This window comes from Tursiops truncatus, chromosome 3 (genome assembly GCF_011762595.2).
Source record: "Tursiops truncatus isolate mTurTru1 chromosome 3, mTurTru1.mat.Y, whole genome shotgun sequence".
NCBI classification, from domain to species: domain Eukaryota; kingdom Metazoa; phylum Chordata; class Mammalia; order Artiodactyla; family Delphinidae; genus Tursiops; species Tursiops truncatus.
Genome location: NC_047036.1, coordinates 885,930 through 955,214, shown reverse-complemented (window position 1 = coordinate 955,214; position 69,285 = coordinate 885,930). Strand labels below are relative to the sequence as shown.

General features: G+C 57.2%; 1 protein-coding gene and 1 long non-coding RNA gene across 8 annotated transcripts in view; one reads left to right on the top strand and one right to left on the bottom strand.

Moving 5' to 3' along the window:
• The window catches only part of LOC109552719 (uncharacterized), a 10,691-nt gene extending 9,216 nt beyond the window's left edge, over window positions 1-1,475 (bottom strand). For all 6 annotated transcript variants that reach the window (XR_004525729.2, XR_002179638.3, XR_012330608.1 and 3 more), the window contains exons 1-2: window positions 859-1,475; window positions 1-82 (exon numbers count right to left, since the gene is read on the bottom strand). The exon at window positions 1-82 is cut by the window's left edge. This is a non-coding gene — a long non-coding RNA (uncharacterized lncRNA). The remainder of the gene's footprint in view (window positions 83-858) is intronic.
• A 15,626-nt stretch (window positions 1,476-17,101) lies between these two features.
• Window positions 17,102-58,125, top strand: LPCAT1 (lysophosphatidylcholine acyltransferase 1). 2 transcript variants are annotated; one of them, XM_033852744.2, is made up of 14 exons: window positions 17,102-17,368; window positions 34,133-34,275; window positions 39,884-40,098; window positions 42,585-42,697; window positions 44,015-44,075; window positions 44,369-44,427; window positions 45,986-46,020; window positions 46,870-46,924; window positions 48,644-48,726; window positions 51,035-51,160; window positions 51,702-51,855; window positions 52,167-52,262; window positions 54,672-54,813; window positions 55,979-58,125. In XM_033852744.2, exons 1-14 carry the CDS (start codon window positions 17,234-17,236, stop codon window positions 56,161-56,163), a joined length of 1,602 nt encoding a protein of 533 aa, XP_033708635.1. In that variant the 5' UTR covers window positions 17,102-17,233; the 3' UTR covers window positions 56,164-58,125. The 2 variants fall into 2 exon arrangements, with proteins under 2 accessions (XP_033708635.1, XP_033708634.1); XM_033852743.2 differs by having other exon boundaries at window positions 17,103-17,368; window positions 52,164-52,262.
• The last annotated feature ends 11,160 nt before the right edge of the window (window positions 58,126-69,285 follow it).

The following is a 69,285-nucleotide window of genomic DNA, read 5'->3' as shown; positions in this document are numbered from 1 at the left end:
CATGACGGCACTCAGGACTGGGGAGGAAGGCGGCTGTTCCGTGTCTCACGGGGTCTGGAGCTTACACAACTGCAGGTGCTTTCTTTAAGGAGAAAGGTGTACAATTACAGTAATAGATCAGGACGGCACTGAACACCTGTGTGCAGTGAGAACAGAAGTGGCCACACAGCATGAACATTCTAAAGCTGCATGACAAGGTCAGATGCGGGAGGAGTGCCCTCCCCGGGGCCGCGCCCTCTCCGCTCCCCGGCTGGTCCACACCTTGGACACAGGGAGTCCCGAGCCCAGCCCAGCCAGGCCACGTTTACTGACAGCTTAGGGAAGTTTCCTTCCACTTTGCCCTGCGGAAGGGCTGCCCTTCTGAGGCAGGAAGGGGGCAGGGCACAGCCTTTAAAAGCACGACATAGCCCGAGGACACGACAGAAGCTGGTTGGAACAACCAGACGGCTGACAAGCAGACCTCCGCTAGACCCCGAGCCCAGTATCCGCTCATTGTAACACATCAGCTGCGTGACTCACCCACGGGAGCCAGGAGAGTTCTGAGGGTGACCACGGAAGGCCCAAAGCGGGCGACGCCCAACTCCCAGAAACTTCCCAGCCCTCCAGCCCTCCTACTCACCAGCCTGTGGCATTACCCAGCCCCGTAAAGGCCGACAACCCCGCACCCCGGCCCTCTCGGCTTCTTGCTTCTCTCACTTCCGTCTATGGAGTGTGTTTCTCCCTGAATAAACCCTCTTTCTCTGCCACGGCTCGCTCTGGAACTCCTTCCTGTGCGAAGCCCAGATCCACACTCGGCAGCCGTGCCCGGGACTCGGATGGGACCCGGGAGGTGACCATCTTCCCACACCTCACTCTTACCTGCAACGCTTGGACCTCAGCTGTGCCAACTTCTCACCCCGCCTCAGCCTCCGGGCTCGGCCAGGTCCTGGGTGCCCCAGGGGTACCCTGCTTCACTCTTCCGCCTTGAGGGTCACAGAGGTCCACGTGGGCCATGGGTCCTGGGGGGGAGGAGGTCATGTGGAAGCCAGGACCTCGCCAGGGGAGGGGGCACCCCCTGGGCCTCGCCCCACATCCCAGAGAACGCTCTGGAAGGGTCAGGAAAGAGGGGCCCTGAGGGTGACTGGGCCGGGGGGTTGTGGGTGAGGACACGGGCATCACTCTCTGGCCAATGGGGAGAAGCACCTCCCGGGGATGCTGTGGCAGTGGGGTGGACACCTGGCAGGGGCCAGGCCCCGCGGCTTCCTGGCAGAAAGAGGAAGGAAGAGGGTTTGCTTCTCTGACTTGGGCACTTTCTCACTGCGTGCACGGTTAGAGCAGAGGCACCGGGCTCCGGCGCTGCAATTGTCATAGTTGTCACCTGGGCCCCCTTGCTGTCCCCTCACCGTGCTCTGTGGCTCACTCCCCTCTGCTCATGGGGGACCTCGGGGCCCCCACGAGTGCTGTCGCTTCCTTCCTCTCACCTCGATCCCCTCAAACCCAGCCCCCAAGGGAGTGCCCACCTGGTCCAGTGCTGGGGGTGACCCCACTGCCCCTCAGTCTCCCCCTCCTTCTTCCTCTCCGGGGCTGCGTCTCCTCTACGGACACCGCCGTCCACTCTGCCTCGCTCCATCTGTGTCCTGGAGCCGCGCCAGACATCTGGGCATCCCTTCCACGCCTGGAGGAGAGGAAAGAAATTGGCTTTGAGGATCTGAAAGAAACCACTGCCAAAGTAAACCTTAGTGTCCCCCACGGTGACAAATACCACGGTTGGTTACTCAGACAACCGAGATTCGAACGGAAACGTGTGGGTCCCAAAGACGCCGTGCGGGTCCACAGTCAACCAAGGAAGCGCTTTGCAACAGCAAATGGCAACATGTCCACAGATTTTATTTTCTACTGAATCTCCTATCACTAGAAACTTTCTTTACTACTGGGCTAAAGAAAAAATTTTCTTTAAGGATTAAGATAGAAAAATTTAAGTTGGAGCCTAAGAACCTTGTTACATACAGCTTGGGGGATTGACAAAAAAAGAAGAGGGAAATGGCAAGGATGTTACGAGGGTAAATCTGCAAGTCTGTCCTGCCTGCAGATGTTACTGAGAGCTTTATATCTCAAGGTAGAATACGCTTCCAAGGAAAGAAATCATTTCTGGAAAAAGGACCTTTTGAAAAATGTTTTTTTTATTTTTTTTTTTTGCGTTACGCAGGCCTCTCACTGTTGTGGCCTCTCCCGTTGTGGAGCACGGGCTCCGGACGCGCAGGCTCAGCGGCCATGGCTCACGGCCCAGCCGCTACGCGGCATGTGGGATCCTCCCAGACCGGGGCACGAACCCGCGTCCCCTGCATCGGCAGGCGGACTCTCAACCACTGCGCCACCAGGGAAGCCCCTGAAAAATGTTTGACTGGTTCACATTCTCACAGTGTGTCTTTACATTTGGACTTTGGATAAACTAGAGGAGTGGCTGTGTAACGTACCCGTGTCCCCAGGGATCCCAGCACAGGCGTCACCTGACAAGGGACTCCACCTCCGAAGCCCTCGGGGCGGGTCTGTCCTCTGCTCTCCAAGCCCTAACCCTGAAGACTTAATTGCTTAGACAGCAGGCCCAGACACCTGGGAATTCATTGGAATTCAGATTCACTGGGCATTCTTTTTGTTTGCTTGTTTTGGTTTGGTTTTTTAAGTTGATATGTTGTATTTTCACTTTTATTCAGTTCAAGGAATTTTTTTTGTTTTTTTTTTTTTTTTTTGGCCACACGGCATGCGGGATCTAGTTCCCCAACCAGGGATCAAACTCGCTCCCCCTGCAGTGGAAGTCTTGGAACTGACTTCCAAGTGGAAGCCTGGAGTCTTAACCACTGGATCGCCAGGGAAGTCCCTGGGCACCCTTTTTGGGTGTGGGGAGACCCATCCCATCGCCCAGTGTGGGACCTGCAAGGAGCTGCCTTTTCACACTTCACGCCTGTGAAGTACGACCGTGGCTGCAGAAACGCCTGGGGGAGCAGACGCAAGGGCTGCACGGGGTCCCTGTGTTTTTACCCGTGTTCGCTTCATAGGTGGGTCTTGTCACCATCACACCTGTCGGGATCCTACAGGAATTCTTCATGATCGCTTAGCCACGTGGGACGTACGTCCTTTACCCCAGGTTGTGCTGTGCAGCTGCGATGCCCTCCCCCACCTCTGAAGAGGCACTGGACGCCAGGAACGAGGAAGTGGCCCTAAACCGTTTGGTTGAAGTCACTTCATGAATCATAATGATGGGTTGGAACAATAAGCCGCATTGTGAGCGCTGCACGAGTTCACCTCAAACATACTGTGCTGCTGTACGCAGCCTTTGCCCGGATTCCTTTTTAAAAAGGGAAGACAGAAGACCTGACTGCCCGCCCACGTGTGATTCAATGTCCCTTTGTCTCGGGTGGTTTCATATGCGGGAGGTGGGTCCCTCCGGCCGTATTGGGGGCTCCAGACCCCACCTACCCTCGCCCCCCAGCCCCTCCCCCAGCTCACTCCCCCGGGGACAGGACAGGCACGAGGCTGGACCATTTACTTAGTGATTACCTCCGTAACCCTCCTGACAACCATCAAAGAGGCAACAAGATCTGGACGCAGCCAGTCCCATGGACTCCAGTGAGAAAGGGGGGGACTTAGAATCCAGGCTTAGAGGGGGCCGCCTTCAGCCCCTGTCGACTTCAACTTCTCACAGAAGCACAGCATGCCTGTGAGAGTCAAACGTATGAGCTAACGGTTTAAAATAAAAGCGCACATCACATTTAGAGACAGGAAACAGCCTGCAATTGAAAGTAATAATAATAATTTGAAAAACATAAAAAGACGACAGCGCATTGGCGCAATTTGTTCCTGAGAGGCTGCGGTGTGGACAGAGGCCCACGGTCACGAACACTGAGCAGCACCTGAGCCAACGCGGGCCACGACGTTCCACCTCGTGGAAGAGGAGGTCCCTGCGGTTGGCACGGTGAGCGAGGAGCAGCAGGACTTCAGGTTTAGGTGCGGAAGCGGCTCACGCGGTTCATGCCGGCGCTGACAGCGATCGTTCACTAAGAACGTCCTGCGAGCCCACCTTTTGCTAAGGTTGGACATGAAGACGCTGTTTGCAGGGACCCCTGAGACACGCCGTCCCACTGACCCCCTTAACTTGTCCAAGGTTCCCCTCACGGCAAAGGGCCACCCCAAACCCCAACTCTCGGGCAGCCCCTGGGGGGCAGCCTTTGTTCCGGTGCCCTTGGTCAGCGAGCACGTTCATGTGTCTAAGTCATGTCACCGTGCACACGTGCTGGGGATGTATGTCCAGAGAAATGCATGTGTGTTACACAGGAACAAACCCAAACTGTGAAAATGAAGAATACCGGGCACATGGTCAGAGTAGGACCCACGAAGCTGCATGTGAACGTGGAGGAAGTCCTTTGCTCAAAGAGAAGGTGGGGAGATGCCCACGTCGAAACACACCACCTCTCCTGTAAGAATTGGGGCTCTCTGCTAAACACACGAAGTTGGCACTGCTTTTCCCCAGTAATCTAGTCAGTAGCAAAAATCACATCCAACTGGGCTTCCCTGGTGGCGCAGTGGTTGAGAGTCCGCCTGCCGATGCAGGGGACGCGGGTTCGTGCCCCGGTCTGGGAAGATCCCACATGCCGCGGAGCAGCTGGGCCCGTGAGCCATGGCCGCTGAGCCTGCGCGTCCGGAGCCTGCACTCCGCAACGGGAGAGGCCACAACAGTGAGAGGCCCGCGTACCGCAAAAAAAACCAAAAACAAACAAACAAACAAATCACATCCAACTCTCCACAAAACCCCGTTTGCCGTCCAGGACCCAACTCTCAGAGAACTAGAACTGATTCCCTAACCTTCATGAAGCAGTTGACGCCTTGTGTTTTCCCAACCACATCAAAACAAACTCTACCGAGAACCCAGGGATGTGCTCCTGTCCACCCCAAATTCCCGCTTCTCTGTGAAAAGAGCACTGACTCTGGCGGACGAGCACTGATGAAGACCGTGGGGGCTTCAGAGCACAGGCCACGCCAGGCGCCCTTCCACGCCCTTCCAGGCACCTCATCTGCGCTCACTCGGGGCTTCACAAAAACCCTGCAGACAGGTTCAGCTCCATCCTTATTTTGCAGATGAGGGAGGAAAGTGAGGCAGACAGAGGCGGTCCCTCCCACGGTCACGGCAGAACCCGCGCTCCTGACCCCACTCTGCTGTCTTGCTGTGTCACAGAATGTAACTCCCATGACTAAAAAAGACTTGGGACTTGGGTCAACTTGTCCCAACGGTGAGATCACCATTGGTTACAAGAGGGTTTCCAGGATAACCCTTTAATTCTGAGCCCGGATGAAAGGAGAATTGCTGAGAAAACAACCCCGCTCATATCAGACAAGTTTGCCCTAGCACGGGGATTGGCACAGCTGGACGGCATGAAAGTATTTCCTTTACAGCTTGAAGAATACAACTGCAGAAGAATCGGATTCATTTTGGGTTTTCAATGCCTGTTCTAACTGGGGGGTCATTTGGGAATTCCCTGGTGGTCCCGTGGTTAGGGCTCTGTGCTTCCACTGCTGGGGGCGCAGGTTCCATCCCTGGTCAGGGAACTAAGATCCCACATGCCGCGTGGCGAGGCCAGAAAAATGGGCGTCATTCTAAAAACACACGACGACGTGAAATATATGCTGTTCAACTCGGACTAAACATGCTTTCCGGGAACCAAGGGCTGCACGCCCAGTTCTGAGCGCAGAGTCCTGACTCAGAAGCCCTTCCTCAAACCCAGGAGCTCCTTTCCACCCCTTGTCTTAAGAGATACACCCTCCTTATTGAGTCTCTAAATCAAGTGGCTTATGAAAGCCCTGTGCTCCAATACAAGTTCCCGGCCTTATCAATTTAAGTGCTGAAACTAGGCACAGGGCTCCTGGTATGACCGACACCCCGAGGTCAAGGAGCCGGATCAGGTGATTCCCTGCAGCCTCTGTTCTCGGAGACCACGTGCCCCTGCTCAGGACGACGCCCCTGTTTGCTGAAGCAAGAACCACTTGTACAAAGTGAGCCCCGGGGCTGCCGCAGCCGGGGCGCCAGTGCACTGGGAGGACGTGAAGAGGACAGGTGTGCAGGCAGGGATGTGTGCAGGTGTGTGAACAGGTGCAGGTGTGCCTGCAGGCACAGGCTGTGAGCAGCACAGCCCGGGGTGCCCATGGCTCCACGGCCCAACCCACCCACACCTGCCATACTTGCTCACTTCCAGGTGTGAGGGAGGGATGTCGCACTACCCGTCTATGTAAGAGGTCTCGCCAGAGATCTGGTGCCCAGCCCGCATGTCCCCAAGAGAGGACTACAGGGAGGGAGGGGCAGGCCACGCCCCCCCACTCCTGGCCCCACGTGCTGCAGACACCTGGGGCCTGGAGTGGATGAGGTTCTCAGCTCCTCACTCACTACTTTCCTCCTGGACCTCTTTCCAGACTTTCCCAAATGCCCTCTCCTCCTTGGAGACCTCCGTGACCTTCCAGTAGGAGTTACTGCTCCCTTCCTCAAGCTTCTGGGCCTTTCCAGCCCCTCTTTCCCCCAGGCACCTGCTGGGCCCACCTGGGCAGGTGTTATCCCCCAGCTCGGGGCAAACCCACATCCTTGCCCCAACCTCCCGGCCAGAGCTTGGGATGTACTAAGGGTTAGTCAATCATGAATATGAAGATTTAAGCCACTACACCCATCTAGAAGAAACTTTTTGCTTCTCTAAATGAGTCTATTTTCTCTCTCTCTCTCTCTCCCTCTCTTTTTCAAACAATAATGTGATACAACCAAAATGTCTCAGGAGCCTAGAGCGAAGGTGGCATCTTTGAGAAACATCTCCTGAATCCCTACGACGTTCTAGGGCTTTGAGGCGAATAAAAAGGTTCGGGAGATGTCAGACCACCCAGGGCAGGAGGCCCTCCTGACGGGAGAGCAGGGTGGGCTTTGGGGAGTGAAGTGGTGTGGGAAGGGGTGGAGAGGGGCCAGGCCAAAATGTCCTGTAGAAATTGGGATGAGAACCAACAAGGGGACTGAAGAGGAAGCGGGAGATGGGCATATTCAGAGGGGTTTCAAGGGGCCTCCTAAGTCTATTTCAGTGCACAAAGATCAATACCTAAGTCTATTTTGTCGATACGAAAAGATCAAAAACATACCCCCCTGGGCTTTGCTTAGGTTTTGTGGGGATTTTTGTTTGTTTTGTTTTGTTTGTTTTGGTTTTGCTTGGGCTTTTTCAGTCCAAGCATCCCTAGTGGCCTATAGATTCGTTAGGATTAAGTTTGCTTGCAAGCAACAGAAAAATCCGAAACAATAACCACTTAAAGATAGAAGCGTACTTCTCACAACCACGAAGGCCAGCGGTAGCCACCCAGGGCTGGGAGCATCCTCCACATGGTCCGGGACTTGGGTTCCTTCTCTCCGATTGGTCTGCTAGGATGCCTTCCACTCCCAAAGTTGTTTCATGGCTCAAGATGGATGCTGCAGCTCCAGCCATTACATTCCCCTTCCAGCCAGCAGAAAGGCACCCTTGCTTAAGGGCACTTCCCAGAGGTTCCACAAATCTTGTGCTTTTGCCCCATCTGCTGCTGGAACATAGTCATATGACCACAACTAACCGGCAGGTAGGTTAGGAAATGCAGTCTTTATCCTGGGTGGCCGTGCTTCCCTGTGAAACGTGCGTATTCCATCACGAAGGAGGTGCGGATGGGTGTGGCCTGGCCTCTACCCCCCTCCTCACCGTGAACGCCCTCCTTCAGGAATATGCCCTTCTTCCGAAAAGTGAGGTCTCCGTTTGCAACTTTGTAAAACTAATTCGACACAGTATTTCTCAATGCCAACTGGAAACAATTACTGTAAGCAATTTTTTTCATAAAAGATCACTCCTTTGAGAATATATTTTCATATTTGTGCTTTCTTTTGACATTTCGGGAAGCAAAATTACATGCAAACATTTGTTCTGCAAACCCAATGTGTGAAGAAGCTGTGCCTCTGAGTTCCAAAATCTGTTTAGTTTGCACAGAGGCCCACGGAAGAGCATCATCTCAGCTCATGTTCCACTCCAAGGATCGTCTTCTTAATGCCACAGAAAATGGAATGCTGCTAAGGGGACACCGCTAAGAGAGGGGCCGTGGGATGACGAGACTTTAAACCCCTGCGGCCCCTTACAGCTGCATCTCTGTGTAAGTGGCTTCCGATCACCAGCGTTACCCCACGTGAGTTGTAAGTGCTCACCTGAATATTAAATGACAGTCAAAAATTACACATAAGGGGGCTTCCCTGGTGGCGCGGTGGTTGGGGGTCCGCCTGCCAATGCAGGGGACGCGGATTTGTGCCCCGCTCCGGGAAGATCCCACATGCCGCGGAGCGGCTGGGCCCGTGAGCCATGGCCGCTGAGCCTGCGTGTCCGGAGCCTGTGCTCCGCAACGGGAGAGGCCACAGCGCTGAGAGGCCCGCGTACTGCAAAAAAAAAAAAAAAAAAAAAAAAAAAAAAATTACACATAAAATACAGAAAAATGTCAAGTATCTGGATCCTTACTTGATGTCCAATGTCTGTAACTTTGAGGAAAATGGTTTTGTCTGGAATCCAAGTGTTATAAAAATAGGACCTCTCTCTGGAAGGCCACCTGCAGAGGTGGATGGCCACAGGGCAAGTCCCTCCTGACACGTGAGCTGAAGGAACGACGCCTGGAAACACGGCCGCGGCCTTCACTGGTCCTGGCTTAGATCTTGACCTCAGTCTCTGCACCTCCATTTTCCTATCTATAAAATGGCCCTACTTGGCCCGAGTGTGAGGGGAAGGGGGAGGGGAGGGAGGGAAAAAGCGGTCGGGAGAGAAGGGGGAGACTGGGGAAGGTGCTGACGGGGGTGGACGAGGTCAGGGGAGCCGCCAGCCAGGGGAGAGTGGACAGAGACTCCAGGGGCGTCTGGGAGCCCCGGCAGTAAGGTGGACGAGGGGCGTGGCCAGCAGTGAGATGCCCAGGAGCGTCCAGATGCCGACGGACCAGGGCCCAGCAGTGTGGGCCCCAGGACCGGCCGTGGGAGGGTGGGGAGCCCGGGGTGGCAGCGGGTCCGGGCGGCCGGGGGTGCGGCTGCGCCAGCCCTCGGAGAGGACGGACACCTCGGGCCCCTCTGCTGTCCTGCCACCTCCAGAGGGTTCTGGGCCCTCCCCGGTGCCAGAGAGCAGCCCGTGCTGAGGGCACCAAACCAACACAGGCAAGACAGTGACGCTGCCCAGGCCACCAGCACCCGGGCAGCCCGGCTCCAGCCACGGCCACGGGTGGAGCTGGACGCCGGCAACGAGACTTGCGCGGGCACATCCTCGCCTCTGCCAGGTCTGAGGAGGGGGAAGGGCTCTGAAATCCTCCAACAAGAGGCCAGACCTCACCTGTGTGTGCTGGTGGCTCAGCCCGTGCTCGCGGAGACGCAGGCGTGAGCTCCATCCAGAGCCTAGGGGACACCGACACAGCCAGGCTTTCTTTAAGGGACCACGTAACGTAAACTCCTGAGCGTGCAAAAGCAATATTGTCTTTGTGCTTCCATGCTGGACTGTGCACCTTGAATCTAAATTGAGTACAGAGAAGATGGCGCTCTTCACTGTGCACTAGACAAACGCTGCGTAATAACGCTCAACTGGCTGACGTCCATCAACATTATATTTTGATAGGTTGAAGTCCCCAGATAGGTAATATTTTCTTTCTTTTTTTTCCCTCCAAATTGCATCAGTGTTCGGTTGAATAAGAAAGCACGACGGGGGATACTTCACGGCCTTAGAAACGCGCTCACACACACAGTCCCCTTCTGCGCACGTCGACACCCGTCTCCTGCCCTGTGGAGGGCCCCGGGGGAAGGATTCAGGCCCTGCAGCCCCGTCCCCATGGCTCACGGGCGGCACGGGGACCCCTCCCCACCTCGAGCCCTCCGAGGACTGGACGGGCAGCGGGTGCCCGGAGCAGAAGAATCCTCAGTGCACTGGGTGCTGGGGTATTTTATGGGTATTTTATGGCCAAATGCGTACGGAAAACTCTCCCAAGGGATCAGCAAGGTAACGTAACAAGGAGAGCGGCGGGCGTGCAGTGAGACGAGGCCCCGGTGCAAGTGGGGCCACGAGGCCCACAGAAGAACTTGCTCCAGGGCCGGTGCAGCTTGTGACGTCCTGAGCCATCCTTTGCAGACGCCACCAGGTTGCTTCTGGACGTGGCGTTCTGGCTGAGCTGCTTCCACCGAGGTGATAGCCCCCAGCCCACGGGAAGAGGCAGCCCTGAGCCCTGACCTCTGTGGGGTGGTGGAGGGGACAGAGGCTGTATTTTATCTTTAGCATCTATTCACAGATTTTGCCAAGATTGCCCAAGATTAGCTGGCCATAATGGGCTGGATCATGCTCCCCAAAAGAGATGTGTCTAAGTCCCGACCTCTGGTACCTGTGGAAAGAGCGTGACCTTATTTGGAAACAGTGTCTTTGCAGATGTGATTGAAGTAAGACCTCCAGGTGAGACCCTGCTGGATTTAGAGCAGGCCTTCCACCCAGTGACTGGTGTCCTCCTAATAGAAAGAAGAGGGCGGCTGGAGACCCACAGACAGACACTGCCCTATAGCTATTAAAGAGACTGAATTTCAGTTAAAAACACTCCCAGAAAGAAAACTGCACACCCAGATGGCTTCATGGGAAATTCTACCAAATATCTAAAGAAGAGATAGAGCCAGCTCCACACACACTCCTCCAGAAATTTCAAGAGAACTGAACAACTGCTTCTAAGGCTAACATCACTCTGGTTGCAAATCCAGACACGAATGTTATAGGAAAGGAAGCAGCATCCTGCGTGAATACAGATGCCAGTTTTCTTTTCAAATGTTTGCAAATAGAATCCACAATGTAAACAAATGACAGTACATCAAGCCTAGGTGGGAGAAGACAGGGATGTCCACGTCACCGCTTCTACTCAGAAGTATACTCAAGGGCTTCCCTGGGGGCGCAGCGGTTGAGAGTCCACCTGCCGATGCAGGGGACGCGGGTTCGTGCCCCGGTCCGGGAAGATCCCACATGCCGCGGAGCGGCTGGGCCCGTGAGCCATGGCCGCTGAGCCTGCGCGTCCGGAGCCTGTGCTCCGCAACGGGAGAGGCCACAGCGGTGAGAGGCCCGCGTACCACAAAAAAAATAAAAAAGTATACTCAAGACTCCAACCAGTAAGAAACAAAAGACATCCAAATTAGAAAGGGAAGGAGTAAAACTGTCTTTATTTGCAGAGAACGTGACTTTCTATCGAGAAAATACAGATACTAGAACTTGCAAGTGAATCTAGTTAGTTCACGACATGAAATCTGTATTAGAGATAAATTGTATTCTTATATACTAGCAGTGAACAATCAAAAATGGACATTTTTCAACAAGAATTTACTGTATAGCACAGGGAACTATATTCAATATCTTGTAATAATCTATTGATCTAATGGGAAAGAATCTGAAAATATATATTATATATACACACATAAGTGAATCACTTTGCTGTACACCTGAAACTAACACAATATTGTAAATCAACTATACTTCAATTAAAGAAAAAAATAAAAAGGGGCATTTTTAAAGTATTGTGTACAGTAGCACCAAAAATTTAAATACTTACTGATAAATCTGACAAAAGATATACAAGATCATACACTGAAAACTACAAAGCGTTGCTGAGAGAAATTAAAGCAAACCTAAATAAGTTGAGAGATAAACCATGTTCACGGATCAAAAGACTCAATATTGTTAAGATGCTATTTCTCCCAAAACTGATGTACAAAAGCAACACAATCGTAACGAAAATGGCAGAAGGAATTTCCTGTGTAAATTCACAAACTGGTTCTAAGATTCACATGGAAATGGAAAGGACCTAGAATAGCTGGAACAACTCGCAAAAAGAAAAACTATGTTCGAGGACCAATGCTGACTGATGTCAAGACACATTATAAGGCTCTAGTAATCAACACGGTGTAGAATTGGCATCAAAGTGGATAAATAGATCAACGCGCAGCATAGACAGTCCAGAAATAGAAGCACGTACATGTGGTCAGTTAACTCCTGACAAAGGTACAAAGGCAATTCCGTGGTAAAAGGATGGTCTTTACAATAAATGGTCTGGAACCATGTATGCCACGGGCAAAATATTAAAAAGCCATATATATATATATATATATCTCACATCAAATAAAAAATGTGTTCACAATGGACTATATACCTAAATGTAAAATATGAAATTATAAAACTTCTTGAAGAAAACAGGAGAAAGTATTCATGACCCTGGCTTCAGCAAGAATATTTTTAGATATAACACTAAAGCGCAGGATTCACTTAAGAAATGATAGATTCAAAATAACCATGAAAGACAGAACTCAAAATAAATATAAATATGAACACGTGGGGGTTTATCCAGAAATACAAGGTTGGTTTAAAATTGGAATATCAACCAATTTAATTCAACATATTAACAGGATTAAGGAGAAAAACTATATGATAGATCTTTGACAAAACGGCAAAAACTCTCAGCAAACTGGGAATAGAAAGGAACTTCCTCAGCTTTATTCAAGGTGGCTATGAAAACCCACAGCTGAGGTCGATGCAGAGTCCCTTCCCCTAAGATTGTTAACAAGGCACCACCTCTGCTCAGCATCGTGTACTGACGTCCTAACCAGTGAAATGAGAGAAAATCAGAACAATAGAAGACACACATGTTAAGGAGGAAAAGGCAAAACTACCTTTATTCACAGGTAGCATGAGCATGAATAGGGAAAAGCCTAAGAAATCTACAAGCATGCTATCAGAACGAAGAAATGAATTTAGCAAGGTTGAAGCACACACAGTAAACACACAAAATTCAGTTGTACTTCTCTATATTAGCAACAAACTTCTAGAGACTGAAATTAAAAATCAGTCCCGGGGCTTCCCTGGTGGCGCAGCGGTTAAGAATCCGCCTGCCAATGCAGGGGACACGGCTTCGAGCCCTGGTCCGGGAAGATCCCACACGCCGTGGAGCAACTAAGCCAGAGAACCACAACTACTGAGCCTGCACTCTAGAGCTCACGAGCCACAACTACTGAGCCCACGTGCCACAGTTACTGAAGCCCGCGCGCCTAGAGCCCGTGCTCTGCAACAAGAGGAGCCACCGCAATGAGAAGCCCAACGAAGCAGCAACGAAGACCCAACGCAGCCATAAATAAATAAATAAATAAAAACCGTCCCATCAGTCCCATTTGGGAATTCCCTGGCTGTCCAGTGGTTGGGACTCTGCGCTTTCACTGCTGGGGCACAGGTTCAATCCCTGGTCCGGGAACTAAGATCCCATAAGCTGAGCAGCACAGTCAAGAGGAAGAAAAAAAAAAAAAGGTCCCATTTACAGCAGCATCAAAACATAAAACAATTAGGGGCAGAATTAGAAAAACATAGGTAAGACCTATAAGTGATAAGCAAAATCATGAAACATTGCTGAGAAAAATTAAAGAAAACCTAAATCAATGAGATATATACCATGCTCAGGGATAGATAACAATATTACTAAGATGTTGAATTTTCCAAATTAATCAGTAGGTTTCACACAATCTCATTAAAAATCCCAGCAGATGTTTTTGAGATATTAACAAATTGATTCTAAAATTTCTATGGGAAGTGAAAGGATCTGGAAGAGGAACAAAGTTGGAGGACTTACATTATCTAATTTCAAGGTTTAACACAAAGCTTCAGTAATCAAGGCAGTGTGATGTTAGCACAGGGGTCGATGTACAGATAAATGAAACACTACACGGGGTCCAGAAATGGACCCCATACTCACGTCACAAAGTTGCCAAGGTAAGTCAACGGGGCAAGGATGTTCTCGTCAATGATGGTGCTGGATATCCAGAGAGAAAACAATATAAGCCTCTGTCTCCACCCTCACCACAGGGCTTCACAAACAGTAATTTCCAATGGAATCTAGACCTACAAGGCTAAAGCTAAAACTATAACACTTTTTAAATTAATTAATTAATTAATTAATTTGGCTGCATTGGGTCTTCGTTGCTGCGTGCGGGCTTTCTCTAGTTGCGGTGAGCGGGGGCTACTCTTCGTTGCGGTGCGCGGGCTTCTCATTGCGGTGGCTTCTCTTGTTGCGGAGCACGGGCTCTCGGCATGTGGCACCAGCCCAGGAACGCGCCAACCAATGGAATAAAACAGAGCCTCCAGAAGTAGCTGCACAGACACTCCTCTTCATGCCCAAAGCGAGACCACAAGTGGAGACACAGACTGATCAACGGTGTTGAAAATATTGGGTCACTGCGTAAGAAGAAAAATCTGTAGCTGGGTTAGAAACAACCGTGAAAGGCAGAACTAAAAATAAATATTAGAAGAAAATGAAAGAATGTCTCTTCCTCTCCTGTAAATAACTCTGGAATTCAAAAACTAAACAAACCAAAACTACCTCATCACCCAGGAACAGGCAGGTACCTCCCGCGCTCCGTGCATCTGGAGCGCAGGAAGTGGTTCTCTCTACATCCACCTTCACCAAACCGAGCACAGCAAGAGCGGGGAGCTGCAGGGACACAGCTGTGTCCCCAGAGCACAGCCAGCAGCTCCTGGGTCCCAGTGTCCAGGGTCCAAGAGTTCCTGGGGATTCCAGGCGACTGGCTTTAGTGGTTAAAGGACCCACCTGGTGGTTTTTTCCAAAACCAGGAAACTAAGGCCCAAAATGACTGAAAGCTTTCTTTCTCCTCTAGCAAAAGGAACTGCTTATAACTGCCTGCCCAAGACCAGCTTCTCCCAACCAAGCTTCCAGAGCCCTCTGGGACTTCCGGAACATTCCATCACACTATGAAAATTGAAGCCTAGGTGTGAATGACCAGTGCAAGCCAACAAGCTTCCCAGCCCCTCTTCCGAGCCCGCAGCACCCTCCCCCAGCTCCTACCCGGCCTTCTCAGTCCGCCAAACTGACTCCCCTCCCCCCCACCCCCCGCACGGAGGTCCCTCATCCCCAGCGGGTAACTGTCCTCCTTTCCAGCTGTAGCAGACAGGGCTCCCCATCCCATCCCAGCCCGTCCTGTCCCTTCCCCTGATCCGGGATCCTTCAGGACTGAGATGGGGCCACAGCGGTGGTTTCAACCTCCCCTGTAGGGCTGGCTTTTTGCCTCCTGCCCCCAGCCCTTCCCCAAAGAGACAGTCCTGGATCCGAACCCCTCCCCTCCCCAGGCCTCCACTTCCCTCCTACGCCTCTGTCACCCAACTTTCCCCACGGCCCAGTGCAGGCTGGTCTCCACCGCTGGCTGCTGCCACTGAGTGGCCATCCCAGTTCTATCCTGGTCGGTCCTCCTGGCGGGGGCGACTCCAGAGCATCACCCCTGGCTCCCCAGCCCCGCTCTCCTGGCTGTCTTCCGCCCTCCTCGGCCACTCGGGGCCCACCAGGCTTCTGCTCGTTGTCAATGAGTGGAGCATGCCTCCCTCACCCCTTTCCCCTCACACTGCCCAGCCCCCCGCACCATCCCACCAGCTCTCCCAGCCGTCAGAGCACCTGAGCACCGAACGTCCAGGAGGTCAGCAGAGGGCCAATGGCCTAGAGGCAGAGGAGACGGAGCCCACCTGTGTCCACCAGCAAACGAGGCCCATCATGACCCCCGGTGCTTTCGTGTGGTCACAGCATGGTGGCGACGGCAGGCAGTTGCCTTTTACAGATGTGACAGTTGCCTTTTACAGATGTGACAACCTTTTACAGATGTGACAACCGAGGTTCTTAGGAGTGTTCGCTCGCCCGGGTCGAGCATGAGGCTTTGAAGAAGTTTGGACCCAGCCCCGCACTTTCCCTTCTGTATTAACAATGCACGCAGGATGCCGGCGACTTCAGGGGGGACCACTGGCCTCCCTTGTGGCCCTCCTTGCCCCAACGTCTCTCTCTCTCCATCAAAACACAGAAGGGTCCTCAGCATGGCAAGGCTTCACCACGGCATCCATGAGGGTATTGGCTGTGTTATCAGAGGGCAGATCACTCCCTGACGTGCTGCCCAGGAGAACGCAGATGCCCCAGGAGCCCAGGGCTTTGGAGAAGGTCAGCCAGGCAGCCCCAGAACGATGTGGGAAGAACTGGGGCTCCTCCCCAAGGTTTCGGGAGTCCTTCCTCACCCGCCACCCACTGCCTTCTCCTGCTGTCCGTCACGTGCCTGTCGGGCCACAGGAGAGATCTGCGGAAACGTGGCTGTTCTTGATACTAAAGGTTTGCGGTGACTTTCTGAAATTTATAGACTTTGAACAGGGAGTTATTCTGCATTTGCCCTAGTTAGTACTGTGCCACAAGTTAGGGATCCCCTGTGTACCCCCTTCACCCAAAAGAGTAATCCCAAGAACCAGAGTCCTCAGGGAATGAGAAAGATTCATCACCCCCTTCTGAAACCACTGGGTCCCTGGACCCTGTGGTCTGAGTGGACCCCGTGCATCTGGGATGAGGCCTGCCCTCAGGGGCTCCTGGTGCAGCCCACAGCCAGGGTTGGCAGGACCACGGGGCAGCGCAGCGTAGCCCATCTGGGGAGGACAGGTGAGGAGGAAGAAAAGCCAAGGGAGCTGGGTCTGGGACGGGGACCCCGTGGAATCTCTCACACGTGCGCCTGGCCAGGCGCTGCTCAACAGCGCCCCTCGGGATTTGGGCAGCTGGGGCTGCCTCCCTTGGGGACTGCTCTGGGGCTCTGCACCCACAGCCCGGGGTAGCGCGTGCCCGCCCCATCTCCACGTCGCTGCACTCCTTCCGCTCCACAGGCCGCGCCCCGGCTCGGCGCCCTGAGCGGCGGAAGGGGGCAACGTGGCGGGCCGCGCCGCGCTGCGTACTCGATCTCCCCTTCTCCGGGACCAGGCCCGCCTCGTGAGTCCCTGTGGTCAGGCCACCGCGAGAGGCTCTCCGCCAGGGCCTCGGCGCCCCTCGGGACCCGCGCCCAGCGGCTCCCGCTGGCACACCCGGGAGCAGCGCGCGTAGCCCTGGCCCGTCCGCGCGCGCTGGGGCGGTCTCTCCGGGCCCGCGGGGGGCGGGGCGAACAAGCACGCCCCTCCCCGGTCCGCCCCGCCCACCCCGCCGGCGCCCCCCGCCCGCCCCGCCCCGCCCACGTCATGCAGCCTCCCCTCCCGCGCCTGCGCGGCCGCGCGCCTGGCCCGCTCCAGACGCCGCGCATCCTCTGCCCGCGCCCGGCGCCCCGCGCCCAGCTCAGCGCCCGGCTCCGCGACCCGCTCCTCGCCCGGCCCGGCGCCCCGCTCCCCTCGCCGCGGGCGGCGCGGCCATGAGGCTGCGGGGACGCGATCCCCGAGCCGCCCCCGCCTCCAGCGCGGGGGCCGGCGACGCGCGGCGGCTGGCGCCCCCGGGGCGGAACCCTTTCGTGCACGAGCTACGACTCAGCGCCCTGCAGAAGGCCCAGGTGGGTGTCCGTCGTGTGCCCAGCCCGCCCCGGGCCCGGGGCCGCGCCGAGGGTCGGGGATGCGCGGCCGGAGGGGGCTGGGAAGGGGACCTTGGGCGCGGCCCAGCCCCGCGGCGCCCCGGGGCCCGCGATCGCCACACTTCCCTGCGACCCGCAGCCTGCATCCCCCGCCGTCCTCACCCCATCCCCGGTTCCCGTCACCCTGGTTCCCACCGCCAGTGCCCTGAACCTGGCTCCGCATCCCCTTTCCCCAGGTCCCCGCTCCCGGCTGCATCCCCCTCTCCTTGATCCCTGGACCCCGCAGCCCTTTGCCCTGGCCTCTGCACCCCAATGTCGTACCCGCACCCCGGTCGGTCGGCGCCGCGCGCTCTCCTGGTCCCGGCGTCCACTGCCGCCGCGTGCAGGCCCCGCGCGGTACCGGAGCGGCTCCCCCTGGATGTGACTTCGTCACTTGATGCGCTTCGTGTGGGGGGACCTCTTTGGTCACTTGAGTCAGTGCCGGCGGCAGTGGGGTGCGGGCTGTGGGCTCCCTGGAGCTGCCGGCAGGACGGTTCTGCGTCTGCGGGTTTCCACGTTGTTTCTGGGGGACTCCCTTGGGGGTTAGTCTGCGGCCAGAGTCGGTCGCGGCCAGCCTGGTGCAGCCTGGGGTACAGCGCGCAGGCAGCCTGCTTCTGGCTCGTTTTATCTGCGGGGTGGTCTGGTCCTGGCTGAGGGACGGCGGCTGCAGGAGGCAGGGCGGCCCCTACACTTGTCCCCTGCCTTCACGTGGCTCCCGACCTGGAGGGGTACTTCTCTGACCTGCTGGGATCTCTGAGCTGACCGTGAGCTGTGTCCGCATTTCTGGAGGATTGCTCACAGGAGGGCCTTTCTTTGACTCCAAAACTATGCATAGAAGCAGGGAAGTTTCAGGTCTTCAGGGGTTGTCTAGCCGGTGGGGCGTACACCTCCAGCAACACTTTCTGTGGGAAGATCGGAGTTTTTTAAATGTGTAAAATAACTCATCTGAAATCATATTAAAGTGAAAAGTTCTTGAAGTCAGTCTAAAACTGTCATTTCCCCAGATGCCTGCCTCTTCTCTAACAGCCCCCTTGGTGGGCCCGATGGTTGTCAGTGGGGAGCAGAAACGGGCAGAAGACTGGTGGGGGGCGGAGAACGGAGAGTGGCAGCCCCCCTGGAGACACGAAAGGACAGGGCCGTCCCACCCCGCCCGCCATGTGGTCCCCGGTGCCTCCCCCCTCGTCCTCATTGGCTCACACGCCCCCTTGTCTCCCCCAGGTGGGGCTCACAGTGGCTTCCTCTGAGCTCCTGAGTGAGCCCCCGTCACTGTCACACCCCCGCCCCCTGCTTCCAGGGTCTTCCTCCCGCTGCTTAGAGCCCTCGGGAGGGGGCTCCCTGGGATGGAGCCCTGAAGCCTTCGGGCGGTTTCCGGCGCCCCCCAGGCCTGTCACCCTTGCTCCTGCTGCTGCAGAGCTGGCCCCTTTCCGCTCCTAACCCCTCTCTCCCGGCCCCTCTGCTCCTCCCTCAGGTCTGGGGTGAACTGTCTCCACCAGCAGGAAGCCCCCTGCGCCCTGGAGGGCCTCCTCCGTGTCCCTGTCACACTGGCAGCCCCCGTTGCTGCGGGCGCACGGGGCGGGGGGTCAGGTCTGTCCTGCCCGACACCGTGCTCACTGCCCCAGGGGATGGAGGAGCCGCACGCAGAGCCAGCTGGCTGTTGAGGGAATGAACGGGCGAAGGGACAGATGTCAGAGCAGAGTCTGAAACCCTGACCCCCTTCAGGTGGGGGCCACAGGGTTGGGAATTGGAGGATCCCAGCTGTGGGCTGTTGTCTCAGCATCTGGATGAGTTCAGAAGAAGAATAGGTGTGTGGGAAAAAAAGAACAGGTGGGTGGCATGTTTTCACCTGCCTCCAAGGGAGGGATACTTTGTTTGTACCTTGTTGCAGTGTTTCAGAGGCCGGGTCAGAATAATCTTGGTGTATTTGTAACAAAGCCCTGTTTCTGCCCAGGGGTCTGAGGCCCCAGGTGTAGTCTGTACTCTCCAGTTTCCAAGTCCAGCTCTGCAGAGGCATTTCGCTTTTTACCAGCAATGTTCTGCAAAACTCTCCCCCTTTACCATACTTTGTTACAGTAAAGTTTGAGCAGAGTGGACCTGGCCTATGCAAGCAAAGAAAGCCCACCTCCCGAAGTCAGTACATAAACGGATCCTGCAGTGTCCGAGAGAGCCGGGGCCGCTCAGAGCTCACCTGAATTCTGAGTTGAGATAGAACAGTAAGCGTGCCTATATTTACCTGCTGGCCTTTGCTGTAGGGGAGGGGCTGCTGCGTGCCTGGGGATTAATGCCCAGTTGGCCCATCTGTCATTTAACTGCAGCTTTAGTGAGGAGCTTAAGCATCTCTTTGGACAGAAAACAACATGTTAAGACCTGAAAAACCATGAAGAGTGGAATATCACATCATCACCCTGTGATTCGGAGTCAGGCGGTGGGTCAGTGTCACCGGGTGTTTGTGTACTTCCCGCTGGAAGCCGCGGGTGTGAGCACATCCCCTCCAGCTCTGGTGCTTCCCCATTTCTGAACCCCCTGAACCAGTGTCACCGAGAGTTTACTTCCTGGAGAGCAGCCTGGTTTCCCAAACACCTTGGAACTGAGCCCTCGGAGGGAGAGGCCCTGTGTGCACCCCTCCCCCGGTCTGGTCCTCAGAGAGGATCACAGGAGAGTGACTCCAGGGACAGACCTGTTGGGCAGCCTGCGTGGAGTCCAATCACCCAGAAGCGGGTGATCTTTTTCTCCAAGTTCTGATCCAAATGCCCGAGTCTGGGGCTCGGTCCGGATGCCGAGCTAGGGGCAGCCGCTCTGGGGCAGGGAGCCCGCGCCCCGCACACGCCCCAGCCACTCAGGGGAAGGCCCCACATGTACACACACCAGGCCCACCTGCACGCCCTCATGACCCGCAAGTCTGCGTGCTCCACGCAGGAGACTCCACAGTGAGCAGCTCTTCATCCAGCCCCTCCCACAGCCCCAGCGCTGTGCCTGGTGGCGGGGTGGGGGGGTCGGTGGTGGGGGGACGGATGAAGGGGGAGGTGGCCCGGCCTAAAGCCAGTGCTCTTGAGGGGCTGGCGATCATAGAAACTGGGAACGGGAGACGGAGGCCCTCCAGGAGAGCATGTGTCCTGTGGAAGGGGCAGGCTGTGTCCCTGGGGATCTGGGAGGCCAAGGCCCAGAGGCCCCTTCTGAGGACTACTGAGGACCCGGCAGCACGGCCCTGGAAGGCAGGCGGGTGGAGGGTCGGGGGCCGTGTCCTCATGTCCAGGTGAGGAAGCCGAGGCCCAGGTCCTGTGCTGTCCCCGGACTCCGGGCAGCGCGGGCTGGCTCAGGGCAGATGTCTGACCCGCCGCTTCTCTCACAGCTCACCGGGAGCCTCCTGTACTCGGCTCCTACTTTTCTGGAAGGATGCACGTGTGAAACTCCGCGGTGGTTAACGTGGAGGAGTGAGACGGGGGATTCAAGGGTGCGGGATCCGTCTTCTCATTCGTTGCGTTCTTCTGCCCTGAAGTGGGACACACACACGCACGTGCACACAGTTTCCTCTTACACTCGCTTTCATTTCTTAGTGCTGAGCAAAGCACAGTCTTATTTCTCATTTTCCCAAAGCAGGATTTTGTCCCTGAGAGTGGGCCCGGCCCGCGCCGGCCCCGCAGGCCCGGGGACCGTCCTTGGGCTCCTGTACCCAGCGAGTCTCAGCACGGCCTCCAGGAGCCTCTGTCACGAAGCCGGGCCCTGCCCACCTGCCCCCGGGCTGTCACCACACAGCCAGGACAAAGGCCACCATCCCCGGCGGGCGGGGCCCCAGCCCACTTCTCGCGGGATCGCTGCAGGTTAGCACTGGTGTTTCCGTGTCCCGTAAACCTTTAGTCTTGCTGTGAGTTATTCTGAAATGAGCGCAGAGGAAAGCATGTGTTTGGAAATACCCTGTGGAAATGCGGTAGCGGGTTTGTTCTCAAGCCCAAGTCACCGCTCGGCCGTCAGTGCGAGGTTTGCGGTAATTTGCTCATTCACACGTTCCTTGGTGTTTTGACCACGTTCCAGCCTTGTGGGCCGGGCTGGAACCGTGGCTGAACACCCTTCGTCACTGCGCACACGGCTGCCGGCCTCCGGGCCCCCCTTGGGCCCAGCATCCTCGGTGGCGCTCCGCAGGGGTCCTGGATGGGGGCCGAGCCGAGGCGCCTGGGACTGCAGCCTGTGTACCCCTGACTCGTGTTTCCATGTTAGACCCAGAGGAGTGAGTTATTTTCCCTAAAAAGTTAGTTGCCACCTAAGAGCTCTTTACACTACATCGTTCACGCTTTTAGCCTTTCAGTCCCTGGAGCTGGGCCTCACCTTGCAGGGTCGTGCTCGGGGTCCTGAGGTCCGGCTGGGGAGGACGGGCCAACCGGCGGGCCCTGCTACTCCTTGCCACCCGAGGAGCCCGGGAGCACAGAGCGACCTCAGTGCCCGAGACAGCGGGGATGCCGCTGGGCTGGACCAGGCACTGAACGCCCGCCCAAGGCGGGGGTCTGTTTGCTAGCCCTGGAGGGGTAACAGCTGTCCCACGTACAGAGCGAGCGACAGAACCTTCTTTCGGTAGCAGTAGATATTTCTGACCAAGAGGGCAGAGCCAGTGGCCGCTTTTGTTTCTGGGCCTCATAATCTGCACATCCTCACTGGGTCTCGGCAGCTGGAGCCCTGGTCCCCCACCCTGGCTCCCTTCCTGCGGCTGGTTGCTGGCCTGCGACCACCCGGCACGAAGGGGCTGATGTGGGATGTGGAGCCCCTCCTCCCTCCCCCCAGAGTAGCCGGGGCCACTCTGCTTCCAGCCTCCCCGCAGTGCAGTGGCCTCCGTGCAGTGCAGTGGTCTCCCGCAGTGCAGTGGTCTCCCTGCAGGGCAGTGGTCTCCCGCAGTGCAGTGGTCTCCCTGCAGGGCAGTGGTCTCCCCACAGTGCAGTGGTCTCTCCCGCAGTGCAGTGGTCTCCCGCAGTGCAGTGGCCTCCGCACAGTGCAGTGGTCTGCCGCAGTGCAGTGGTATCCCGGCTGCCTGCTCTGGCCCCGCCCTCTCCTTCCATCACTGCCTCACCTGTACCTGGTCCTCAGGAGCTGTCCGACCGGTCACCTCCCCGCTTCCCCAGGCTGCTCAGAGGAGTGACTGCCTGGCTGGGGGACGGGCTGCCCCAGGCTCCTCCCCCCTCCTGCTACCCTGAGCAGCCCCAGGGCCCAGTGCTGGGACCAGCCCAGCCCATGATGATGGAACTGGCGGGCCAGGGGCTACCTGCAACCAGGGCGGGGGGGGGTGGGCAGAGCTGGGGTGTTCTGGGGGGCTGCCTGCTGCTGGGGGAGGTACAGAACGTACCCATGGGTCGCCTTGCAGCTAGAGGGGCCATCCCAGAGCTGGGATTAGAGCCAGGATGTGGTTGGGGGGAACCCCTTGCAGTTGGGGGTAGGGCCAGGATGTTCCCTGGGGCTCCCCACAGCCGCAGGCCTGGAGGCAGAATTTTGGTGAGGGGCCTCCAGCCGTCGGGCTGGGGTTGAGCTGGGATGTCCTGGGGGTGCTCTCGGTACCTGAGGGTGGGGTGAGTAGGAGGTGCCCAGCTGGGGGGCTGCCTGCAGCTGGGAGCCCCAGAGGGCCCGAGGCTGCTGGAGAGGCTCCCACAGCAGGGGGACCAGGACACTCTGGCCAGGGCCCCGCCACTTCCTGCAGGTATTTGCTGAACAGGTGGAAGCAGCGGGAAATGCTGCAGGTCTGGAATTTCGAGATTCTCTTCTTCAAACCCTGCAGTAAGGGCCCTGGAGATAAGGGATTTCCTTGAGCCACAAGCCAGGGTGGGTCTGACGTCTGGGCGGCTCTGAGCTGAGTGAGCAGGGGCCAGCGAGGAGCCTCTCAGGCCCGTTCTGTGCGGTGGGCGAGGGGTGGGGGTGGGGGGGCGGGTCCTTTGTCCTCGGGGTTCTCACAGCTTCCTCCATCCCTGCCTTGGGGACCACCCCAGGCCCCCCTTCCCGTGTGTCCTGCCCCTGTTGGCCACCCACCAGGCGTGGTAGGATGCTCCTGGCTTCAGACAGTGCAAACATGAGAAGGGGTGCAGGTAGGAGCCGGCCGCGAGAGCCCCGAGGGCAGGGACCGCCGTGTCCTGCGACACAGCCAGGGGTTCATAGCCACCTGCGGTGAGCCAGCCAGTCGGCAGACGTTACCTCTGGGCCCTGGCACTCACTCGGGTGGCACCCTTCGGCCCAGTGTGTTGTTTGTGGACACAGAGGTGCCCCGCCTCAGCTGCCCCCCCTCCCCCCTCCCGTGTTTCTCAGCCCCTCGGGGAGACATTCTCGAGGACCAGGCTGCTGGTAGTGCTGGTGGGGTGGGCCCTGCACCCCGGGGCCTGAGCCTCGGCACCTTTGTGTGGGACTTGCAGCCCCCTGGGTCCGCTTCTGCCAGTGGGGAGCTCGGAGCCTTGGAAGCTCCCTTTCTGCAGACACAGAATTACCGGGTGTCCTAACCCCACAGGAGAGATGCCTGGGGAAGGAGGTCAGGTGTCGCCGAGTTCCTGAACCAGCACTTGCTTTGGGATCTGAGCCTCGTGCTGGTGGAGCGTCCGGCCCAGAAGGCTTACACCTTCCAGGCTTTCTGCTGCTGCCCATCCGTCCTTCCCACAGAAGGGCTCCAGCCTGGGGTTTGCTTTACTGTGAATTTCACAGCTGGAGACCGCAGATCGCAATCACGGGGACCCCGGGACAGAGCTCTGGTCTCCAGCAGAGCGGTCCTGAAAACCCGGAGAAGATGAGATTTGGTACAAAACTTGGGTGCGTCGGAGGAGGAATGAGGAGGGCCAGGGAGGGTGCGGGCAAGACCCAGAGGCCAGCCCGGCGGGCGCCGGCGGCCAGAAGCAGGGGCGGGGCACCGGTTGTGGGCGCCCCCCACGTGTCCGCCCTGCCCCTCCAGGCCCAGCCTCCCCTCCCACACGTGGGAGGCTCTCCCCCTGCACTTCCTTCCGGCCTTGCTGAAATCCCACCAGTTATTATCCTAGGGGCCTTTCTCAACTGCCCTGGAGACCCGGAGTCCACGTGGCAGGCGGCTCCCGGTGTCCCAAGCGTCCACTGCCCTGGCCTCCCGGGTGGGCTCCTCTGCCATCTGCTGGAATGTACTGAGGCCTCCAGCCTGGCCTGAGTGCCCTGCCCGGCCTCCTTCAGGCCCCCGGGGCTGCGATCTCTACTGCACTGCCCCCGAGGCCCCCGAACTGCCCCTCCGTGCTGACCGCTGACCCTGGGGCTGCCTTCCCACCTCCTTTGCCTGTGGACCATGGGCCCCACCACCCCCGGCATGCCCCGGCCCCGTAAAAGGCCAGTGTGAGTGCCGCGGCCAGACGCAGGCCGAGCCCGGCAGGATCAGCTGATGCGAAGACTTCGACCCGCCCCCTGGAGCCCTCGGACCCCGGCTGGGAGGAGGAAGGGCCAGTGTGTGGTTCTCCTTGCCGCCCGGGCTGCAGGGCGTCACGCTTAGGGTTCCCTCCGACCAAGTGGGTCTGGTCGCTCAAAGAGCTGCACAGGTGTTCACTGCGGCCTCACAAGATCACCCTGTCAGCTGTGGTTGAAAACGGTGAACATGGTCACCTAGGAAAATCGCTCTGCGTTGGACCGCGGGACGGATTTGTAAACCCGGTGAACTACCGAAAGACACTCATTTTGCAGGAGGTTCCGGTTGAGGCAACACGCGCTAACACTTGAGTTGAAAGCTCTTGAATAGAGACCACTGGGATGGTGCGGAAGTTGGGCCTGCTTGAGAGTTTGCAAGAAAAAAATAGCTCTTTAGAAAAGCTATATTTAATTTTAGATTTGAGTGGGAGAGCTAGGAAGAAGTAGCTTCTATACACAGTAAGCATGGGCTCTGGAAGGAGAGTTTTCCCGAGTGGAGGCACAGGTTATCCTGATAGACACACAGGTAGATGGAGGACCTCAGAGGTCAGTCAGTGGAGGCCTGAGGTCAAGAAGACAGTCACACCTTAGCAAGAAGAAGACAGATGAGTCCAGTGTGAATTTGGGCACAGGATTTATGCAAGTGGGCAAACCCCCAAAAGAAGCCCAGGTACCCAGTAAACATAAAGTGCTGCATAAGCACAGGACAGGACCTGGGCCCCTGGGCCCCCCTCGCTGGTGACCCCTCGGAGCTCTGGCCACACCTAGTGTTTCACCTGATGGTAAAGAGAAGCCTCTTCTGGAGAGCAGCTGTGTGTGTGACAAGGTCCAGGGAACAGCCACGTTTCAGAACGCCAGCCTTTTCTGTTTCGCTTTTGCTTTCAAGTATTTTAACTATTCGAATTAGTTGGGAAAAGGACTGCTGATCTCCTATTTGAAGGCGGTGTATGATTCGGACCGGAAGGCATTTTATATTAAGGAAGGTGTTTTGCTGATGGGGGTGAGCGGAGGGGATGCGCTTCCAGGTTGATTTGCTCGCTTTGCATCTCAGGCATCGGGTCCGGAGCTGGTACTTCTCCTTCCCAGCTGTGACCTCCAAGGGCCTGTGGCTTCACTGTGCCGGCTTGTAAGACTCCGTGGCAATAACTGTGCATTTCCTAAGAAACATAAGTAAAGTTAGATGTGGCTTTTTCTCCCTCGCCGCTGCATCCAGCAGGTGGAGGGTTCCCTCAAGGTTCTGCCGGCTTCCTCCCGAGCGAGGCTGCGGTGCGGCCACCGGCTGCCCAGGGCGTCAGGTGTCACCTTGGCAGTTTAGCATCTTCTGTCTACTCTAAAGTGGGATTCTCAAAAACAGCTGGCTTTATAGTTTGTTTGTTTGTTTGTTTTAATGCATGTAAGTAACAGCAAAGCAAAGATTGATTCCCTAGGTGAGGCCTTCCTGTGTTTCTCCCACGTGCCTTGGAGATCTTTCTGCAGAATCTGCGAGGCTCATTTCTTACTTGCTCCACGTGGAAGAGCTTGGAGGTGACCAGGGCCAGGCTCCCAGGAGAGCACAAGACCAGCCCCGGACGCACTGCTCCCTCCCCTTCCACCCCAGCTGTGCTTGTCTGCAGGGGTGAGCTCTGTGCCCCACCGGGACTGCAGCTGACCTGTCTCGGGAGGCTCCTCCGGGTCAGGTCCAGGGCGCCTGTCTGACTCCCTCACTCCTCACCCTCTGGCCCTCGTCTGTGGCCGAGGGGTGAGAGGGTGCTGGACCTGGCCCTGCAGCTTGGGGAAGGACCCCCTGGGCAGGGAGGTGCAGGGAGATGGAGGAAGGAGGCCAGTGTGTCCGGCAGCGCCCGTGAGAGAGCCTGGGGTCAAAGGGTTACTCTGCAGCCATGCAGAACTCTGAGCCCCGATCTGTTTTGGAGGCGGAGCCAGGAGGAGTTGGTAAGAAAGAGAGGTGGCGAGTGTGACTCCCAAGTGTGTGTCCAGGAACAGGCGGGTGGGCGGGGCCAGCTTGGGTGTCCCTTTGGGGGTTGTTGCCAGCTCTCCCGGGACGTCAGTGTAGGGGCCTCGTCCGCATCAGGCCAGGGTCCGAGAATGTGAGGGTGCTCACGGGAGGGAGGGGGTCCCAGGCCTGGGCTCCCCCCGCCCCCTCCGCCGCCAGGGCAGCCCCTTCTGGTCCAGGCTGCTCCTCGAAACTTGGCTTTGCTCCCACCGGCGGCTGACCTTGGGAAGCCGCCCCGCCTCCTGGCCCGGCCTCAGTTTCCCCGCCCGTCTGAGCCCATGCACCGTGGGTGCGTTCTTTCTCTGGGGGGTGGCCTGCACCCTGCCTTCCCTGGAAGGATGATCGCTGACGCCCCCTCTGGCGGCCTGCCTGCGTCCCGCACGGGGTGCCCACACTGTTTGGGAGGGTGAACTGAGTTGCGGGGAGTTGACGGTCGTGTTCCTGGCGCTGCTTCCTTGCACGCTGTGAGCTGGTGAGCCGTCCCCGTGGCTCGCTGCGCCCGTGCCGGGTTCTCTGGCTGGGAGCCGTGTGGGCTCTCCTGGCCTCTGGCGCTTCCTGTGGCCACCAGTCAGCCCAGCGCCTGCGTCCTGGGCTCCCATCCTCGTCGGTTTGGGGAGACCCACAGGGCAGGGCACCTTTTGTCCTTCACACCTGGGATCTGGGCACCCTGGATGCTGGCTGCGTGCGCCCCAGGCCCCTGTGCTGGCAGTGCCTGTAGCGCCCCCGTTAAGCCAGGCTTCACCTACCCCTCAGCGCCACCACCGTGAGTGACTGGCCTATTTTCTGTGTGCTCACCGAGGTCCGCCATCCTTGAAAACACTTCATTCCAGGTTGTGAAGTCATCTAATTGGCTTGCACAGGTCTGTCCCGTCTTGTTTCGTGCCTTTTTTACCGACTGTCGCCCTGGGATGTGTCCGCTGTGTCCCGTGTAATTCATCGCTCCTCCCCTGGCTGGCCCCTGGTGTCTGTCACAGGGGTGACCTTCAGCACACCTGTCCCCCGGTGGCGCCCTGGGTGGCATCCAGCTCCACGGCTACCAGCAGCACGCCCATGGGAGCAGCCCCTGGGGAGCGGGGCCCGCCAGCTGGCCCAGTGTCCACACACAGCTCCCCACCCCTGACCCCGAGTTCTCAACTGCAGCAGAGGCTCCAGCACCGTCCTCACGGCCTGGGGACCAACTCTGAGCTGTGGTTATTACCAGAAACTCAGGAGCACGTGGACTCCAGCAGAACCAGTGGGCCCTGGGCTCTGCACTCAGTGGCCTTGTGGGCAGTGGTGCAGAGCTCTTGGCCACATGACGTCAGGAGCCAACACGTCTGATGGTCCACATCTGTTCTCTCAGTTCATGGATCTTACCCACTGCCCGAGGATGGTTTGTGGTGACTGTGGTAAATCGAGCACCCAGCGCACGAGGGCAAAGTCTATTCCTTTTTCTCTTTTCTTAAGTCCTGCTAGGATTTTTTTTTAATTTATTTTATTTATAGATTTTTGGCTGTGTTGGGTCTTCGTTGCTGCGTGCAGGCTTTCTCTAGCTGCGGCGAGCCGGGGCTACTCTTCGTTGTGGTGCGCGGGCTTCTCATTGCGGTGGCTTCTCTTGTTGCGGAGCATGGTCTTTAGGTGCTCAGGCTTCAGTAGTTGTGGCACATGGGCTCAGTAGTTGTGGCACATGGGCTCAGTAGTTGTGGCGCACGGGCTTAGTCGCTCCGTGGCATGTGGGATCTTCCCGGACCAGGGCTCAAACCCGTGTCCCCTGCATTGGCAGGCGGATTCTTAACCACTGCGCCCCCAGGGAAATCCCCTTTCTATTTCTATCAGCATGATTTTCAGGAACTTTCTGAGAAGAGAGATAATGGCTGAGGATGTGGGCTCAGCGCCGGGTTTGTGTGGCCAGCTGGCTGTGTGTGTGCTGGCTTATTACATTTCCTTTCATCATAGGAGGGAGTGCATTTCCCTCCAGCCTCCTGGTGAATGCGGTTCCTTTGGAATGGCGGGATTTCTTCCCAGGATGAAAGCACTGGCATCGGAAGGCGGCTTTGGAGAGTCTTCCTGGGCCTGCCGGTCAGCGTGCTGACGGTCCCGACGTGCTGGCACCCGGCATCTGGAGCGTCTGCTCTGCCTGTAACGCGGCCGCTGTGTTCTCCAAGCTGCTGACACCGATTCCCTAGTGCTGTCCTGGCCGCACGTGTCGCGTCAGGGTCTCGCACGGCTGACCGGGGTCCCTCAGCAGGCGTGTGCTCGAGGGCACAGGCATCGCAGCCCCCTGGGGCCTGTCCTCCCTGGGCGAGGGCCTGGGTCTCTCTAGAGATCTTGTCTCTTAAGTAACGCGTTATGTTTCCTCGTTGGTTGTGAAACATAAGGCACTTGGACCGACTTGCACGTGGGTGATGCCAACGGCCTTGGTGGCCTTGGCAGGGAGGAGGGGTGATTGCCAGGCTGGTCTGAGCCGGGCTTTGGAACCTCAGGTGCTGCACCTGGATAGTTCTGGACCGGTGGATTCGATGAATTCAGGGGGAACTGGAGACTGTTTACATCCAAAGTGAAATTGTCACTTTCACAGTTCTTATCACAGGAAGTGTCAAACTACAGCAAATGTTCTTGCTTAGGGCGGCGGTAGCAAAGCGCCCCAGAGGGGCCGGCTCAAACCACGGGAATTCATTCCTCCCGTTCTCAGGGCTGGAAGCTGAGATCCCGTGTCACAGGGCTGGCTCCTCCTGAGGCCTCTCTCCCTGACGTGTAGACGGCCGTCTTCTCCGTGTCCTCCTGTGGTCCTCCCTCCATGCATGTCTGTGTCCTGATCTCCTCTTCTTATGAGGACCCCGGTCACATGGGATTAGGGCCCACCTTAGTGACCTCATGTACCTTAATCACTTCCTTAAAGGACGGACCTCCAAAGACAGTCACATTTTGAGGTGCTGGGGGTTCGGACTCCAATACATGAATTTGGGGACACAGTTCAGCCCCTGACACCAAAGCAGAGGAAACGCAACGAGCCGCCCCCTCTCCCCACCTCAGCAGTCCCCCCTTACGGCCCCTCTGGGCCCACTGACACCCCCTCTTCCCCCACCAGTGATTTGCAAGCAGAGCCCAGACTCCGTCCTTTCACCAGTAGCAATCCCGTGGGTATCTGCCACTCAAGGACAAAGACGCTGGCAGCCGCTGTGCAGGCCACTGTCACCCCGGCTCCGGGGCGGGGGCGGTTCTTGGCTACAGCCGCGCCACCCCCCACCCCCCACCCCCGCGACACACACTCTGATCAGAGGGTCCCCGTCCAGCCTGTCGTCTTGGTTTTCTTCCTACAGTGTATTGGTGCATCTGTGTCTCCTGGCCTTCCTTTTGCCGACTGCTTGCTGGTCGTCCGTGTCTTCTGGAAGCTGGTGGCTTGACCCACAACTAGAGAGATCCCATTCCTGTCGGGCACGCCCAGCCCCGCCCACCTGCTGGTCTGCTTCCGGGCAGGACCCTCTGTCACACACACGTGCCTGGATGGTGGGTTCTGGACGCCTGTGCGAGCCCTTCGTGGACGCCCCCACGGACACGCCCCCTCCACCCCTTGGCCGTCCCGAGGGACAGTCTCACGGGACAGGCAGCGCGAAGCTTGACATTGCCCCTAGGCCAGTGTCACGATCGGGAGATGGTTTCGTAGGGTCGTCCAAAGGCAACCAGGGAGGCTGGGGCGCGTGTGTGAGCGTGTATAAGTAGAGGTGTGGGTGAGGGTGTGCGTGGACGTGAGCGTGTGCCCTGAGGTGTGCGGGCGTGAGGCTCCCATCACGCGTGGCTCTTCCTGTGTGCGTTCCAGTGCACCGTGTGCTTGGGGCCCTGGGTCCTTTGGGCAGGAAGCGGTGCCCTGGGCCCGGACGGATCACCGCCTGGACCCGCTCTGCTAGGGGCTCGTGCTGAAGTGTGCGGGGCGAGAGTGGGCAGTGCACCTTCAGGTCTGGGTTGAGCCGGCTGCCCGACGACACGGACGTGCAGAGGACTCGCATGTCTGCGTCTGTGCCTGTTAAGCCCCTTTTCCGTGGGGCGGCCTCTCGCAGGCGACTTCTGATGGCTTAATCCAAGTGGCTCAGCTGGGCACTCACTGCACGCCACCCTCAAGGGTTGTGTTACAAGCCCTAGTGTGGCCCTCGAGAAGGGTGACCATGCAGTTGATCTGGCACTTTTGAGGGTGATGGGCCCCCGGTGACGGCCCAGGGCTGAAGCTGTGGGCAACATCTCAGGAAACCGGTCCCCCCACCCGCCGTGGGCTCCTGAAGGGACCCGCCTCCTCCAAGCAATTTCCACGGCCCCCGCGCGCTTCCTGCCCACCCCGCCCCCCCACCCCGGCGCGTTCCGTTGGTACCTGCCCATCTCGTCTGTGGGAGGCCTGCCTGTTTGCCGAGGGTCGAGGCTGTGTGGTCACTCACACGTCCTTTCCCCACTGGCTGCAAAACTCAGACACCAGGACCGCCTCCCCGAGGCACACAGAGATGCATCCTCTGCGAGGCAAATGTGGTCGCGTCTTGTCCGCGGGGAGTGGCCGGCGAGCCAGCTTGCGGGACGCCATCCGCTCGTCAACCAGCAATTTGAACCGTGCACTTGCCCCGACTCCAGGGTCACCCCTTCACGCCTCGTCATCACCCCAGTTGGTCCGGACAGACTGGGGTGCTGCCTCCCCGGGGCCTCAGAAGCCGTGGGGAAACTGGGTGCTCTTTCTGGAGCCCTGAGCTCTGTTGTTCTCTTCTGTTACCTGCAGTAGCAGCCGTCCTGGCCATGGAATGTGGCTGCGCAGTCGGGGCGTGTCCGCGACCCGTGAGTGCTCTGAGCGTGCTGGCCCCGGAGCTCCTGTCCGGCACTTTGCTGCCTGCCATTCTGTCTAAGGCACGGGCACCGGCTTTAGGGTCCATTTATGGGGACACACCGCAAAGTATCCAGTGGCTCAGCTGCCCTGCAACCTGGAGGAGCAGCGGCCACGGGTCATAGGACGAGCGGGTACGCGGGGCTCCCAGCACAGCCCCCGGAGCCGGAGCTCTGGGCCGTCGAGGTGACAGGCAGACCGAGAGGCAGCGCCCCGCCAGCGAGGAGGTGGGGTGTCTCTGCAGCAAAGTTACAACAGCAAGGATGGAAGAGGATATGTTTTGAAATGAAGGAAAGGCTACATTTTAAAACCTGTGGGATTGAATTAAAGTCCTTAGAGAAAGCTGCCTTCTCCATGTGAATTTGGGGGAAATAAGGTATTTCTGAAAATATGCTCCAGGCTCTTTCCTCAAGAAGTTAGAAAGAACATTAGGGTGCACTCAGAGTGGAAGAGAGAGGCCCCTATAAGATACAAAATCAATGCGACTGAATAGGTCACAGCAGAGATAAGGAACAAATGCGCAAGTGGTTCTGTAAACAGATTAGCGAAGGGGAGGGCTGTCTGTCAGCACGGGCCTGAAGGGTCTCAGAAGCACAAACGCTATGAACGACGCCTAGATCAGGGCAGGGTTGATGTAACTTCAGGGCAGCGGTTCGCACGATTATCCTGAAAATGCACGATGGGGAGTCGGGTGGGAGGAGAAGCCTGCTGAGGACGCCCAGAGATTTCCTCCCTGACAGAAACACTGAAATAACTCCAGAAAATAAGAAATAGGAAATCTAGATAAACAATGAAAAGCATTGGAACAGCCATCAGGAAGCTCCGTAGGAATTCCTCCAACGAGGTGGGCTGGTGTCTGGCGTGGTGACCGCAGGACCCGAGGACGGCGGTGCGGGGGACGTGACCAGGCTCGCCTTCCAGACGCATGTTGGCAAACGAACCTGGCGAGGCCTTAAGAGAGGTGGTTTCCCAGCACTGGAACCGAGGTTGTGACACCAGAGAAGCCGTGGCTGCCGTGGGTCACGTGGACAGGGTGACAGATGAGCACGTAATTATCCCGCAGGGAAGACTTGTGGTGACATTCACCCCGTTCACGCTGACCCCAAAACAAGACGCTTAGAAAACCCGGGGTGGGAGGCACGTTCCCGCCAGCACGTTCCTGCTCTGTCTGACCCCCTGGAGCAGACCCCCCACCACCACCATTTAACAGGAAGCATTGTCCCCAGCGGCGGCCACGACAGATCCGGGGTCACCGGCCCTGTTCCACCTTGTGCTGAAACCAGAGGTTCAGCCAGGGGACCCCAGCCCCTGAAGGCGGGGGGGAGAGGCCGTTCAAAGTCACCATCGTCACAGCACATGGAGATCTGGACCCACACCGGCCATGGGCGGCACAGGCCACACGTGGCCGTAGGGCAGCTAGGATGTGGCGCGTGAATGAGATGTGCTGTGAGCACAGAACACGCCGGATGCCCTGGACGTGATGAGGATCGTGTGAACTGGCTCGTCCACGCCTTGTGCTACGTGCGTGCGGAAATGATGGTATTTTAGGCGTGTTGGGTTAAATAAACTGCACGTTGAACTAATTTCATCACCTTTGTGTTTTTAAACATGGCTGCTAGAAAATGTAAAACGGCACACGTGACCTGCGTTGTATTCCTGTCGGGCAGCGCTGGCCTTGGTGGAGACCCCAGAGGATCAGGGAACGGTCAGCGTGCAGGCCTGCAGGCGGCAGAGACGGGCGTGGCGGGTGGTGGGGTGAGCAGCTTGGACACGGTACCACGGACCTGGGTCTCTTCCCGTCTTTCCTGTCTCCTGTGCACCAAACCTACGTGTTTCAAGTGTATTTTCTTGCAAATAATCAGAAACTCATATCTGTTGGTTGTAAGGCTCCGTGAGTTCTGTCTTGTCATCCCTCCGCTCCCCTATTTTCTAATCGACCGCCTGAGATCAAGTTCATCACAAACACGCTGTTCCTGAATGTCCCCCACCCCCGTGTGGAGCCAGAACCTCACTGCACGCAGAAGTGCTGGCGCCTCAACCACGGCTGCCCGTCCACCGTGTGTCCCCCTCGTGCGCAGGGCCCGCCCCCCACGGAGCCCTAGCCTGCTTTCCCCGCGTCCACCGGACCGGGCCCGTGGCTCTGGACGCCCCCCTCCCTCCCTGCTGGGCCCCCATCCCGTCTGTGACTTCCTGGGGTTGGAGAGTCCCCGAGTCCCCGTCTTCCTTGTGGTCTGAGCCCAGTCCTGCCAGCTCTGTGCCTGTGGCCCCGTGAAAGCATCCTTGTGTGCAGGGGCTGCTGGGCGCGCTGAGGAGGGGGCTCGGGGGCGGGGCTGCCTGCTGGGGGTGCTGGGAGTGGGCGGAGCGCCGTCGGCCAGGAGGGCACCCCGACCCCAGGCGTCCCCTCGGTGGCTGTAGGAGGCACTGGGCCGCAGCGTCCGCGGGAGGCGGGTGCCGGGGCGGCGCGAGGAGCCCAGAGGACAGTCCCGCGCGTGACCGTGCCCTGTCCCCGCAGGTGGCCGTCATGACGCTGACGCTCTTCCCCATCCGGCTGCTGGTCGCCGCCGTCATGATGCTGCTCGCCTGGCCCCTGGCGCTTGTGGCCTCGCTGGGGTCCGCTGAGCAGGAACCAGAGCAGCCCCTGGCCTTGTGGCGGAGGTGAGTGCACGTCTGTGGGGCCCTGGGGGGTGTCGCAGGCCCACGCTCCCCCTGCCAGCATCCTGCCCTGAGGCTCCCTCCAGGGCCCCGCAAGCCGAGTGGCCGCTGTGTTGTGTCCTGAGCACAGGGGTCCCGCGCTTCCCTGTCCGCTGCCCTCGAGGCCGCACGTCAGCCTGCTGCCGCTGCTGTGGTCTCTGCTTCGTGTGGATGGACGTGTGAATCCACCTTAAGTGAAGATCCAACAGGGGCCTCACAAAAGGACATGAAACCACAGCATGTTCTTGTGTATTTAAATACCTAAAGCTGTCCCTTAACTCAAACCACACGCCGTTTCTAGTGAAGGAAAACGTTGAGCTATGGGAAGGATTTTGGTGAGTATTTCCAGTGTGTTAGCAGACACCGTTCCGGTCATAAAACCAGGTTGCTGGCCACCTCCTGTGTCTGCATCTCCGATCAATCCTAAGGTCCTTGGACGGTTTATTCAGAACAGAAGTGTTCTTAGTTGAGCGCAGGGCCGGGGGTCGGCTGCAGCCTGTTTTTGTGAATGAGGTTTTATTGGGGTGCAGCCCTGCCCGTTCATTTGTACACCATCCAGGGCTGCTGTCCTGGAGGGCAGGGGTCACTGTGGCCAAGGCCACAGGCCCACAAAGCCTAAACTACCTGCTGCCCGGCCCGCAAGGTTTATGGACCAGCTCAGGCCCCTCCTTTCTCTCCCAGTGTCTGAGCTGCTGGAACGCTGATGCCCTGAGAGGCTGTGGAAACGGGCGCCCATCCTGGACCTTGGTTCCCCGCTGCCCACGTGCCATGGTCAGAACAGCAGTTACATGCAGGGCAGAGACGGCCAGTTAAGGTTCAAGGGTTTTCGGAGCCTTTCACGAGCATGGTGCCTGGGGACCCCTCACCCTCCTCGTGGTAACATTTCACGTCCTCAGACCATCCCCAGTTTCAAGTGAACCATGGTCTCTCCCCCTCCCTAGAAACCAGAAGGTAGACGTGGCTGTCTCCGTGGGTGTGCCCCCTGCACGGAGCCTGGCCTGAGGGACGGGAAAGTCTCCCCCAAGTGAATGAATGAATGAAAGAGTGAACGAGTGCATAGACAGCTGGGTTTTCTAATCTCTTTGGAAATCATGCTTTACCTTGAGATCTGGGGTTTTTTTTTAAAGTTTTAACTGTAAAATATGAATTTGGTATCAAATATATAATCAAGCAAAATAAATCCAGACCAAATCGGAATCAGAATTTCAGTTTTCACTTGGTTGAGGACCCAGAGCTAGAAAGCAGAGATTTTGTAGTTTTTTACAAATTACGAATGATTTGATCAAAAGCGTCTTAATTCCCTGTTCCCCCCGCTCTGTTCTGGGGCTGGGCTCCCCTGCCTCCCTGCTGTCCTGTCCCACGAAGGAAGAAACCTCGCACAACCTCGGCGTCTGTCTTTTCAAAACAGGTGACTCTGGGCTGTTTCGGTTTCCCTGTTTCGACTCCCTGTAGCTTTTCTTGTCTGCGGTAATGTACTTGGTCTCATCGGGTGATAAACGGGCCACAGCCAACTTTAGTTCCGACAGCCGCTCGCTTCCCAGAGGCACCGTGTGTGTGTGCGCGTGTGTGTGGCGTGCACACCTGATGTGCCCCACGTGGGGAGACGTGGGGTTAAGGTTCCCGGGAGCTCTGGGTGCTCGGGTGCGCAGAGCCTGAGCGTCGTCCTGAGTCTATGTGCGTATGGGCGTGTGTGTGTGTACACGTGTGCGTGTGTGTGTACACATGTGCGTGTGTGTGCGTGTGTGCGTGTGAGTGTGTTTATATGTGCACTGGCATGTACCCCAGCTGCACATGCCGCCCACACTGAATTCCCACCCCCTGCAGCCCACGGGGTCTCCACACAGCAGTGTTTCTCGGGAACTCGGTGCACAGCCCTGGGCTCCGTGGAAACAAGAACAAACACCCGGCCCCGAGCTCCTCAAAGGAAACACAGTGACAGCAGGTCCTGAGTTTGGGACACGGGGAGTTAGGAGGAAACAAGTTTAAAGTAACAGGACTCCGAGTAGAGGACGTCACGTCATCAGCTGCGGCGGTGGGTTGGTTCACGCCAGGCACAGCTGTGCGGTTTTGAGCAGAGTTTTGTTTTGATCAGGGAGGCTTTTTGCTGAATATAAGTTAACGTCAGTCAGACCTTCCTAAAATAAAATCTTGGGTTTTCAACGAAAGGAGGAACGACACAATTTCGCATAAGACTCTGTGTTTCAAAACACAGAGTGTTGTAAAAACTTCTTACAGAACCCAACCAGGCAGGGCAGGAGACACTGCTGACCAGTCCTGCAGGCCCTGGCCCTTGGCCGACTCAGGGTTCAGGAGGGTCAGCTCAGCCGTCACAACCGGGTACCACGGCGGGGCTCAGACAGCAGGATTCGTTTCTCACGGTTTTAGAGGCTGAAGTGGGAGGTCAGGGCCAGCAGCCACGGCTCGTGGCGGGACCTCCGTCCACCTGCAGACGCCGCGTCCTCACAGGCAAGACCTCTTCCTCTCCTGTAAGGACACCGGTCCCCTGGATCGGAGTCCCACCCCGGGACCTCACTGGCGCTTAGCTCCAGATACAGTCACGTTGGGGGTCAGGGCTTCAGCATAGGAATGTGGGGCGACATGAGTCGGTCCATCGCAGACGATGCCCTTTCCTGAGTGCCCCGTGTGGGGACGTCCATCCCTGGGTCATCTCCATGACGACTCTGAGTCGCCACGTGTATGCTGGTGGCGTTTCTCACTTTCGTTGGAGTAACGCGAGTTGGTGGTTACAGCAAAGTGGTGGGGAAGGGAGGGTGGCCGAGGGCAGGCCTGCAGTCCCTCCTCCCAGCGCCACGCAGACGCCCTCCGCGCGTGTGTGTGGCTTTTCTGCCGTTGCCTCTGTCACCCTGGGGAAGGAGCCACGAGCTCCGGGCCTGTCGGGGTCGGACCCCAACCCCGAGGGGCACCGGGCGGCCTGCGCATCTGCACACGCGGGGCCCTGCGGTGGGTGACGGTGGTGGGCGGCATCACCATGTGCTTCTCTCTCACACGGTTTGTCAGAGTCACCTGCACATCTGCCTGCTTTGTGCCGTCAAGTCTGAACTTTACTTCTTGTATTGTGTTTTCCATTTCACAGAATTTCCGATTTTATTTTGCCTGTTAACCAAGAGAATACTGAGCCCTGAGTGTAGCCTCAAAATTCTCCACCCCCAGAGTCCTGCGGCCGCTGCCTGGGATTCATCCTCCTCCCCGAGGGTCCGGGGCCCTGGCCGCTGCGTGGCGTGTGTTTCTCTTCTGCTGCACTCTCAGGCATGATCTGCATTTCCTGGGCCTGTTTTCTTTGTCTTTGTTCCAAGATTTTCTGAAGTATTGGGTTCTCAGAAGGAAGATGTGCAGGAGGAACTCATTCACATCTTGTGTCTGGAAACGTCTTTATTCTCTCCTCTGTGTTGGTGGGTAGTGTGACTGGGTATAGAATTGCAGGTTTCACGTCATGCGTCCCCAGAGCTTTGGAGATGCGCTGCTGACACCTGCAGCTTTGATGCTAGAAACCCGTTCGTTCCTCTCTGGGAGGTTTTAAAGTCTTCTCTTTGTCGTTGGAAATTTGAAAAATTCTCAAAGGAAATAACATGAGTCTTCTTCGTAAAATTCATTCTGCTGAGCACCTTGCGATGGTGCTGGAGATCTGGGTCTTTCTTCAACTCTGAGAAACTGTTTTCTTTGTATCTGATAGTTCCGTCCTTTTCTTTTTCCTGCATGTTCTGGGAGGTCCCCTTCTCCGCGTTTTTGAGCCTTCTTAGGGAACCGGTATTTCTGCATGAGACTTTTGATTTGCAAGAGTATTTTCTTTTTCTTGTCCTCTGGACCATTTCAGAGCATCCCTCTCTCCTGGCACTGTAATGTCCCGATTCGTGTGGATTTTTACACGTCTCTTCCGATGCCTGCCCTCGGGTCTCCTCAGGGTCATACTCCTCTTATCCATCATGTAGCTGGTTCTGCCCACACGTCCAAGTCTGAGGTGTCCACCTGTGTGATGAACGACAGATGGAGTCGGGGTGCAGGTCCCTGCCCTTGAGCATGTAGACCTGTCTCCCGATTCCCTTCCCCTGGAGAAGCTCTGGCATCTCCGGTGTCACTGGTGCCCTTGCCTTGGGGACCGTGGTGCTGGCCCTGCACTGGGCAGTGGCCGGGGCTCTGCTCTGAGGCCGGTACCCACACCCATAGGCATCTCTTCCCCACAGGCAGCTTGGGGACAGAATTCCTCCAAGACCTTAGAGAATTATCAGATTTGGTTTTTCCTGTCCCAGTACATCACGGTCACTGTTTGACCTTTGGACCCGAGAGGTGGCGGGTGTGTCTCCGATGGAGGGGCTGAGATCTGACCCCCTTTTCACCAGCTCTCCTCCTGGACCTGCCTTCCTGGGACTGGCTGCGCTCCCACTGCAGCCTCCCCCGCAGTCTTGCTTCTTTCTCCTTGTGCATCAGCTGACATCCATTGGCTTTTATTTTTGTAAATGACTTTATCGTGAAGAATAACATGCATGCAGAGAAGTGCATTTAAAACTGTGCAGCAGAACAGGCGATGGAAGTGCGCGCTTTGTGGTCACCTAGCTCTAGACGCAGCGCCCAGCGTGGCCCCGCGTTGCGTGGGCGACTGACTGTGCGGGACCTGCCCGTGGTCGGAGGAGGTCGTTTCCCGGTGGCTCCTTGCAGGCGCGGTGCCGCTTCAGAGACCTGCTCAGACCTGTCGGGGCTCATCTTGGGAATTCTCTTGCGAGGGTTGTTAAGCCCCTTGGGAAATCAGTCCAGTAAGGATTGAGGCTCCTGTGCTTCTATGCAGTGACTTTTGCCCAATTTGATCGCCCACGTAGCACAGCAGCACAGCGAGACATGGGTCCTTCTCCCAAGGACTCGGGTGCGTGGCCTGCCGTCACTCGCCCGCCGGGCCGTCACTCACCGCGGTTTCAGGGACGTGAACAGTGATCTGGTTTGTAGTGTCAGAGATTCCCGTGAAAGGGAATGTGCAGGTTTAGATGCTTACGTTCTCATATGTTTAAAAAAGAATAAATAAGAAGCAAATTCAGTTAATCTAGCCTGATTTTTACTCTGTTTTCCAAGTTTATTGTCCATCTAATTTCATCCGGAAAAGGCTGCATCCCGGAGCCTGAGGCCGCCTGTGGGAGGCGAGGGTGAGGTTCACCCAGCACGTCTCTGCTCCTGACCTCAGCTCTGCCGCCTCTCCACATTTCAGCGTGCATTTTAGGTGCTGACGATTTCTTTTCATTTAAAACTTATATCCTTAGGATGCTGAGAGCTCACCCGACGTGTCTGTGTCTCTCGTTCTGTCCTGGGGGCCTCCCTTCTCACATGCTGCTGTCCCTGTAACGGGGCTGAGACGGCTTCCGTTTTCCTGAGTGAACGGATGCGACAGCGTTCTGCTGCCCACGTGCACAGTCGGAGGGAAGAAAGCACAGCCGCCTTCCCTTCCCTCCTCGGATGTTTCAGTGACAGTGGCGGCAGGTCTCCTGGGATTGGCACAGTCCCTGATGGGGTGTGGGCAATGGGGCTGCGTCCCCCGCCAGGCCTGGGTCTGACAGCTGCGCTTCTGTTGCAGGGTCGTGGACGTCCTGCTCAAGGCCATCATGCGCACCATGTGGTTTGCCGGCGGCTTCCACCGCGTGGCCGTGAAGGGGCGGCGGGCACTGCCCGCCGAGGCCGCCATCCTCACCCTGGCACCGCACTCCTCCTACTTCGATGCCATCCCCGTCACCATGACGATGTCCTCCATCGTGATGAAGGCGGAGAGCAGGGACATCCCGATATGGGGAAGTGAGTGAGCCCCCGTCCTGCTGGGAGTGAACCCCCAGTGCCGGCCAGTCCGGATCACGGTGACAGCACAGCCACGCCCACACAGCCACGCCCACACAGCTCACGCCCACACGGCCACGCCCACACAGCCACGCCCACACAGCTCACGCCCACACGGCCACGCCCACACAGCCACGCCCACACGGCCACGCCCACACGGCCACGCCCACACAGCTCACGCCCACACGGCCACGCCCACACAGCCACGCCCACACGGCCACGCCCACACGGCCACGCCCACACAGCTCACGCCCACGTGAAATAGGCACCGGGCCTTGCTTCCCTGTTTTCTTTTCTGTGATTTCTTCTGTGATATTGTTGGGATTTTCATTTTTTATGAACACGCAAGTGCCCTTGGCTATGAGGTGTTGAAGTGCTCCTTGAAGTTCTAACAAGAACGTGTCGCCCTCATCACACAGAAGCTCTAGAAGTTGGGGACAGCTCAGTAACTGTCCCATTGAGTTAGTTTCTGTACCGTAAATCCAGGTGTATGAGCGTCCTGAGACCTCGTAACCCGTCACCAAAGCTGAGGGCTTAAAATCACAGGAATGCGTCCTCTCCCAGCTCCGGGACCAGAAGCCTGCCATCAAGGTGCCCCAGGGCCCCGCTCCCTCCGGAGGCTCCAGGGGAGGCTCCTTCCTGCCCCTCCCATGCATTTACCCACCGCTTCAAATGTCTTGACCACAGAGCCGCCCGCGGCCTTTCGGCGAAGCGGGCGTCGGGCCCTTGTTGTCCGGGCTCGGGGCTCGCGGGACAGAGACTGCGTTTCCCTTCTGTCCTCAGAAGCGTTCAGTTCTCGGGTGGGACTCGGGTGGGGTCCCCACGGACATGCGCAGTCGGGGACCCCTGCCGTCCTGGGTCCAGAGAGCCCTCGGGGTTCCGCGCCTTGGGCCTCGCGTCCGTCCAGGAATTGGGAAAAGCCTCCTCATCCACTTTCTTCTCTTTGCCGTGTAGACAGAGTAGCTCTGACCGGTAAAACCCACCCCCGCCAGGTGAGCCGGCCTCCTTCCCCCTCGCCCCCTGGGAAGCGGCGCCGTGCTCGGCCAGGCCGGTCGCTGGGCTCACCTGTTTCCCTGCGCCCCATCCTTCTGGGTGATTCCACCGAACCTCCCTTTCCTTCTCATGGTCATTTTTTAGCAGCATCAGGAGTAATTGGTGCGGAAGGATAAAAGAGTTCCAATTTGGTGAAGAAGCAAAATGTTTCAAGACATGGGAAAAACTATCGCTGAGATCCACTTAGATTTTGGGAGTGCCATGGACCCAACTAGATAGAATTTTATTCTTTTTTAAAATGGTTTTTCCTTGCTTTTCGGAAGACCTCCAAGACGTAAGTCATGAAATATTACTCTTTACAAGTAACAGAAATGCTCAGAAAAGAAGCTCAGAGCTCATCTTGGTACCAGCGAGGTGTGGCCCTGGGGCAGAGCAGGTGGGGACGTGGCCTCACGGGCCCAGGAGGGACCAACTGCCACGGCCTCTGCCTGCCATCAGTGCAAAGTTTTCTAAGAAGTATCTTCCCGCCTTTACATCCTCGTTCGAGAGGACCAGTGGGCTGGGTATCGCCATCAGCTTCGGTCAGGGAGCCCTGACCTCACACGCGTGTTGGGGGCCGTGTGTGTGTTGCTGGAATGGGGTCTGTGTGAGTGTCCTGGGGCAGCCGTGACAAAGCAGCACAGACCACAGAGCTCAAAACTGCAGAAATGTATATTCTCTCACTGTTCCGGGGGCCAGAGGTCCAAAATCAAGGTGTCGGCAGGTTGGTCCCAAGGGAGAGTCCATCCCAGGCCGCCCTCCGGTCTCCAGTGGTCCCGGCTCTCCTGGGCCTCCCCCGGCCATGGCCACATCACCCCGTCCTTGCCTCTGTCATCACGTGGCGATCTCTCCCTCTCTCCTCCTTACGGGGACACCAGTCACTGATCAGGGCCCACCCCAGCGCAGTGTGACCTCATCTGAACTTGACGGCATCTGCAGAGCCCCTGTTTCCAAACGAAGTCAGTCCTAGGCACCTGGGCTAGGACGTCAGCCTGTGTCTCTGAGGGACACAGTTCAGCCCGCAGCGAGGCTGGTGGGGTCTGAGCCACGTGCCCCAGGCCCTTCTGGCTCTGGGGCCTCCCCACTTCCCCCCCACAGCCCCCCACCAGTGACACGGGTGACCAAAGGCTCTCCACGCCCCATGGGGTCAGCCCCATCTGTCTCTTTCTCCTGATTTGTCATCTGAGAACGCTTGGAGTTGTTACTGTGGGCCCCTCAGTTTGCAGGGCTTCTGGCCATCCTCTAAGTCCACTGAAGCCTCAGTGCCCCCCCTCCCCGGTCCCTCGTGGTCCGCGCTGGCTGGCTGGCTGCCTGCCTGCGCCACGGCACAGCCCTCGGGGCACCTCTGGGGGCTCACCTCTCACCGGGCGCTGTGAGCAGCACCGCAACACAAGCACCGCCCCCCTCTCTTTCAGCTCTGATAAAGTACATCCGGCCGGTGTTCGTGTCCCGGATGGACCAGGATTCGCGCAGGAAGACGGTGGAGGTGATCAAGAGGAGGGCGCAGTCCAGCGGGAAGTGGCCGCAGGTGTGCCGCGCTGCTTGCGTTCTCAGCAGTTCTCCTAGAGGCGACCTTAGGGATTGGAGGGGAAAGGGAAGCACGAGGGCCAGAGCTTGCTTTCCCCGGAGGCTGGGTTCCTTGCGTCGCGTTTTATTTTCGATGAGTGCAAATCCAAGAACGTGCCGACTATCAGGTAGTTTGGGTTCTGGCGTTTTAAAAATAAAAGAAATAGGGGGAAACGATTCTCACATGCATCTCAAGTTCCCGAATCGTCTTTTAAGTTCTGTGTCGGAAAGAGCCAGCTGCCCTGACCCTGGGGTCAGCATGGTCTCATGTCTGAATACTGCCTTAGGCTGCAAGGTGTACCCCATTGCTTCTAAGAGTTCCGGGCTTGTCTGTCTGGCGTGCGTCTGGTTCCCTCGGGGCATCGGGAAGGCTGCCCCGGGCCGGGGAGCAGGGGCCTCGGCCAGTGTTAGCTGTGGGTGCCTTCGACCTACGCTGCGTATGTGTAGTTTTTCTTTTCACTCGAGCCGACCTCGAGAAGCCGGAGGTCCCACAGGACTCTGGGTTCTGGCCGCTCGGAAGACATTGAAGGCCTTGCTGTGGCACCCATGCCCGAGGACGGGCAGCCCTTTGGGGGCTGTGCTTCCGGGGCCTCCAGCTGCCATCCACACAAGAACAGGTTGAGCCCCTCCGCCATTCAGCTCACCTGCCTGACCCGCAGGCGTGCTGGGGTCGGTCCCACGCCGACTCGGTGCCCCTTGGAGATGATCTTTCTCTGGGGCTCAGGATTGAAAGCAGCCTCACGGGCTGTATTTTCCACCACGCAGGGGAAAGTTAGCTTACGTTATGTTGATGGAAGTCAGTAGGAGTTGGAGTGACTGGAGGTCCCGGTGAGGAAGGCGTTACTCCGCCGCCGATGCTGTGGGTGTTTGCGCTGCTGGCCCGGCCCCAGCCTCTCCCCGACCCCACCCCAGGTCCCGTACTCAGCCACGGGCTCTCCATCCCTGCACCTTCGTCCTGCCTTGTGCTCGTGGCTGCCGGCTCCAGGCAGGGGGATCTCGTCCGCACAGCAGCTGCAGGTGGGCGCTAAGGCCACCTGTTCACATATCCCACCGCCCAAGGAGGCACGCGCTGTTCGCGTACCTGCGTTGCTTCCAGGTTTTAGTCAAACCAGCAGTCAGAAGGGAAATTACTGAAGCCTTCTGTATGCATCTTAACTTTTTCAACTGAATATAATTAAAGTGCCTAAGTCACATCAGGGCTGGAGGAAATAGGTTGTGAAATTGGCCCCTGTGAACTCGGAACTGTCCCTTTGATGCTGATTTTTTTTTCCATTTCAAGATAATGATTTTCCCAGAAGGCACTTGTACCAACAGGACCTGCCTAATTACCTTCAAGCCTGGTAAGTAGTTTTCTTAATTATTTCTTTTCTGCCTCGAGAAGGTGGGGGAGACCCTCACTCCCACCAAAGCGCCTCACCCAGGAGATGCCCTTGTGCCTGTTTCCTGTGACCCTGGGGTTTTCTCTGAGTGTCCACGGCTGGCACAGATGTTGAGGAAACCTGCCCAGCACTGAATGACCGCTGACCGGGAAGGCCTGTCAGAGAAGCCCACTTCGTTCTGAGACCCACACGGGAAGTATGGGCAGGGGACTTGCTGCCATGGAGATAAGAGGTGTCCCTTTCTCCCTCTGCAGGTGCGTTTATCCCAGGAGTTCCCGTCCAGCCGGTGGTTTTGCGGTACCCAAACAAACTGGTGAGTGTGTTTCCCTGGCACGAATGTCCAGTGAATTTCCTGGGCCTGAGAATTGCCCGGTATCTCAGGACATTGTCTCCATCTACCCTGGCACTCTGCCACACTCCCCAGCACTAGCTCACAAGTCCCGCTTTCATGGATCGCAAAGCCCTGGCCCTTCCTTGAGCCTGACGTGTAGGTGTGAGACCCCCGGGTCCCCAGTGGCTCTTGCCTCCCAGCTCGCACTCTGGGACACTTTAAAACTGAGAATATTTAATTCCCAGAGGCTGGCAGCAGGAGGGAAAGAGGCTAAGTACCTCCGTGGTCCCTCTGCCAGGTGCAGAAAGGTGATCTGGACGGGCCCCAGCTCAGCTCGCAGGGTGGGGGGCCCGGACGAGGTTCTGGTGCCTGTGGGCACGCCTCCTGGGCCGCCCTGCCTGTAACCCCCGTGTGACATCTGTGGGCACCAGGGGCTTTCAGCCCTCCCTCTTCCGGGCCAGGGCCCTGGGGTCCAAGGTCAGTGCACTGACCGTGTGCCCATGGGTGTGGACAGGCCCAGTGTGTGAGCGCCAGTCAGAAGTGGCAGCCGCACGGGCCGGCAGACACAGCTGTCCCTACAGCTCTGAAGAGGTGCGTTCGCCAGCCAGCTTCTGAGAATGAGGATCCGTCACCTGTGTGTAGGATTCTAGATTTTCCCCTTTTTAAGTTTGTTGCATCCGCGTATTGGAAGCACGGCGCTGGGCTCTTCGGGGAACGGTGACCCCCGCCTTGCGCTCAGTCTGTGTCACGTGCTCTTCGGCTGGCTAAGGTTTGAGCACCGACCTGCGTGGAGGGGGCTGGGCTGGGGACTGCGTGTGGGACGCCCCGTGGCAGGTGGGTTTCCAGGAGCCATAGGGGGCAGGTGGGTGTCAGGCCTGCGAGAGAAGGAAGCCCTGGTGGGTGACCGGTGTCAGGGTAGAAGCAGCACATGTGTCACCCACGGTCCTCTCCAAGGTGGCTGAGGATGGAGGGCATCTGAAATGTTCCCGTGGGACCCCGGGCAGGCACGGGGTGGGGGAGATGCGGCCCTGTGGCTTTGTTCCGTGCTCCCTGCCCCCGTCCGGGGCTGACCGTCGGGGGCGCGTCTCTGACCGAGAGTCCAGGCGGGGACCCTGGGGGCTCAAGTGGGTGTGGAGCTGGAACGGGGCTGCCAACAGCATCACCTGGCTAGGTGGTGGTGGTGATGGGCAGGGCGGGGCCTGCAGAGCACAGAGCAGGTCCGGGTGTGGACTGAAGTTGCCCCGGGCGCCCGGAGAAGGCGGAGGCAGAAGGGGGGCAGGACGGGGTCTTGGGCGGATGCTGGGATGGGTGACCCCGGGGCCGTGGGAGGAGAGGTGAGCGAGTCTGGGGGGACCTGCGGTGGTGGGCTCCCCCTTCTCCCCTGCCCCAGAGGGGACGTGGCTGGTAGGGAAGACAGCGCCTCTGGGGTCCCAGGCGGCCAGGGCGAGGGCGGGGCGAGGCCGGCATGCCCGCGGGCAAGGAGGAGGGGCGCGGCGCCCAGGGCTTCCTTCCTGACTCATCGCTCCTTTCCTGCCCCCAGGACACCATCACCTGGACGTGGCAAGGCCCCGGAGCGTAAGTCAGACCCCGCCCTGTCTTGTTTGTCCTGTCCTCCCAGGAAAGCAGGCCCGCTCCAGTGACCGCCGTGCTGCGTACTTTAGCAAAGGCAGAAACGGAGCGCAGGGCCACTGCTGCTGGGCGGCAGTTCGGTTCGGCCCAGGGAGGCTAGCTGCACGAGGCTGGCCTTCTTCCCACTCCTGGATTCCAGGGCCCTGGCGGGAACGTAACTGAGAACCTCTCTTCCCGCCTGTGTCTGTCAGCTCGGCGATCAGCTGCACACGGTCGGCCCGGAGAGGAGAGGGGAGCGTGGGGCCTCCTCCCGCGCGGCCGCTGGGGGCGTACGGGGGTCCAGGCGCCGGCATGTGGGCTGGCGTTCGGAGGCGGAGGGCCGGGCGGTGAGGCCACGCAGAGCGCTCTGAGGCCCCTGGCGCATGGGGGGGGGGGGAGGGGCAGTGCTGAGGCTGGAGGGCAGAGTGGGCGGAAGCTGGGGAGTGTCTGGGAAGGGGATCCTTCAGGGTCCCAGTGGCCTGGGCATGGGGATGGCATGATGTAGGGCCTGGGACAGCCAGGAGGGGCCGGGGTCGGGTAGACGAGACCTCCTGAGCCGGAGGTCAGACAGGGCACAGCCAGGCGGGTGTGCGTGTGTTTAATAAGCTCAGTGGCGGCTTCTGTTTAATCAAAGTAGGCTTGTCACTCAGCGGTGTGTTTAAGGTTCAGGTTTAGGCTGAGGAAGGCGCCGCATCCCCTCGGGAAGGAGCATTGCCTGCTCGGTGGTGCTCTCTGCAGGGGAGCGGGGTCTGGAGACTTTAACTAAAAGGAATTGGGAAGCTTTTAACCAGTGCTGTAAATCCGTTCATTTTTAAGGTTGAAAATCCTGTGGCTCACGTTGTGTCAGTTTCACAATCAAGTGGAAATTGAGGTTTGTATAGATACAGTGTTACACAATGTTGTGTGGGAGTTTATACAGATGCCATGTTAGACAATGTTATTCTGTCTGTATTGTTATAATGTTACATTGTGGTCTCTGTAGATACAGCGTTACACAATGTTATTTTGACGTCTCTATACATATAATGTTATATGGATACAATGATATATAGGGGTCTCTGTAGATATAATATTATACAACGTCATGTTGGTATCTGTACAGATCCAAAGTTATACGTCATCTGTCTTGCTTTGAACTTTTTCCATTTCGCGTGGCTCCTCAAAGGTGCTTCCCAGGGGGTTTGCATCAACTTTGTGTCTCTTGCGTGACTGTTTATCCATTCAGATAGGATTTTAAAAATCAACAGGAAGCTAAGCCCGCCATTCTTTTATTATGGTTAGCATAGCTTAAGGGCATACCTGCAATTACTGATTCTTTTGGCTTCTACTTCTACCCAGTACTGACACTGCTGATATCGAACTGCTAAACTTATCATACTGTTATCCTGTTTAATACTTGGTCAGACCAGGTAGACTGCCTCCCCGCATTCAGCCCGTTTCCAAAGTCACAATACCTGTCCTCCCTACTCAGATAAGTATGGTCACATTCATGCAGCCTGTAAACTTAATTGAGTGGATGAGGAATAGGGTTTATTTTCTTCAAAGGGGAGTTAACCTGCTACTCCTACACCTGAACATGAGAGATGAGTCTTACACAGCTTAAAGCATTTCATTTGCTACCTTCTGATAAATACTGCAGAGTAATACCGAATTTACAAATGAGCCCGGCTTTCAGCCAGGTTTTTCACTTCAGTAGAACATAAGCCGCTTAATTATGAAGGACTGGGCTGGAAGGGCCGTGGCCCGGGTCCAAGGGTGGCTGGCCTGCAACCCACGGTATTTTATGTGGCTCGTTTGCTGGTGGCCGAGAGGCAGCAGCGGGGAGAGACTCCAAGGAAGATGCTCTGTTTCAGACTGGTTTCTAATTTGAAGAGTTGGAAAGAAACTGTATGGCTTTGTGAAATCACTCTAAGTTCTTTGCGTCACTCCTACAAGACGCCAGTGCTGATATGAGGAACTGTTGCAACTTACAAAGTTTTTAAAAAGGTAGCAGTAAGCGAGAGACTAGCATTATACGATGAGAACTGATAGGATTTGGGGATGTTCCTGTATTCTTGAATGTCCATACTAAAGAAAAGGGCTCGGTGATGGTCATTTTCCTTTTCTACAATGGGGGGTCGGCACAGGCTGTGAGACGTACTTATTTAAAACACGCAGAGACACACGTTCCTGGGACAGTTTATTATATTCTGCAAATGCAGTGGTTGTCAAAAAGCTAATAATAGTCTTTCAAGTGGAAATAATTTGTCGTGTTACCCGCAACACAAAACTGAGACTTTAGAAGTGGAAGCACACCTGCGATTCTTTCGATTGCAAAGACTAAGCCCCTGTGCGAAGTCGTAAGCACGACTCTCTGGCTTCTGTGTCGGAGGAGTGGTGCTCCTGCTGAGGAAAGGTGGGTTGTGAGTTTACACACGTGTGCGTGCATGGGCGGCAGTGACAACTCCAGAGACGATGCCGGTGGAGGGCGCTCTGACAGAGATCCTGATTTGTCCGGGAGCAGGTTGTCATCGTGGGGGGGGGGGGGGGGGGGGGGGGCGAGTGCAGTGTCTCGTGCTCGTGCAGGTAACCGGCGTCTCTGTGTGCACAGTTCCTTCCCGTGTACACCCCGTCGGAGGAGGAGAAGCAGGACCCCGCTCTGTACGCCAGCAACGTGCGGCACGTGATGGCAGAGTGAGTGCGCGCCCCTTCCGCGGCGGGGAAGCCCCGGTGCCCTTGGCCACCCTGAGTATTTGTTACCCAGGGTCCGTGTCCGCCAGTGCCGTGGCCTCGCTGTAAAGCCAGTCAGCGGCGTCGGGGAGGCGGCTGGAGCCAGCCTAGGCTGGGCATCGGCCAGCGTGTGCTTGGCTGCGTGCATTGTCTCCTGATCCTGTTGGAGGACGTTTCTGCTTGTTCAACATTTGGAAGATGGTTCATTGCCACTTAATTCTGCACATTGCAAACGTCCCCATTAGCCAGCAGTCCCCACGGGGGCTGCGTCCGTGTGCGTCCCTTGGAGACAGGCAGCGGGGCCTGGGCTGGTGCGTCCTCGACACGTGCCATCTACCCAGACAGCGTTACCAAGGTTCTGCCTCCGTCCCGCCGAGCCGAGTGTGGTATTTGTGCACTTAATCTCGCGCTGCTCGTACCACAGTGTGTGTGTAGCTAGGAATATTCTCACCTCCTACTTCCCTGCAGTTCCCGCTTGTTTCGGGCCCTGGCAGCCTCAGCGCAGACCCCAGGTGCCTTCACCCTTCCTCTCAGTCCCAGCCCCTCCCTCCCCTCCTCTCTCCTCCGGGGCAGAGGCTGCCTCTGAGTTCGGCCACTGCGGTGCCTGGAGGGGTGCTCGGACGGCGTCACCTGTGGGGAGGGGCACACGGCTGCCTGGCGCGACTTAGTTTCTAAGGGAAAGTCCATCTCCTCGCGAGGGATGCGTCGTCCCCGCTCTGGTGCGTCCTGTGAGACACGCTGAGCGAGGTCATGCGTTTAACCTCGGTACACGTGAATTGAACTCAGCCAGGCGTTCAGTCCGCCCAGGCGCCCTCAGAGTTAGGCGCCGGCAGTGGAGTCCAGCCAGACGCGCCCGCTCCCCTCAGGCCCCCCTTCTCCGAATCCCACATGCGGACACAGAGCTGCCGGGATGCGGGAGATTCTCAACTCCCAGCGTTTGGGAAGTCAGGGCAGTGAGTGACACCCTTGATCAACCTCTAGATAAGAAAATAATACCCACAGAGTCGCAGGCCTGACAGGTTAGGTGTAATTTTTTGTTGTCGTTGTTCGTGTTCAGACAAATTAACTACTAAATATTTTAAATATGTATCCTAAAGAAACTTCTATGGCATCCTATAATCGGTGTTAACAGAGACACGTCATGTTCAGTGGAAAAGGGCAGAAACCCATCGGGTCTCCCCTTGCCTCACAGCCAGAACCACGGGCGTGGGCCGTCACCTGCCTGGTCTTTAGTCACACCGGGGCTGCACCCGGGAAGGGCCGGGGTCCCGACAGCTTTGCAGGCGGCCCTGAGCCAGCCCCGTCCCCCTTCCCGTGGATAGCCCGGGAGCTCCTGGGGCGCTTCTGGCGTCCGTCCCCACGCGACCAGGCCTACGCGCTCCTAAGGGGAGCTTAGCAGCCCCGGAAAGAGGCCTTCAGCTTCGCTGTTTCCTTATTACCTGACGCACACAGCGTTGCCGTGGCAGCAAGGAGCTATAGCGGTGCCCCAGTACCCGCCAGGGGCTGGTTCCCGGACCCTCGGAGACCAAAACCCAAGGATGCTCGAGTCCCTCCTGTGAGACAGTCTAGTGCAGCCGCCCCCCGCGTCCTTGGATCCGGAGGGCCGACTGTCCCATCGGAATGAGTAAACGCCCTTTCAGTGACGGAGGCGGGCTTGGGGGCCAGTTTTCTGTATGTGGTAAATTTCCTCCCGTGAACGCGCTTTCCATGATAGTCAGGAGAAGGCCATTTTTCTAGAAATCTGACGCCGCCCTTGGAATGACTGGGTTCTGACTCTCCCTCTCACTTCAGGGTGGTACCAGCACAGATAGCAGCGGCCCCTGCTGCCCGCAAAGATGACTTGAGCTGAACTGAGCACCACTGCGGGCAGCGTCGTCCTCTTCAAGGCGCTAGATGCATGCTAGCTCCCTAGAGGGCGGAAACCACAGCGATAGAGGCTAACCACGAAGCCGGGCGGCCCCAGGTGCCACGTAACTGAGCTTTGGGTCAGCTCTCCGGCCTTTATGTTTAGCTGAACGTGGTCTTTATTCTATTTATTGATTTGTTTGTCTGTTCCTATTTTGGCCACACCTCGAGGCATGTAGGGCTGTTCCCCGACCAGGGATGGAACCCGGGCCGCTGCAGTGAAAGTGGCAAATCCTAACCACTAGGCCACCAGGGGACCGCCTGAACGTGGCCTTTAAACATCACCTTCCCGCCCACCTCAGCGTCCAGCGCGCTCGCTCTGCTGCCCCGAGGGGCCGGCTGATGGCAGTGCCCTCCTCTCCCGCAGGGCCCTGGGCGTCTCCGTAACTGACTACACGTTTGAGGACTGCCAGCTGGCCCTGGCGGAAGGCCAGCTTCGTCTCCCCGCGGACACGTGCCTTCTCGAGTTTGCCAGGCTGGTGAGGGGGCTGGGGTGAGTTCCCTGCTGCTTTCTCTCGAGCACCCAGTTGGAGGCAGTGCTCCTGTGGGCGCCTGTGACGCCCACCAGGCCACCGCAGGGTCTCCGCCTGGGCACTTGGTGACCGAGCTGGAGGTCACGGGTGGCGGGCGATCGAGATAATTAATGGTGCTTTTTCTGAGGTTTGGGGTTTTTTTCTTTTCTCTTTTTTTCAAATTCCACACAGAAGTAAGTGTCTTAAACCCTGAATGGTCGGCCCCGGCTGTCTCTTTAGGGACGCGCCCCACCCGCCACCACCGTCCGCCATCCCCTGAGGACCTGCCTAAGGGTGGGGCCCGCACACCCACAGGGGTGTCAGTGCTTGTGCGGACGCTCACACAGGGCACACTCGTGCCTTCAAGCTCCTGGAAGAGCCTCTCTTCTCGAGGACTGACTGCTGCTTGGTCTATGAATCGTTTTAATGTTTTGTTGGGTCTTAATACATGGCAGTAAATCTGCCATTTTCAGCATTTTGTAATTTTATTGAAAAAGAATGTTCCCCTCATTTTTTGTTTAGGCTAAAACCAGAAAAACTCGAACGCGATCTGGACCGACATGCAGAAAGCGCGAGGATGAAGCAGGGCGGGAGCTTGACGCTGCCCAAGTTCGCGGCGCAGCTGGAGGTCCCCGAGTCCCGGGCGCTGGAGGACCTGTTTGCCCTGTTTGATGAGGTACGGCCTTGTTGGGGGGGCTTGGGGGCAGCTGTTTCCCTTGTGATAGAAATGTTCTTCAGACAATTTTGGAAGCAGAGAAGGGGAGACCAGCCCTTGTTGCCCATCCTGCCAGCCACCCAGTCTCTGGGGGTATTTTCTCCCCAAAAGATGCTGTCGAATGCACCTAGAAATTTGGCTTTAAATCAACGTTTGCTGATAAACACGCCTGTAGTTGGGGTTTTTGTAAGCGGGTTGCCAAAAGGCCTGTGACGTCACACCCATGCTCGGGAGGGGGCAGGGCTGTCCCTGAAAGCGTCTCTTCCCAGAAGGGCGGCGGGGAGATGGACATGCGGGAGTACGTGGTCGCCTTGTCCGTCGTCTGCCGGCCGTCGCAGACCCTGGACACCATCCGGCTGGCGTTCAAGGTAAGTGTGGCGTTCACGCGACCTGTAAGTTGTGGGGTCGGTGAGACCTGGGTCACGTGAGGCCTGTGAGACCTTTTATAGCCCTTATGACTTTGGTAAACTTGCCGTCTGCCTGCTCTTCTCACATAAGCTTGTACTGCAGCCGTTGTTTGTAAAGAGGCCGGCAAACCTCCTCTGCTTTATTTCTCCCTGGAATTTAAAGAGCCCTCACTCGTAAGAAGAGTGTGGGGAAGGGTCTTCCTGAGTCCTGGACGCCTGAGCGGGACCAATGGGTTCTGTCTCCCAACACGGCCTCCCCATCAGCGTGTTGACCAGAGGAAAGCAGGGCTTTGGGACTAAGGAGCCGCCTGCCCCGGCGTAGCCCAGAGCCAGGCCGTTCACCATGGGTGCAGTGAGTCTGGGGAAGGCCCATTATGGGGTCCCGGCCCGCCCGCAGATCCACCTGGCTGCCCTCAAGCATGGCCTCACCTGGTCAGTCCCCTAGGGTGGAGCTGGGCTCGCTTTGCCACCTAGACACATTCTGTCTGTGTCTCACAGGTGCAACTCACATTAGCCAGACTCACGAAAATATGATGTATAGGTCAGGAAGCCGCGGTCACTCACTGCCGGGAGAACCCCTTCTCTCCCTCCTGACCCTAGCAGACCCTCTCCATGGCAGACTGGGAGAGTCCCCCACGGTGCAGGGCGGCTTCTGCGGGCCAGGCCACGGGGGCTAATCAGACGGCGGCGGTCCTTGGTAGCGCCCTGTCTCGGAAAGCCTGTCCCCTCCGGCCTTGGCGGGCACCTCCCAGGGTTGCCCTTGGGCTCAGCGCCCCTGTGCCGGTGCTGCCTCGGCCACGCCCATCTGGTGGCCCTGCAGCAGCTTCTCTGACATCTTGCGGTGGACTCTGCTGCCACGACAGTGGCTGGCAGGGAGGTGGCCAGCTTGTCGCTCAGTGAAACAGCTGAGCGTGCGCACGAGCACCTTGTAGCAGCGCTACCAGGCCCCACCGGAGGGCAGGTGCGAGGGCTGCGGGGAGGACGGCACCGCTTGTGCCGCCTTGTGGGTCCCGGCACTGCTCCACGGCGACCTCCCCTGCGGTGACCACCCCTCACGGGCCCCCCGGGAAGGCAGACGGCCCCGCGCCCGGGCATCCCCACAGCGGGGCCGGTGTGTCCTGCTCATGTGGACATCCCGCCGCGGGAAGCCCACCTCTAGGCGGGAGGGCAGAGTGAATGCTCCAAGAAGTTCCAGGGGTTGGGGAGCAGATTGGTCAGGGGGCCCCCAGCGTGGGGAGGAGAGCCCACAGACAGCGCAGCGGTGACGGCCCCCAGCTCTCCTGCAGCCCTGGTCAGGCTGGTGGGGGGGGGGGCAGGGGCCGCTCCTCCCAAACTAGGGCAGCAGGAGGAGGACGTCAGGAATTCACGGCGCAGGATGGAATGCAGTCGTGTGCTGGTCTCAGCCCGTCGGTAGCCAGGGCTGCGGCTGGACTGGCCCCTGGGGCTCTCACAGGGTGACTGCAGTGCGCCCTCGGCAACAGCCATCAGGGAGCTTGGAAAAGAAAGGTCTGTTACTCACAGGTCTGGAGGCACACGGCGTGCCCTGGGGGCAGCGAGGTCACAGCTCACGGGGCGAGAGTGTGGATCTGGGGCTCTGCCTTTGTCAGGGTTGAGGGTAGGGGCCTAGGGTTTTGGGGGTTCACTCTTTCTTGGCGAATTTAAAGCGTAAGAGTGGGAATTAGGGCACGGGAGAGGAGAAGCGGGGTCCCTGAGGTGGTCAGTTATGCGGGTCACCCAGGGCCTTCTGGAAGGGGGACCTCATGGTGGCGGGGCGGCCTGGCTCCTTTCCTGGTGGTTTCACTGGTCACCGCGACTCACAGCCGCAGTGTTCATTCAGGTGGGCATCCGTGAAGTGGGCACCTCGCAGCCAAAGGCTGAACGCCAGGTCCTCACGTTGCAGTGTAGATACCACCCTTTCTTGGTGGATTTAAAACACAAGAGCAGGGCTTCCCTGGTGGCGCGGTGGTTGAGAGTCCGCCTGCCGATGCAGGGCACACGGGTTCGTGCCCCGGTCCGGGAGGGTCCCACATGCCGCGGAGCGGCTGGGCCCGTGAGCCATGGCCGCTGAGCCTGCGTGTCCGGAGCCTGTGCTCCGCAACGGGAGAGGCCGCAACAGTGAGAGGCCCGCGTACCGCAAAAAAAAAAAACAAAAATAAAAACACACGAGCAGGGAGCTGAGGGCTCCCGGCTACCACCTGCCCGAGGTGCTGAGGGCTCCCGAGGGCTCGGTCGTGCAGCTGAGTTCCGGCCCTTCTGACCCTGTGCTATCTGGGCCGGCCGGAGAGCTGGGAACGCGAAGGAGGAGAAGCAGCTGCCCTGGATAGTCGGGGCTGGCGGGGCCGCGGGGTGACTCCTGCCCCTGCCTTGCAGATGTACGGGTCGCAGGAGGACGGCAGCATAGACGAGCACGCCCTGTCCAGCATCCTGAAGACAGCCTTGGGCGTGGCTGAACTGACCGTGACCGACCTCTTCCGGGCGATCGACCAAGAGGAGAAGGGCAGGATCACATTCGGTGAGTGGCTGGGAGCTGGGGAGGACGCCCCTAGTGCGAGGTGGGGGAGGCAGTGCCCCCTGCACTCTCGCCAGGCTCTCCTGAAACCTGGCAGGGCTGGGGTGGGAGCTTCCAGTCTCGCTTCTGCAGGCCGTTAACAGAAGCACGTTCCCAGCCCAGCTGTAAAGTAGGCGCCATCCCCGGGGCTGCGGCCGGGCTGAGGTCAGGGTCCCCGGTGGGGGAGGGACTCCGTGCCCGGCCCGTCAGGACCGATTCCTGGGGCATCTCCTCTCCCGGGGTTTTGGCTGCGTCACCTGTCGCCACACAACGCGGGACAGCCGAGATCCTCGGGAACTGGGACCGGAACCCGCCTGGGGACCGAGGCCGGGGGTGTGGGGGCAGCAGGAGCCCCAGAAGGCGGCCCGCTCAGCGCGCCGGCCCGCGTGCACATCTGAGGATGAGCCCATAATCTCCCTAAAGTAAGAGGAGACGTTTGCTCAGGAAAGGTCATTGTGCACGTTGTGTTTGGATGTGTTTTTAATCGCGTCCAAATGTCAGGCAGGTGCCGCAGCGCGTTGGTCCGGGTGTGCGCGCGTGTCTGCGCTAAAGGGGGCCGCGCCTCCCGGGGAGCGGGTGCTACTGCCGAGGCTCGGAGCCCTGACCGACTACAGACTCCCCGTGGAGGCAGCTCCGCTCCCAGCGGGAGCACGCGTTTCCCTGCAGCCGCTGGAGCTTGCAGTGCCCTGGGCCCGGGCCTCTGAGCATCACCGAGCCCGAGGGCGCTCCCCACCCCGACGCCGGGACCCAGGGCCACCAGGAGACACAGAGCCGCGCAGGCCCCACGATGGCTCGGGGTGACTCTCTGTGCACCCGGTGTCCCCAGGGCCTAGCTGTGTCCATCGAGGCTCCTGCCTCGGGGGTATGAGGCCGCTGCCAGGATGTGAGCACGCAGAATACATCCCTGACTTGACCCTTTAGTTTCCCCAAAGCAGGAGTAGCCGAAATGACGTGAGAGCCACCCTGGTCTTCACACAGAAAACTGAGGTGCGGTGCCTCTCGTGGCCTCCCGAGGGTCCATGTAGATGCCACGACGCCCCCAGGGTGTGAGTGGGGCGCCAGGGAGAGACCCCAGACTCTAGACCTTTGCCCCCGCAGGCCGGTAACCAAGGTGCCTTTGTCTTTCCAGGCGACTTCGAGAGGTTTGCCGAAGCGTACCCCGACTTCGCGGACGAATACCTGTACCCCGAGCAGACGCACTCCCAGAGCTGCGCACAGACACCCCTGACTCCCACCCCCAACGGCTTCTGCGCTGACTTCAGCCCCGAAAACTCGGCCGCTGGGACGGAGCCTTTTCGTAAGAAGCTGGACTAGGACGTAAGGTTCTGGAGAGACGAGGCATCTCCGCAGCCGCCGCCCCGTTTGCTGTGACAGCATCCGGGCTCCACGCTCCCACACGCGCTGTCCCTTTCCTGCCCTCGGGCCCGAGTCCTAGAGCAGCGCGGGCCCGAGGCCGTGGCTGTGCGTGCCCTGACGGGCGGGCGCGGTGAGCTCACGGGGGCGGCTCCTGGAGCTCCCTTCCCGGCGGCGGCACTCGGGGGCCGGCCCGGGCGTTGCTCTCTTTTCACCTCGAGCCTCCCGTTTTGTTTCCATCCTCTCCCACCGTCCCTGCTGGTCCGTTCCAGGCTGCGCAGGCCGGCGGCTGCCACGCGCACCTGAACGCGGGACGTGTCACCCGCGTATCGATTCCGGCACAAAGTCTCTGCCGACCTCGGTGGAATCGGTGGGCAGACCCGCCATCTGATTTTTCAACGTTTCTATATTTGCAGGAGCTCATGAGTATTTTATAAACTTCATTTAGATACTTCAGGAAACACTCAGCATTTTTTTACGAAAAGAGAATTGCTTTTCTACTTCATCTTCCTTGGAGGGTCAGGGGATGTTTACTTACAGGCCCTTTTCCTGACAGACCCTGAGGCTGTCTGGGGCTTTGAGCTAACTCTCCCTCCGGCCTCTCTCGACCAGGGAACTCCTCTCCGCTGAGGCACCCAGCCCGGAACCACTTTTTTGTCTCCTCGGTCCTTTACAAACCCCCTCTTTTTATACCAGCTTGGGGTTTCTGTTTCCGTGCGACATGATCTACTTCACCAAAGTGTCAGCTCCGATCAGAGCATTGAATGTCGGGGAGATGAGGTGGGCCGGGGTGTAAATGGCGGGGGCGGGGTTTCCTGTCTCCCGGGCCGGGTGCCCCAGGGGATGGTGACACTCTGGAAGGCCCCGCCTGCGCTGACTGTCCCCCCATTCGCACCAGGGTTCTCGGGGCATCTGGAGACGGATGAGCCTCGGGGAAGGAGGGGGTGGGAAGCAGCGGCAACGGGCAGTTGGGGCGCCCGGGGGGCCCGGGGGGCTCCAGTCCCTCTCTATGTCCGGGGGCGTCAGTGGGGCGCAGCGCCACCGGGCTCGGGGAGGGGCTCCAGGTGCTGTCTTCACTCTCATGAAACCACCTTGATTCATGTCCTTGTGACATAACTAGAAACCTGTCCTCAAAGCACAATGACAACCACACACTGAGTCTGTTCCCTGAAGCAAAGCCTCTGGGTCTGTTTGGGCAATTTTTTTTGGTTTCTAATTTCTCCTGGGGGCATCTCCATAGGAAGGGACCACCAGAGCCAGAAGTACAGGGGAAATGTTTACTAACTGCCTGAGGCTTGGAGATGTGCGTGTCTACGGTTAGACGTCAGAAAAAGGAAACACCCTTAACTTCCTACGGTTAGACGTCAGAAAAAGGAAACACCCTTAACTTCCGTTCATTCCGAAGCCCCTCCTGCCCCGCGCAGGGTGCGGGGTGACTGACATTCCAGGGCGCCGCCCGTCGGGCACAGAGCTTCCCGCACGGCCTTGGTAGCGACCAGGACTGACTTCATGATCGTGGGATGCGTGGAGTTTCATTTTTAAAAGAGAAAAACCCACACCTGGCAATGAAGGAGGTGAACGAACTGAGATGTTCCGAGGAAGGGCCTGGGCCCTGCGTCTGTGGATGAAGGGTTTTTGAATGAAATGCCGCTGTGCGTTTTCAGGAAAAAATCTCTGATAAACAGACATCGAATGGATGTTTGTTCCTCCTGATAACTCTTCTCTTTCGTAGCGACTTAGGGTCGCGGGCATCCAGAACTGTGAACGTACAGAGCTCGGGACTGAATCCCCTTGTGTGGGGCCAGGAGCCGCAGGGGCGCCCGCCGCCTGCAGAGGCCCTGCCGGGCGCGAGGGGGTGGGACGGGTGCCTCCCAACAAACTCGGGGTTTTCAATGGAACGAATAAAACGCAAAGTCTTATGTACTTGAGGACGTATTTGTTATGTGCGGTTTTTTTCATCAGAAAGACAACAGCGGACGTGACGCAGGCTGTGACAGGAGAACCAGTCCCGCTGAGATTTCTCGGTGCTTTTCTAGGACGTTGGGGAAGCATCGTAATTGAACTTCTGTAGAAAAAGCTTTCTGGATGGCAAAGGGAGGGTCGGAGGTTTCACGGGCACGCAGACAGCCGCTGACGCCTCACAGAACTCAACCTCGTAGGCTGTTTGCCGACCTGCTGAGTTGGTTTCTATAATTTCTCTGCGAAACACGCACCTTCTATGTACGCTTTGTCGAGCGGAGAGAGACAGGGATCTTGAATTCGTCCTATTAAGTCAGTGAGGGATTTAGAAATAGAAGTGAAAGAAAGAGCTGGCGTACTGCAGTCCCGAAAACTGTAGAGGAGAAAATTGAGGTTGTGTAGCCAGCGGCTTCCGGATGGAGTGACACTTAGCATCGTGTTCATGTCGTAAGTCAGGGAAGCCGGAGAGGGAGCCCGTGGTCTGACCCCATCGGGGCGGCGGCGGACGAAATGCACCAGAATGACATTCGTGCACCAGGGGTAGGCATTGGCCCTTCCTAACATAACAAGTGGGTGTTGCCTTTGAACTTGGTTAAAGTTTGCTCAAGTCTTTAAGTAAAAAAAAGGGCCAAAGCAAGCCAGGGTCTGGACATTCCACATTCAAAGCTGGACACAGCTTCCCAGTCGAAGGAAGGGGACAAGCAGCCTCTGGGAGCTGCGGTGGGGGCGGGGGGGGGAGGCACACTGCCGCGGCTTGAGGGGGTTCCCAGCGCCCCAGAGGGGACGGGTGTTAAGGAGTGGTGGGCGCTCAAGGTGTTCCTGGTGGCGATTCCTACAGAAGCAGAAGGTTCACCTCTGCCCAACCCCCTGCCCCCATTTGCTGATCCGGCCGGAAGCCTTCCAGCCAGTGGGACAGTGGCAGACCCCGGCCCCCTCCTGGGGCAGAGCCCTGCACATGGGGATGCCGCCGAGAGCAGCAGGCGGCCAGTGGCCAGGACAGCCCATCCCTCCAGCCACGCAGGGCCCATCCTCGCTCCTTCCCGCGAGGGAGTGACGCACGTGACGTAATGGTCACTTCTGCAAACGCAGAGGCTCCGCCTCCTCCCAGAAAGTAAGATCCCGGGAACCCTCGCGTCCATCCCGGAGATGTTCATTCTTCTGGTGCTGGCAGACACCCCCCGATGCTCTGTCACACGGAAAACTAGGTTTTCCCTAGTTCCCAAAGTGCCCGCTCCTCAACACTGCCGTTCCCTCTGTAAACTGAGGACGGACACACACACACACACACACACACACACACACACACACACACACACACACACACACACACACACACACACACACACACACACACACACACACACACACACACACACACACACACACACACACACACACACACACACACACACACACACACACACACACACACACACACACACACACACACACACACACACGCGCGCGCCAGGCAGGAAGGCGGCTGCAAGGGCGCTGCCGTCCTCACTTCCGGGGCCGGTTGTGTGGCTGAGGCCGGTATTTACAACTTCCTTCCTCCCTCCCCTCCCCCGTCCCCCGTCCCCCTTCCTCCCCCTCCCCCACCCCCTCCTCCCTCCCCCTCCCCCGTCCTCCCGCCCCCACCCCCTACCCCCTCCCCCGTCCTCTCTCCCCCGTCCCCCCTCCCCGTCCTCCCGTCCCCCCTACCCCGTCCCCCGTCCCCTGTCCTGTGGCCCCCACCACACCTTGGACGGTTGGGTCTTTGCCCAGTGAGACGACTCACATTTTCACTCCAAAGTATCCGGAGCCTGTGGTCTTGCCTCTGCTGGTCACAGGATTTGTCCTGAAAGTGCGGAGAAGCACCCAGAGGAGCCCCGGGCCCCCTTCCCCTGCTGCCGTTAGCACCCGTGACACCCCCGGCCCTGTCACGTCGCCGGCCGGAGGAGCCCAACGGCTGGTGGCCATCTGAACTTGCAGCGCAGAGGCTCCGCGGTGTCCCGAGTAGGAGTGTCTCATCCAGCGGAACGGAGACCCTCAAGACGGACAAGCCCAGAGCTGCAGAGAAGAGAACAGAAGCATGTGGCTGGCTCTCGGGCCAAGATTCAGGGCAGCGACGGGTTACCCCTCGCTCACCTGTCCTGGGGCAGCTCCAGCTGCCTGTACCCGCGCGTCCCCGTCTGCCAGCGCAGCCTCTCTCCCGGGTCCAGCCAGGCGGCCGCACAGGGAAGAGAAGAGCCCGACGCTTCTGCACAGAAATAAAACCCTAGCGCTGCTCACATGTCCCCGGCCGGAGCGCAGCACGTGGCACCCGAGTCCCACAGGCTAGGGCATCCCACAGACGCAGAATCACACAGGCCACACCCCGCGGTCCCCGGCCATGAGGGTGAGAAGAGCGTTCCCACGGGCCCCCGGGTGTCGCGGACGTGCGTTGTGAGCGACCAGCTCGAAGCACAGCCTGCATGCCACGGGGGCACCCATCAGGACGGGCCCCGGTCTCTGAAGCGTCAGAAGTCGTTCTCCTCCCGTCAGGCCGGCGGCTTCTGGTGGGGGCTCGCTCAGAGCTGCCAGGCTTCCCTTGCGGTAAGATAGATCCCTTCTTGGCGTAACACGAGCTGGGCGGCGGGAGTCAGCGGCCAGTGAGGTCCGCAGGCCGTGCTGCCAGAGCCGCAGGGGCGGGAAGGAAGTCCACCCCCGGCACAAGTGCATCAGGATGACGACAAGCATGTCCCCTCGAGGACGGGGGTCCGGTGCGAGCAAGCCGACGCCCAGAGAAGGGGCCGCGCTGGGAGCTCAGTCCTGGGCCCGTGTCTGACAAGGCGGGGTCCGGCCCGGCCACGCCAGCCGGGGCTGCTCTGGTCGCTCGGCTCCGGGTGGGCATCCGTGCCTCACCCAGCGCCTCCGTCCCCTGCCGTGCTGTACTCGCTGGGTCGGCTGCAGGCCCATAGCCACCAGCCGCATCCCGCCCTGGGCAGGGGCACCTGAGATACGCACTACAGAGAAAACACCACGAATCCGTCGTGTAGCAATGTGTGGGCCCACTGGAGCAAAGACTGGGTAGAAAGCTGACCGAAAGAAACACCAAGGGTCCTATCACAGGTGACGGAGGCCCAGGGAAGGGGAGGTTAGGACAGAAAAACCTATTGGACAGAATAACGGCCAGAGTTTTCCCAAATCTAACAGCTCAGATATCCAAGAGGCTCCACCCGCCACAAGCAGAAGAAATATAACAAAAATACGGCAAAAGGCACTTTACAAAAAATTCTGGAAGCCGCTGGTAAAGAGGTAATCTTAAAAGCAGCCAGAGAAAACGAAAATACTATCATGGAACGAAGGTAAGAGTGACATGCATGTGGAAACCTGGCTCTGCAGAAAGAATTAGTGTTATTTAAAGAGAGACCGTGAAAACTTAAAAACGTATTGGAAGCCTTCAGAGAAAACAAAATAAAAACACAGAGGTATGACTAGTTAATAAGCCTATAGATAAATAAAATGGGATAGCTTAAAATAATAATGTCACCCAGACTAAGCAGGAAAGTAAGAAGAAAAAAATAAAGAACAAAGGACAGATGATACAACTAGAAAACAGACAGCGTGGTAAACCTAAATCCAACCGTACCAGTAATTACATTAAATATAGACTAAAAACTCCTAAAGGACAGTCGCTGGACCAAATTAAAAAGCAAACAAAAACCCTAACTATATGCTGTTTAAACACATGTTGAAAGTTTAAAAAAAAACAAAAAACGGAAATATATGTAATGTGCAAACATAACCACAAGACAGCCGATGTAGCAGGAGTAATAACACCACAGCAAGCGACCTTTAAGAGGAGGAGGATTACGGTGTCAAAGACAAACACCGCAGAGCCATGAAGGGCTCAGTTCACCCGAGGACACAGTCCTCCTAAAGGGGTACATCCCCAGTGACGTACCTTGAAATATACTAAGCAAACATAGGCAGAATGAAAAGACGCAATAAGTAAATCCGCAAACATAGCTGGAGATGTTCACACAATTCTCTCAGTCGTCTATAGAACCACCAGGGAAAGGAGCACAGTTCTGTAGAAAATTTGAAAAACGCTGTTTACCAAATTGACTTCATTGCCATTAAAAATGCACATGAAGCAGTTGGCAAAATAGACTCCGTGCTTGGCTCGAGAGTAAATCTCAAAATATTTAAATCGTACAGTGTGTGTTCTCTCATCCAAAGGAAGCCGCCCATATTCCAGGGGCAGGACCGACCTCCATGGCCCCCCAGCCACACGAGAGTCTGGCAGGGGTCTACCACGGGATTGTCAAGAGCTGCTCGGGCTCTGATTAGTTCTTTCCAACTTAATAAACGCTAATGAGGCCACAATCTTGCTTTTGGTCAAGACGGAGGGGCAGAGGCTGCCATCCTGGAAGGGGATTTCGGGTAGAAACTCAGATGGGTTTTGCCTGAGTCGTGAAGAAGTCGTAACCCCCTCGGCCAAACTCGACTCTGGTCTTGCTACACAAAGCTTAAAAGCAAGACCTGAAAGAATGACCAAACTCTTTGTAAGTAGCTTACCTGCAGCCCAAAGTTCAAGAATATTCAGAGGAATATACAACTACCCAGCATTCAAGGGGTCAAATTCACAATGACTTGCATCCCATCAGAGGCCACCTAGACGCAAAAAAGCAGGAAGGATGATCTACAATCAACGAAAACAGACCCAGAAGTGACTCGGGCGATGGAATTAGTAGATGAAGGCGTTGACAATCATTATGCAAAATCCGTGTTCAAAAGCTAGCTGGAAGCAAGACTAACCGTGTGTAGTTAAGACATGACAGGTGTCTTTTAAAAGACACAAATCGAAATTCTACAGGTAAGAACTACGATGTTTGTGACGCAAGATACCCTGGTTGGGATTAAGGGTGGCTTTGACATCACAGAGGAGACAGCAAGGGAACGTGAAGAGTAGTAGTGCAAACTATTCAAAACAAAATAGAGAAAAAAGAGCAACATTTGCACGGAGCACCCGTGAGTGTGAGACTTCAAGTGGCCTGATATATATACCACTGGAGTCCCAAGGGCAAACAAAAATATTTGAAGAAATACTTTCCCAAATCCAGTACAGACTATAAACCCCTGGGTCCAAGGAGCTCAATGAACTCCAAGCACAAGCACCATGGAGGAAACACACCAGGAGCATCGTAATCGAACGCTTAAAACAGATGATAAAGAGAAGGTCAGCCACCAGAGGAAAAGGACACGGCAACGACCGTGTGCACAGAGCAGATTCTTCATCAGAACGACAGAAGCCACGTCCATAAACTACGCAAAGAAAAAGAACACGGTCAACCCAGAATTCTTCACTCGGCAAAAACAGCTTTCACAACAGAGAAATAAAAATGTTTTTAGACACAAAAGCTAAAAGAATTTGTCACTGGCTGGCAGACCTCACTACACAGTGTGTGAAAGTAAGTCCTTACAGCAGAAGGAAAGTGATTCCATTCTGAGATCTCGATCCACACGGAGGCCTGAGGAGGCTCAGAGCTGGAATCACGTGGGTAAGTAGAAACACTTGTTTCTCATCATTTAAACCTCTGTAAAGGATGACTGAGTATCTAAAGTAAAACTGACAATGCATTCTGGGGTTCATAGCACATAGGTGACAATGGCACAGAGGCCGGGAGGGGTGACTAGAAGTGGCCCCAGGTCCGTCCTAATGACATGTACAGCAGTGTGATGCCACTGGAAGGTGACACGAAAATGACACAGCAAAGAGATACGGCTACGAGTCCAACAGGGGAAGCAGAACGTGGGACTTGAAAACTCCTCAGTCTGAAGGACAGCAGGAACGGTGGTAAAGGGGGACAGAGGGCACAGTGTAGCAGATGGTAGATGTAACCCAACTGTATCAGCACTACATTAAACGTAAATGGTCAAACACCCCAATCAGTCAGCAGAAATCGTCAGATTGGATGTAAAAGCAAGAACCAACCACAAGAGGCCTGCAAGAAGCACACTTTACCCGGACACCAAAGGGCCAAAAGGAAGAGGACAGTGCCAACTCCATCCAAAGAAGGTAGGGCAAACGTTGATCTCAGAGCCCAAGTGGTCAGCGGGTGTAAGAGAGGTCATTTCACGTAAGGATTCAGCTCCCAGGAGGCCATGGCAACCCTAAGAGAGCTTCCACATGAACCATGCAAAGACAGCAGAACCACAAGGACTATAAGACCAGCCCCCATGGCTGTGCCTCAAGGTTTCAACACTTCTCTCCCAATGACCAATAGGACAAGGGTACGAAACTGATCTATACTTTACACCACGGTAATTTTAAGTGGATCTTATTCATGAGGGTAGAACCTAAAATTTTAAAACTCTTAGAGGAAAACTTTTTTTGTGAAAATTTTTGTGATCTTGGGTTAAGTAAAAATTTCTCAGACACGGCACTAAAAGCAGGATTCATTAAAAAATTTGATAAGTTGGGCTTCATCAAAATTAATAACTTCTGTTCTTCAAAAGACTCTATTAAGAGAATGAAAAGGCAATCCAAGATTGGGAAAGATATTTACAAAGCACCTGATAAAGGACTTGTATCCAGAATATGTAAAGAACCCTCAAAACTCATTAATAATATAACAAACAAACAACCCAAATGTGCAGAAGATTTGAACGTCCACTTGACAAGAAGTGATACTGATGGCAACCACACACATGAAGGACTGCTGAAACACTTAGTCATTAGAGAAATGCCAATGTAAACGGTAATGAGATACTACTGCACACTTATTAGAATGGCTAAGATTTAAAAGACCGGCCATTCTAAGTGTTGCCAAGGACCTGGAGCAATGGAAACTCTTGCACTGTTCTTGGAAATGTCAAACAGTATCACCACTTTACAAAACAACCTGACAGTTTTTGAAAACAGTTAAACACACATCAACCAAATGACCCAGCCATTCCACAACCAAGCGCTTAACTCAAGAGAGATGAAAGCACATGTCCACACAGAGACTCGTGCACAAGTGTTCACAGGGCTTTTATTTGTAAGAGTCAAACGTCCATCAGCAGGCGAATGGATGAATAGATTATATGCTCTATCTATACGATGGAATACTACTCAGCAACGAAAAGGAATTCACGGATTCGTGTAACAACACAGATTCAGCTCAAACATGCTGAGTGGGAGGAAGAGACCAAAAAACAGTCCTTACTGTAGGTTCCACTTATATAAAATCCTAGGAAGAAAAAAGGAATCTACAGCTGTCGGACGAGCGGTTGCCTGGATGGGGCGGATAAAGATGGACACGCAGGAGCGCGACGACTGTCCGAGTGTGATGAACATTATCCTCTTGGCGCTCGTGTCCCGTGGCCACGTAAACGGCCTCCCAAATGGTGCACTTGAGACCCGCACTGTTTATGGTATGTCGATTAACCCCCAATAAATCTGTCTGTAGAGCGAGGACACAAATGGCAAAATAATGACAGAAAATACAGTTAAGTTTTGTGCAGACGGTGGGATTACAAAGTTTCCTTTGTCCTCCAATCTCGTTCTTTTTCGGCATTGTTTTGGCTACTCTGGGTCCCTATGCATTTTAGAACCAACTGGTTGAGCTGTTCAAAAGAGCCAGTTAGAATTTTGGTTGGAACTGGGTCAATCTATAGTCAGTTTGGGAAGAAATTAACATCTTAATGAGACTGAGCCTTTAGATCACGGACATGGTCTTACCACTCCACTTCCTCCGGCCCTTTTAGTTCTTCAGCTGTGTCTAGATTTCAACATTCACGTCTTGCACGCACGCATTTTATGCCTAAGCATTTTGTTTCGGATACTGTTGTAGATGAAATTATTTTACATTTTACTTTATAGTTGTTTCCTGCTGGCATGTAGAAATACAACTGATTTCTGTGTATCCTGTGACCTTCTAAATTCACTTGTTAATTCTAGCTTCTGTTTTGCAGATTCATTAAGATTGTCTCCATAGGTGATTACGTCATCTGCAGATAAAGGTCATCAATTTCCCGATTTTCTTTGAACTCTCTTATCACACAACCAAACACTAGCCAATGTGTAAGAATCACTGAGACCCGTACCTCTGACTGTCTTCTTCCTGGCTAAGGTACAGCCCTGTGCACTGCTCAGGTATCTGCCCACTGGGAAGATTTCCCTGTGTCTTCCGAGCGTGGCTGCAGTGCTGCAGGCTTCCACTCCCCGGTGGGATCGGTACACTGTGGGATCCATGTTTCCGCAGTCAGATGGTCATAAGAAACGCCCGTGAAGCCCAGGTCCGGGTTAACGGGGTGATACCGGTGCAGCAAGGGGGGCACCTGTTCCTGCAGCTTACTTGTGTCTGCAGCACCCGCCCGAGCCTGAAAGCGTGTATATTGCCTCCACTTGGTGATAGCAAATTGCTGTCTGTACCAAACTTCATGGGTTGGCTGGTTAATTTATGCCAGGCAGCTCAGCTTATAGGCTAACTGAGTTTCTTTGAGTTTCTACTACGGCTCAGCGGTATATAATTCAAACGGAGCATAAGGCTTTTCAGAAGACTGTTTGGTTATTCTCCAAAACTCCAAGTGTTTGCACTGAGTCCCTGCAGGGGCTGCCGGGGGCTCCACGCTGCATCTCTATCTTCCAGAATCTTCCACGCCCCATGGGTCCGGCCAGGTCAGTGTTTCTCAGAGTGTGGCCCCACAACCAGCAGCAGTGGCATCCCCCGAGAAGTTGTTAGGAATGCAGGTCCCCAGGTCCCACCTCAGACCTGCTGACTCAGAGTCTCTGAGGGTGAGACCCAGAATCCTTGCTTTGGGTGCGGGCCAGGGTTTACGTGGGTGACTTGGGAGCTGCGCTAGGTCACAGCCCCCTCTTGCCAGTGCCGCCTGCTCTGCGCTCCCCTCAAAATGAACCCCATGAATAACTTGGGAAGCAGGCCCGCCCACGGGCCTCCTCCTCCGTCTCTGCAGCTGCCCCTGCGGGCTTGGCCGGTCTTCCCAACGCAGACCCTGAGCTGGCCGGACGGAAGCCCTTCGGGAAGCGCAATCCTAGGCTCCAGCCTCGGCACGTGGGAGCTTGGGGTGCAGGGTCCAAGCATCTATCCGGACAGATGGCCACAGCAGCATGGAGTGCCCGGGGGCGCTCCCAGGCTGCTGGCGGCTTTCCTTTCCGTCTGCTCGCTGCCCTTTGTCCCTCGGTGAGGAGACGCCAGGCCAGGGTGGCCAGGACCCTCTGAGCGCAGAAGGCCGCTGAGCAGAGCCCGGCGCTGCCCTGAGGGTCGCTGCCGGAAGCGATCGTCATTTCGGTCCCTTTCGCACCGTGTGAGGGTGGTCAGCAAGCAGAGGGGAGGACGGAGGCTGGGCCACCTCACGGACGTCGTGTGACCTGTGAACTTGAGGCGAGGCCTCGTCCGGCCACCTGGAGCCCGGCATCCTGGTCTGGTGTCGATGCCTGCAGCAGCGTAGGGTCAGAAAGGGCGAGGGGGCTGTAGCAGAGGTGCTCCCATGGGCTCCGAGCCCAGTGCCCAGTAGGGTCCAAGCACCACGGTTCTGCTTGGCCCCTTACGTCTAAAGCAAAGCCAGAGGCAGCGAGGCCTGAACTGAGCCCCAAGGGCCCTGCCAGTGCCTGAGCAGGGCATCTTCTCCCACCCTCTGTTGGCACCGCCCCCGAGAGTCCCTTCTTCCCTGGAAGCAGCAGGACGCCTGAAGCCAGCTCTCCTGCACCGCACTCCTCCCCCTCCAAGGCTTTGCGCGTCCAGATTAAACTAGCCTGAGCTGCTGGGACCACGTGTCGGGAGGCTCGGACATGTTCTCAGCTGCTCCCCTCGAGAATGGCCCTGTTAAGGTTCTTCTTTGTTGTGGGTTGAACTGTGCCCCCAGATTCAGATTGTGAAATTCTAAGCCCCAGGACCTCAGAATGTGGCCTTAATTGGAGCTGAGGTCTTTGCGGAGGTAATCGAGCTAAAACGGAGCATTGGGTCCGGCCCCGATCCAACATGACACAGACACACACACACGCGCACACATGCAGAGAACACCATGTGAGCGTGAAGGCGGAGATGGGGCGACGCTTCTACAAGCCAACGACGCCAGGGATGCCAGCAAACCCCAGAAGCTGGAGGGGGGCCTGGAACTGACTCCCCCTCAGTCCTCGAAAGGAGGCAGCCCTGCCGACGCCCTGATCTCAGCCTTCTGGCTCCAGAACACAGAGGACGCTATTCTGTCGTTTAAGCCACCCCATCAGTTACGGCAATCACCCTTAAAACCCAGCCGGGGACCGACCCCATCACCAGTGTGGTGCCACCTGAGCTCTCCAGCTCTTCCTAACAGAGCTTCGGGGTGGCGGCCCTCCAGCCAGGCACCTCCTGACGGACGTGCATCTGGGGATGAAGAAGCACCTCCCCTCTGCTGTTGGACTGCTGTGCTCACCGGGCACCACTACCCCGGCCTCACCTGCAGGTGGCTTTCTGAAGCGCGGATAGAATTCTGCGTTTATCCACCATGGCTCCAGCCTCTCGGGAACCTCGAAGGCCTTGACATCAGCGCGTGGCCTTTGTCCTCCCGTGGATGGGCCCCCCGTCGGGGGAGCACCCACACTGCCTTCCAAGTCAGGGTGAAGCAGGCTGCTCGAGACAGGACACAGGGCAACGTCCAGCAGCGAACTCCTCGGTTGGCGGCACCCAGATGGGTGTCACCATTGGGGCAGAGCTGCTCTGGGGGCAGCAGCTGGCAGCCAGAGCCCCGGGCTCTCCCCTGGGGCCCCCCACGGGCTCTGCGGCTGCAACAGGTCCACAGCAGACAGCGAGCGCATGCCCTGAGGCTCAGCAGGACGATACTCTGAGATACTTCGTCCATCCAGGGCTCTGAGCCAACAGCAGCCACGCCAATAATAAACCTTGGGCAAAGTTCCAAGCACGCGAAGGCCGCCGTCTAATCAGCTCTAACCCCACAGGTTCCACCCGCACAGGTGCCGACAGGGGGGACCCTGCCGGGGACAATGCAGGTGCCGACAGGGGGGGCCCTGCCGGGGACGATGCAGGTGCCGACAGGGAGGACGCTGCCGGGGACGATGCAGGTGCCGACAGGGGGGGCCCTGCCGGGGACGATGCAGGTGCCGACAGGGAGAATCCTGCCGGGGACGATGGAGGTGCCGACAGGGGGGACCCT

Excerpts from the sequence above, each read along its gene's own strand:
- LPCAT1 (XM_033852743.2), top strand. The coding sequence starts at position 17,234 with ATGAGGCTGCGGGGACGCGATCCCCGAGCCGCCCCCGCCTCCAGCGCG. Across the intron at positions 17,369-34,132 it reads GCGCCCTGCAGAAGGCCCAG|GTGGCCGTCATGACGCTGAC; the intron begins GTGGGTGTCCGT and ends CTGTCCCCGCAG. Across the intron at positions 40,099-42,584 it reads GGACATCCCGATATGGGGAA|CTCTGATAAAGTACATCCGG; the intron begins GTGAGTGAGCCC and ends CCTCTCTTTCAG.